General features: G+C 37.1%; 5 protein-coding genes across 28 annotated transcripts; all 5 read left to right on the top strand.

Moving 5' to 3' along the window:
* The first annotated feature begins 8,426 nt into the window (after window positions 1–8,426).
* On the top strand, window positions 8,427–17,334 carry LOC104908143 (transcription initiation factor TFIID subunit 4b). Of its 7 annotated transcripts, XM_048639307.2 has the most exons (17): window positions 8,434–8,583; window positions 9,359–9,448; window positions 9,607–9,753; window positions 10,435–10,503; window positions 10,606–10,711; window positions 11,960–12,507; window positions 12,619–12,714; window positions 12,800–13,681; window positions 14,841–14,971; window positions 15,069–15,156; window positions 15,285–15,420; window positions 15,520–15,575; window positions 15,643–15,699; window positions 15,783–15,923; window positions 16,031–16,096; window positions 16,178–16,442; window positions 16,857–17,334. In XM_048639307.2, exons 4-17 carry the CDS (start codon window positions 10,465–10,467, stop codon window positions 17,015–17,017), a joined length of 2,772 nt encoding a protein of 923 aa, XP_048495264.1. In that variant the 5' UTR covers window positions 8,434–8,583; window positions 9,359–9,448; window positions 9,607–9,753; window positions 10,435–10,464; the 3' UTR covers window positions 17,018–17,334. The 7 variants fall into 7 exon arrangements, with proteins under 7 accessions (XP_048495268.1, XP_010695532.1, XP_048495264.1 ...); XM_057392737.1 differs by having other exon boundaries at window positions 9,359–9,753; XM_048639310.2 differs by lacking the exon at window positions 9,359–9,448 and having other exon boundaries at window positions 8,446–8,583.
* A 1,640-nt stretch (window positions 17,335–18,974) lies between these two features.
* Window positions 18,975–23,591, top strand: LOC104908135 (alpha-soluble NSF attachment protein 2). 2 transcript variants are annotated; one of them, XM_048639312.2, is made up of 9 exons: window positions 18,975–19,302; window positions 19,874–19,915; window positions 20,008–20,080; window positions 20,465–20,544; window positions 20,857–21,008; window positions 21,426–21,585; window positions 21,670–21,717; window positions 22,453–22,533; window positions 23,272–23,591. In XM_048639312.2, the coding sequence occupies exons 1-9, from the start codon at window positions 19,249–19,251 to the stop codon at window positions 23,350–23,352; spliced, it is 771 nt and encodes a 256-aa protein (XP_048495269.1). In that variant the 5' UTR covers window positions 18,975–19,248; the 3' UTR covers window positions 23,353–23,591. The 2 variants fall into 2 exon arrangements, with proteins under 2 accessions (XP_048495269.1, XP_010695521.1); XM_010697219.4 differs by having other exon boundaries at window positions 18,980–19,302; window positions 19,866–19,915.
* Window positions 23,592–25,770: 2,179 nt separating this feature from the next.
* On the top strand, window positions 25,771–39,531 carry LOC104908123 (hypothetical protein). Of its 16 annotated transcripts, none has more exons than XM_048639314.2 (9): window positions 25,791–26,129; window positions 28,783–28,914; window positions 29,157–29,599; window positions 31,515–31,700; window positions 32,569–32,676; window positions 33,394–33,597; window positions 33,681–35,539; window positions 36,288–36,830; window positions 38,043–39,531. In XM_048639314.2, the coding sequence occupies exons 2-8, from the start codon at window positions 28,839–28,841 to the stop codon at window positions 36,817–36,819; spliced, it is 3,408 nt and encodes a 1,135-aa protein (XP_048495271.1). In that variant the 5' UTR covers window positions 25,791–26,129; window positions 28,783–28,838; the 3' UTR covers window positions 36,820–36,830; window positions 38,043–39,531. The 16 variants fall into 16 exon arrangements, with proteins under 16 accessions (XP_048495279.1, XP_048495282.1, XP_048495281.1 ...); XM_048639317.2 differs by having other exon boundaries at window positions 38,301–39,531; XM_048639318.2 differs by having other exon boundaries at window positions 38,425–39,531.
* On the top strand, window positions 37,756–39,531 carry LOC104884102 (uncharacterized). Its single transcript, XM_048638831.1, is given in 4 exon segments — window positions 37,756–37,827; window positions 37,929–38,017; window positions 38,019–38,413; window positions 38,416–39,531. Coding segments are annotated over 4 exon segments (618 nt in total). The 3' UTR covers window positions 38,478–39,531.
* Window positions 39,532–40,805: 1,274 nt separating this feature from the next.
* Window positions 40,806–50,738, top strand: LOC104908101 (cytoplasmic tRNA 2-thiolation protein 1). 2 transcript variants are annotated; one of them, XM_010697186.4, is made up of 10 exons: window positions 40,806–41,037; window positions 41,889–42,003; window positions 42,820–42,932; window positions 45,421–45,540; window positions 45,755–45,867; window positions 48,741–48,833; window positions 48,999–49,039; window positions 49,495–49,561; window positions 49,654–49,765; window positions 50,225–50,738. In XM_010697186.4, exons 1-10 carry the CDS (start codon window positions 40,939–40,941, stop codon window positions 50,390–50,392), a joined length of 1,041 nt encoding a protein of 346 aa, XP_010695488.1. In that variant the 5' UTR covers window positions 40,806–40,938; the 3' UTR covers window positions 50,393–50,738. The 2 variants fall into 2 exon arrangements, with proteins under 2 accessions (XP_010695488.1, XP_010695482.1); XM_010697180.4 differs by having other exon boundaries at window positions 40,810–41,037; window positions 42,790–42,932.
* The last annotated feature ends 20,261 nt before the right edge of the window (window positions 50,739–70,999 follow it).

Below are 70,999 nucleotides of genomic sequence, written 5' to 3' on the forward strand. Positions count from 1 at the left end.
AATACAAGAAGGAAAATCGACTAGCCAAACTATTCTACCTAAGACCCAAGGTAAACAGTGGGCTAGCTCATGAGCAACCCTATAGCCATTCTTACTTACACAACTCTAAGACACAATATCTAACACTCAACTAGCATGAACTATGTCATCAAGAATAAGATGAAAGCTACTCCGACCTCGCACTTGTGAAAAAAGTGCGTTAACCAGGTGAAGAAAATTACTTTCCACAAACACATTTGAAGCTCGAACTCCACACCAATTAAATACCAAACAACATAGTCTTTGCCTCAGCAAATAACGACTCCCAACACCTTCCATGCTGCAAGCACCAAAGCCTTGCCATCCATCCCTCTAATTACTGCACCACCCGACGTACTCAAAACCTCCACGCACCCCCCGTCCACATTAAGCTTAACGAAGCCCTTTCCAGGTAGTGACCAACATTGCCGAGCAACTAAACACGCTCGCCCCACGTCGGTCTTCTAGAAGCTCCTTCAAGAGTTTATGCACGTAGGCCATCGTATGACGGGGATCACAAACCTCCCTTCAAACAACCACCTATCCGTTGCATTCCATATAACTCGGCATATGGTCATCAAAAGCCCATGTTGCAGACAAGTGAGTTGCTCCAGACACGTTAGTGCCAAATCCCCAAAGCTGCTATAAACCAATGCCACTACTTCGCTTACACCACTTGAATTCCTAATAAGCCTTGCAATAACACAATCCCGCAAGTAATGCAGCTTTGTTTCTATTATTAAATTACTTCTTGATAACTTTTACAATAGAGCCCATAGAAATCAAGTCTTCTTAGGCTTTATTTGGTAGAAAGGATTTGGATGAAAAGAAAGGAAATAAAAGGTATAAACAAAATTTCTCATGTTTGGTAAAAGGAAATAAGAGGGGTTTGATTGGAAAAGAGAGGAAGTGGAAGAAAAAGAATACTCTTAAATCCTTACTTTCCTTTCCTCCCAAAATTGGAAGAATTTGACAGGAAAGAAAGCTAACAAGCTTTTACCTGTGTTTTCTTTAATTCCTTCCTTTCCTTTCATTCATTTACTAGTGACAACCAAACATGTGATTTCTCTCAAATCCACCAATTATACCAAACATTGGAAACTACAACTACCTTCTTTTCTATTCTTTTCCTTTCTTTTCCCATCCTTTTTACTAAAAAAAAAATACCAAACAAAGTGTTACTATCGTCGCTTCGGGATATGATCTTATGCCCCTATTGCCAATAGACATGGATATTTAATAATAATTTTTTTACTTAACTACATATAAATAATAATAGTAAGAATATATAATTAATTACAATCGATTTACCATATTTTTGGCCATCAAAAAGAGTTACCATATCTGTTTATCTCGGAATTTTTCTTCTTAAAAGTCTAGACACGGCGACAGGCCTCCATTACTCTTCCCCGAACAACCACCATCTCCACAATCACGTCCTCCATGAACGCCACTTCCAGCTTCTTTGCCGCGGACAATGGCGGAACTAGAAGGGGACATGGGGTACAACTAGGGGTGCTTATCGAGCGAGCCGAGCCCGAATAGCACCGGGCTCGGCTCGAGCTCGTTTAAAATTTTCCAGGCTCGGCTCGACTCGTGATGGAAATTTGGGGTTCGAGCTCATTTAGGCTCGGCTAATGAGCTCGGCTTGGCTCGAAGTAGGTGAGCTTGTTCACTCACCCATCATATGCTTTTATAACTTGATTTTCCTCTTAGCATTGCTAAGATTTCAATGTGGGACTCCATGGTTTGTTAAAGAAAAACAAACTCACTATCCCCATTTCAATGTGGAACTTGTTTTGTTTACATATGGTTTTATAACTTGGAATCCCTCCTAGCATTATTAAAATTTTAATGTGGGACTTCATGTTTTGCTAAAGAAAAAATTATCAAATATTTTAAGTATTAAATAATCAACTATATAGTTTTTGTTTTCCAACCAAGGAGATACAAAATTAAACTTTAAGTTGAAGTAGGGAGTAGTAGCTATTTATAAAGAAAATAAGGTTGATCCTTATTTTCTTAACCAATGTGAGACTTTAGTACCTAGTGGAGTAGAGGTGAAGTTGGATCACAAATTAAAATATATAATTTGTAATCTAAATTAAAATATAAATTAGTATTAAATTTTTTTAATATAAATATTAATATAAAATAATAAACGAGCTGCTCACGAGCTTTGCCTAGCTCGGCTCGTCTCGTTTAAGTCTCGAGCCGAGCTTTGACCGAGCCGAGCCCGAGCTACTCGCGAGCTTGTCAGGCTCATTATCACCCATAGGTACAACTGTACCAAAAAAAAAAAAACAGTTAAAAAGAATTCAGTTAAAAAAAAAAATAAAAAAAATTAGAAAAAATAAAAAAATTCGCGCAGCAGCACGCTTCGCGTTTCAATTCTCATTTTGCTCGGTGAAACTCCTCTCTCTTCTCTCTCTCCTCTCTCTATCCTCTCTCACACATAAACGAACGGCGTACGACGACTAGCCGACTAGTCGACTACCGAGATACTTCCGGCGAAACCAGTGAGGGTCGCCGACCGCCGTCACTGCGACGCTGCCTGAGCCAGACGCCGGTGGCCCAATTCGCCTTCTTCGGCTTCGCAAATCGCGACCCACACCCACGGATCCAGGCTGCTGCAGTGCTGCCGCGGTGCCGCCTGCCTGCCATAATTCGAACTCCTTCGGAGCTTCAAGCTTGTAAGTTGTTAGTTTATACATTTGTGTTTTAATTTTATATTTTTCAACTTTTCTAAGTTTATATATTGTTAGATTCTTAATTTAATTGAATATTTAGATGTAAATTGTTGAACTTGAACATTGTTGATTAATTAGTTAGGGTTTGCTTATTGAAATTCGAAATTGAATTTTTCACAATTAATTTTATGAATACAATTAGGAAATGACAAATGATACACCCAAGTCAAGTAAATCCAAGGGAAAACAAATTAAGCAACCCGGTTTTAAACAATTCATTTTCAAGAGACTTATGTATTGAACTTTTTTTCTACTATTTTTGCGTTTGTTATACGTCCGTAACTCTGTGCCCCCATATTCAAATTCCTGGGTCCCCTACTGGTCGCGGATGCGTGGTTTTGTCAGATCTCTAAACAATACAGAATAATTTTTCCACCCAAAAACTCCAAATTTTCCTTGCTTCATTCTGTCTCTCTATTTCTCTCGCTGTTGCAATTCTGGGCTTCTTCGTGTAACTCTACCTTCCCATCTCTTTCTCTCATCATATGCTGTCTTAAAGGTATAATCTTTCTCTATTTTTTTGCTTTGTTTTGTTTTTTGTTCATCTAGAGTTTCATAATACATGTATGTTTCATTTTTTTCTTGAATTTAATCTAGATATGATCTTAGCATTAGAGTAGGGTTTGATGATTGTGGAAGTGAGGAAAAAGATGGGTTCTTGAGTTTTTTTTTAAAGTGTGAATTACTCTCAGATTGTTCTTTTCTATTTTGGTTTTTGTTGAATTTGAATTTAATCGTACTTATTACTCTCAGAAAGGGTTAGCTGAATTGGATATCTCACGCTTGATTAGAGATTGCTGTTTGATGTTGGATAGATAATTGATTAGTGGGGTGTATATTAGCCTATTAGGTGAATTATGAGTATCCAGGTTGTGGTATTTTTTTTGGTGGGGGGTGGGGGTGGGGGTGGGGGAGAGGGAGGGGTTGTCGTTTCGGCAGATATCGGTTGTTGGTTCTACTTGGTATGGATGGTGGCCTGGTGGGTAGAAGGTGGGTGTGGAAATCTTAGTTTGGAGTTGGTATTGGGAACCATTCCTCATATTTGCTCGGTTCCATAGCCATCCTGGTATCTTTTACTTGCTTTGCGCAGCCCCGTTTCTGAGATTTTGGAGGCCCAAGGGCGAGCCTACATATTAGGGCCCTGATTAAGTTCAAGTTTTTTGAACGTTTTATTTTTCGGTCTAGACCAAAAAATAAAAAATTTTTTGGTCCGAAATTTTTGAAAGAGACGTTAAGATAAGGAGGTAAGTACTTGATCAGTTAATATGTCAATCAGAAAACCAAAAAAAAAATTGAAAAGATGCACAATTAAATGATTAATAAAGAAATTTCAAATAAAGTTACAACCATCGAAAGACCAAAGGCGGAAAAATTTAACCTGGACCGAAATAAAGTGATAAAAAATAATTGAAATTTATATTAGATAATATCAAAATTTTATAAAAAAAATTATGGATTAAAGATCTATTCTTTTTAATTAATTTGCTTTGCATTATTTTAATAAAATATTATGAACTACTCTAAACTTATTAAGAACAAAAAAAACGATAGGGGTAAAATTAAATTTATCATTTTGTTAATAGTTTAGATCACACTTATTGATTAGAGTAAAAAGACCCGTTTCTCTATGGATTCGACCCTACTTCCCTATCTACTTTAATTAGAGATTTAGGTTATTACTTTTGATTGTGTGATATGACTTTAGCCTGTCAGTTAGCAATACTATATTTGCTACATAAACATCTTATTCACGCCACTTAATGGATTAAAATTTTTATCAACTCATAAGTGAGACAAGTAGGTTGCAGTTGCTTTTTTCATCACTTAACAAAGACAATGGAGGAAGAATATCAGATTGGACAACGTTGAATATTTCTTGTCCAGCACAAGTGCATACTCACTCTTTAACTATCTCAATAAATCCACAATCTAGTGGCTGTTTTGGCCTCTATAGATTAAAAATTCTATGAGAACTACTCACCAAGTAATGGCTTAAGGAAAACCAATAGTCTAGTTATTGCAATTTCACAAATCAATCTGCTAACAGAAACCTTCTCCAAATCAAAATAAGATTCCAACCAAACTCTAAATAAAATACACAATCTGAAGATAAGCCCTCAAATTATCAACAACAACCCAGAATTACTTCGAATTATTTATATTATTAAATTAAATGCACAAAACAATACATAAAAACATAAACCAAACCACAGATTTTACAAGAAATTACTTCGAAATTGTGTTTATAACAACCAAATAAACTACTACCAACAATATCAAATCATCATAAACTGCATTTTTGAACAATTTCAACCAAAAATTTCAAGCAAATTAATGTACTTCAATTTAATTAATGTACTTCAAGTTCGAACAATTTCACACAAATTCACAACAATTTCGACCCATTTCAATCAAATACACTGCATTTTCGAACAATTTCAAGCAAATAAATATACTTCATTTTCGAACAAATTCAAGCATACATACAACAATTTCGTTCCAATAATTCAATTGGTAAACCCGCACTCACAATTTCGAACCACCAAAATTCACCTTCTTCAGATATAAAGGGCTGCCTGCTTTCCACGACCTACTTCTGAACGCCACCAGCAGCAACGTCCTTCGCCAGCTCATTCTTAAATTAAAGAGATTTTGTTTATAAAACCTTAGTTTTATTGCAAACCATGAGAAAAAACGACTTAGATGATGAAAACAAGAACCTACTCCCAAAGCTCTTATTGGTAAAGCTCTTGCCATGGATAATTTGTTGCATAATAGGCATAAAAGCGAAGTAGCTGAAAGGTGAAGATTAATAGCAAAAGCAAGTTAGAAACAGCTCCTTGCATGGTGAGGAATGATGAGAAGAATCCGAATCCAAGACCCATGATATACCCGAGCACCCAACCAACTCTTCCTGATCATCCATGCTTACCATCAAAGCATCGGAATCGTACTCAGAAATCAAGTTAGTTGATGCTTCTTCTTCATCATCACTTTCTTGAACCTTCTTCTTCCCTTTCCCATTCACTTTCTTAGGACAATCTCTCTCTAAATGTCCTTCATTACCACACCCCCAGCAAGTAACACTAGCTCTGCCTTTTGACTTACTCCGGTCCCCTTTTTACTCCGATTTTCCCTGAAAGTTCCTCCCTTTTCCCCTCCCTCTACCTTCTGCACTGTATGCTCCAGATGATTGTCCACTCTCCTTCCTTCGAATGCTCTCACTCAAAATCAGATCACGGACAACATCATAAACCAATTTCTCTTTACCAGAGGAATTACTAACAGCAGTTACAACAGTTTCCCAAGCAGTAGGTAAAGAGGACAACAAAATTAGGGCTTTCACTTCATCCTCAAAGGCAATATTAACCGAAGATAACTGACTTATTAATGAATTAAATTCATTAATATGTTCAGGAGCAGAACTATCATTATTCATCTCTAAACCAAACAAACGGCGCATCAGATATACCTTATTCATTGCAGAGGGCTTTTCATACATATGTGACAGTGCTTTGATCAATCCAGCCGTTGTTATATCCTTGACATTGAACGCCACAGTCCGAGCCAATGTCAAACGCACCACCGCTAGTGCCTGTCTGTCCAGTACTTTCCACTTAGCCTCCTCCATCTCAGCAGGCTTTTCAGACAAAGGTTGATACAGATTTTTCTGATATAAGATGTCCTCTATTTGCATCTTCCAATATCCAAAATCTATCCCATCAAACTTCTCAATTCTAATCTTTGAATCCTCCATTGTTAATTATTCTAGATCTAGACAATAATCAAACCTAGCTCCGATACCAATTGTAAGTTCTATTGACTATCAATCTAGAAATAATTGCAAACAATAATAGAATATCAAATAATAAAGCAGGAAAGAACACACCAGAAATTTTACGTGGAAACCCAAGAACTGGAGAAAAACCACGAATCTGCACTAGGAATCGATGAATATTCAAGAAAGATTACAAAAAAGCGCTCAAGAACTCTCTCTATAGCTTTTTCTCTCTCTAATCTGTGAATAATGATGAATAATCCATTAATCGTAATTAAGGCACCTATTTATACCCTCATTAATAAAAACCGGAAAAATAACGCGTCGTACTTTTCCCCGCAAAACCGCGAGTCGCGGAACTGGCCGCGAGTCGCGGTGCCTGCCGCGAGTCGCGGTTTTGCCAGTTCTGCGTAAATCAGTCATAACTTCCTCGTTTCTCACCGGAATTGGACATATGACCTATCATTGGAAAGCTCTCGGAACAGGCTATCACTTTCAATTTGAATCACCTCAAAATCATATATAGATTGAAAGATATATGCATTCAAAGTCAGCCATATGTCCCAAATGACATTTTTCTTCTACGCAACCTCATCTCCACACCCATACACCTCCATGAGCTTCATATCATGCCATATACCCAACACAATCTCCAAACCATCATATTATTGTTTTTTATTAGTAACTGATAACATCTGCAACATAAGAAAGACTTAAACAACACATTTGAGTATGGAGGTATTATCACTAGTCTAAACAAAAACTAATAAGAACAGTAGATGAAAATAGAATCAGATAAAATAAATTGACAAAAATTTAGAAGTTTGCAAATTAATAACTATCATCAATGTTAAAACGCATACGCACCTAAGGATTGCATCTACCAACTCCATATATCCGCCTAAGATTAGATAAGTAAGGTAAAAAATAAGATAAAAGTCATAAAACTATTTCTAGAACCAAAATTATCCTTTTATGCATCAATCTGATTTGTATTGCCTCTCTTTTTTACTCTAACCATTTGACCTTCACCTGGAGCAAATGGGAATCATTGGGATGTCCTTCTATAATACCCGATTCACCAAACTCAGTAACAAACCAACTCATGGAGCCTGTCACAATGGGTTTTCCTTCACAATTCTTCAAAAAAACCTCAAGGATTAGATAACCACCTACAGGAATTACACCCCTTAGCATAGCAAACAACGAAAAATGAGAGGAAAAGGAAAACTAATTTTCATGGAAAATATTTTATACACTACCAAACGGAGCATGAATCCAACTGATTGTAACTGAATTGAAAATAAGATGGAGAGAACATGCTAGGAATAATAATCCTATTTATATGATAATATTTAGAATTCTAACAGATCATCGATGTACAATACGCTATTACTAGTCTCATATGCATATTTATGTTAATGTATAAGTTCTTACTTTTTAATTGTTTGAAATTGCTTTAGTTAGATTAGTTTCATTTTCAATCAAAAATATCTCTTTTAAGCATATTATTTTGGAAAATATTTTATGTGTACATTATCTTATTATAAATTAAACAACCTTAAGTTTTCTTATTAGTTATTGCACATAAATATAGATCAAGAAAGAATTGAATATTTTATAGTTAGCATTTTTTAATAAGTAAAGGGTAGAACAATAATTTTACAAGACGACACCGTAGCTCATCAATTTGCTTATATAATAGAGATAAACTCGTCAATTTATGTTACATTTTCGGGTGTTGTGCATAAAAAAAAAAAATGAGTTTTGCTATTTGACGACCTAAATTTTTTTACTAACGCACTAAATATATTGTATTTTTATACGGTATTTAGTACTTTACCTTTTCTGTTCCTTACTCGCATATAGTCCTAAACTACATAGGTATATTATATAGCCTATATGCGAGTAACACTCCAAAAACGCTCACGGTGCCGGTGCCCAACTCATAAGCAAATTGAATTCCTTTAGAACCTCTGGAATCTGGAACCTCTCATACGTCATACGCAAAGCTCGAATTGCAGAAGCTCGTTCCAGGTTCTTGTTTTGTTCCTTAGATGAATCTACTTGTTTTTTTGCGGATTTTGGTGTGGAATTGCGATTTTTGAGATCTACTTCATGTGATTATTCATGCGATTGGTTTTATGCTATTTGTTTCATGAATTCAACTTATTTTTTCTTTCTCATACATGCTAAGGAACAAAACTATGTGCAGATGCAATGTTACTCGACAAACTATTCTACCATGTGCGTTCTACCATTTTGCAAATCTTTTGTATTCGACAAACAGATGCAAAAATATGAAAAAATGAAAATTCATATAATATTGGTGGTCGGAAAAGGGTGGTCGGCGAAGTGGTGGTCGGAAATGGGTGGTTGGCGGCTATTGGTTTCTCTTTTTAGGGTTTAACCTCTCTCTCTCCCTTTCCACAAAAATTAGGGTTTGAAACTTGAGTGGAATGGAGTTAGAAACTAAGGGGGAGGGGAGATTGGGATTCTAGGGGGATGGGGTGGAGATAGATACCCTTGGGTATGAGACTCTACCCTAAATATGTCCAACCAAACAATGGAATGGATGTCATTCCATTCCATTCCATTAAAAATACCCCAATCAAACACCCCCTTAGTGATAATTTACATGTTATAAACTTATGACTCGAGTTTCTGGTTTAACTTCTTATCTCATCTTTGTTTCATGGAAGTAAATGATAAGAAAATTTATGTTACAATTTGTAGATGCGCACATTTGTGTTCACTTGTTCTTGTTTAATTTCATGAGATTAATTTTTCAAGTGTTGTGGCTGGAAATCAGTAATGAATGACCTGTCATCCCCGGGCCCAGGGCGGCCGCCCCTCTTGCCCTGGCTCAGGGACGGGCCTGGCTTTGCGCTCTTTTGTCAAGGTTTGTTTCCGAGTATCATAGTTTGTGTGGATTGCCACGTCCTTATTTTCGTTTCCACGGTGATGCTACCTTGTTTCCAGCCATTGGAGGGAGTAGATTTTGATGTCAGTGTGTTTTGGAGTACTGACATCACCATGCCTGATGGAACATATGTGCAGCCATGAAAGCAATCAGCATGAGGACACGTTAGGGGAGAATAAAAGGAATGGCAAGCGCATCAAGATATGAAAAGATTAGGGGTTTAAAGTGTGAAGGGATAAAGAAAGGGGATAGAGAAAAACTTGGGATTTGAGCCTTCAATTCGGGTAAATGTGTCCTGTTTGGATTTGTGTCAATTTTGAGTTGTTTATAAAATGTATTTAAAACTATATGAATGCATAATATGACAAATTGATCAACTGAGATCAGGTTCGAGTTGATTCGTGTTCATGTTCTATCGAGTTTGTAGAGTTTTTTTGTTTTGAGTTCGGGCCTTCTGTTGTTTCATGTCACTGATTGCCAGCTCTACTTGGCATGCATGCACAAGAGGAGGGGGACTGTAGAAGGTAGCAGAGCGAATTTGCCGTGAGGAGAAAGAAGAGGTGGACTGGTAATCTGGTATTGAGGTTTTTGGGTAAACTGGATTAAGAATTTGAAAGTTAAAGGAGGACAATTTTATGAACCATACAACTTGTTTCCATTTATGTTTCCATTTATTCACTTTAACCAATACATCCTATCTGGATAAAACGACCTCTTAATGGTAATTCTTTCCTCAAGTTTTTATGTTTATATTATTATCTCTTAGGACTTGCTAAGATGGGAAATTTATGTATGCGCGTCCATGAGACGAATTCCAATGTGTCTTCTCTGTACTATGAAACGTTTTTTTTCCTTCAATACTCATCTATACTAAATAAATGAAACGCATACATTTGTAGGTTTGTTTGTTCATCATTCAACCTGACTGTGCATCTGAACTTCTTATTTTGATCAATCATTGACAGTAAGTCTTGGATCAATACTTCAATCGTGCAATGGATCCTTCTATCATGAAGCTTCTTGAAGAGGATGAGGTACTTCTATTTCTTACCAAATTTTGACATGTTTCAGTGTTTCACTATGAGGTATAAAGTAATAACAAGTCCTGACATCTTTATTGGGGAAATGAATTATAGGACGAGTCAATGCATTGTGGAGCAGATGTTGAGGCATTTACTGCTGCTCTAAACAGAGACATCGAAGGTGGCTCATCCAGTTCTCAGCCTGCTCATTCAGATATCTGTACGTCTTAGCCTCTTGAATTTTAACATTATGCATGTGAAGTATTTTAATTTTCACTTGTTTCATTGGTTTACTTCCAAAGCTATTCAAAAGCATCCTCAAAACCTTCTACTTTTAGGGTTGTAAGAGAGAGAAATGTTTGTGGACACTAGTAACTTAATTGCCTTTTTTAAGCTGTCCTAAGTTTTTCACATATTTTCTTTACTCCAGAGAACTAATTGGACATAATTTGGGTTTGTTCACAGTAAATCTAGCCGCTGTAGTAGTTGTTAGCTATATTTTAGCTATTAGCTTCTGGGTAGTTGTCAAAGACTCGGTAATAATTTATAGAAGACAAAATTAACAACAAATCTATCAAAATTTCATAGTTAATTTAAATGTTCATTTAAATATATGAATTCTAGTTGTTTACTCAACGCTGAGCTCAATTTAAATTATAGAGATAAATACTTCATCTATTTTAATTTAAATAATTCTGCCATTTCTACTTTGTTTGTGGGGTAATTTGCACGTTTGCCAACACACAATTTTGACTATTAATATCTTAACTTATGTATAGGTAATAACTATAAAAAAAATTGATATTTTGATAATATATATTGAGATGAAGATAACAAGATTTCACATGGCAAACCTTATTTATAGATGCAAAATAGTGAAAGTAGAGTGTGTGAAGAATGTCATGGGTCAAAATGGTAGAAGTAAAAAAAATAAAAAATCAGAGGAAGTATAATTTAAATAAAATGTTTACTTCATAGATAAATTATATTGGTATGACTAAGGATTAAGGGCTATGTTAATTAGGAGGTTATTACATTACTATTGCTTTGCTGTGACCTCTAATATTGTATTATTTGCTTTAGCTTATATACTATTTTTTTTTTTTTTAAAAAATAGTTAATTAGTTTAGGATAATGGCCAAGTCGACTTAATTATGAAAATTAAGATTATAAACTTTAACTAATGTTTAAATCTGAAAATTTTAATCAATAAATCTTAATTTTTTTAGGAGATTACACATTTAAGTTTGTTTTCTTCATTTATAGTGTGTTTCAAATGTACTGTAGTCTGCAGGTCTTTCTCCCCCTCCCTGTTTTGAATAGCGAGTCCTGCTATCTTAACTTTTTTTGTATTCCTTGTACAAAAATCTTGCTGGGTTTCCTTAAAACCATTCTTGATTGTTGGATGTTTCTTGTTTTCGTCTTCATCAATTATAACATTTATATACATTGCTGGAACCGGTTGCAGCATTTTCTCAAGAGAACAATCAAACTTCAAGTCAGATGTACTCACAAGGGCAGCCTTCTAGTCAAGATGAAAGCAGTGGCAACCAATCCCAGCAGCAAGGTCTGAGGACTCAGACACAGCAATCATCTGAAGTGGATATGAAAGAGCATGAATCTAGTATGGAGATAAAGCAAGAAGCTAATGGCTCTCAGGCGACGAGTGGCTCTCATTCGCAGATACATAGGCCTGTGCAAGCTGATGTTAAGGAGCACTCTGTGGAACCTAATCCTGGAGACTTCTCCCAGCCTTCAGTTCCAATGCAACCACAGTTATCTGGAACAACTCATGCTCAGGCTCATGATCCGAGCAGAATGCTTAATATAAGCAGTGAATCACAGTCCTTAAACATGCAGAGATTCAATAATCAACAAATGCCAGCATCAGAGCGGGGTGGCACCTCAGCTAATCGGGCGAAGCAAATACCATTTGGCACTTTGCTTCCTATCATCTTACCTGAATTAGATAAGGACAGGGCGATGCAACTCCAAACTCTGTACGCAAGACTACGGGTGTGCTTCTATCTTATGTTTGTTAAAATTAGTTGCTTTCCATTACTAGCATAATGATGTAGTGAAGATTTATTTCACTTTCTGATTCTAAACTTTTGTGGATATTGCTAGAGGAATGAGATACCCAAAGATGAATTTGTCAGGCGCATGAGAAGCACTATAGGGGATCAAATGCTGAGGTTGGCTGTGGTTAAGATGCAAGCAAAGGTATGTTGACTTTTGATTTAGTTTCCTGCTGCTGATTTGGTAGCTAAAGTTCTGGGTGCAGGGATCTTATTAATTTTATTTGCAGTCGCAGAACCCTAATCAGCAGCCACACCTAAGACCTCCTACTGGTACCGCAGCCCAATTCTCTGATCCTTATTCTTTTGGACAGCTACATCAGAAGAGCCATAACGCTGGTTCCATGACTCGAACTCCTGCTTCAGCCTTGCAACCAATTAAAGATTCGGGTCACCAAATGGTTGATCGCAATTCTCTCAAATCAAGAGAGATGGAACATCTGACAGATTCTCATGGTGTGCAAGCAAAGCAATTATCGGATCGCTCAGCAATGTCTATGCAGGGCCTTTCAGAGCAGCAACAGCAGCATTTGCACTTCCAACAGAGTTCTTTTCCCATGTATGGAGCCAGTATTTATCACCCCTTTTCTGGCACAAATGTCAGTACTCCTTCAACATTGAGTAAACCTCAACCTCATGACCCCCAAGCAAGGCAACTTCATCAAGGACTTGGTTCTGCTTATGGAGATGGAACAAGCCAGGCTATGAATGCCATGAATACACCTAAGGATGAGAGGCAGAATTCCTATAGTGAAACCAAAAGAATTCCTGGCATAACCATGGTCAACATGTCCACTCCTTCAATGCAACATACCTCTGTTCCTTGGCAGGTTAGCAATGAGCAGAAAATTGGCGCCTCACCGAACTTGAACTATGTGAAGCAGGAGCCTTCTGAGCAGGCTCTCGAGAAACAACCAAAGCCCCAAATCTCTTCATCCCAGGGGTCTGGCTTTCCGAGTGCTGTACTCAGTGATCAAGTAGAATCACGTCCAGTACCCTCAACTGATGAACTGTCAGAGAGACATAATTCTGGAACTGCCTTTCCATCTACTTTGCGGACTGCTATGCCAAACTCGGCGTCAATGTCACAACATATGGATACCGATTACCAGGTATGTTTGTTTGATTCTAGTGCTTTATAGTTGTATCAGTATTCAGGTCTCAATTGTCTTTTGTTTCGAGGACTGCATATGCTTCTGATAAATGCATAGAGGTCCAAATTTGAGAGTGGCGGACCATAAACGATGAGTATGGCCAGCTATCCTCATAAATACTTTTGTTATCTTGTGACTTATTCTTTTTGCCGCCTGGTTGTGAGTGATTCTTCCAACTCTGATGTCAAAGGTTATTGGCTGATTTTGGAATGAGTAATATATATATTAATAATACTTTATTTTGGGTAGATGGAGTTTTCTCTCTTCTCTAGTGATACTTCTGGGACGGTGCACGATATTAAATATCTTCTGGATCACAGCAGCATGACCGCATCGTAGAGATCTTTAGGTGTATCCCAACTATGATATCTGACTGCAACAAATTATCTGCAATGTCTGTGAAATGGTTCCAGGACTGTATTCGCGTTTACGGCTTTTCCGATATTCAAAATTATGGATGTGGCCATGTGGGTGGTTGGTGGTGCTAGTATTTTCTTCATATGGAAGGATACAAGGTGAATGGACTGTGGAGTGTGGGGTACCGCGCATGCTGTATTGGGGTGGAAATGACAAGGGACTGAGGAAGCACCGTCTGGGATCATCGGTTGTACTGCTCCTTATGCTTACAATGATGATCATGAGCAAGCTAAACAGCTCGTCTTCTCTTTGACACGTTTTGTGCTTAATTGATAGTGCGTAACTGCAGCTTTTCAGAAACCCCATTAAGACATTATAGTAACCATTTAAAGCTTTATCAGTAACCTCAGTGATGCATTAATTAACTAATCCTCATCACTAACTCGATTTATGCATTGCTGGTGACTCCATTTATGTATTTTGAGCAACGTGTGTCACACCATTGACTAATGATGTGGCGTGTCATCTATAAGAATTTGTAACTTTGAAAAATCTGTTAAACAGGTTAGCATGCTCACTTTTTTGTGTACCTGACTTCTTACTGATGTTTGATACATGTCATGCAGCTGCTCTTGTCCCATGCTTTAGTAATCAGCCCCTCCACTATTTGGGCTTATGCTTGGCTGTAATGTGTCATATGTCCCTTATTTGGTGATCTAACAAGTATAGCCCCTTATTTCTGTACTTCTGTTTATGTTAGGTAGGGTCTCAGAGTATATCTGCTAGCCCTATGGGTGGGATGGGAAGCAGCTCTAAGGCACCAGCTAAAAAGCCATCTAGTGGTCAGAAGAGGCCACTTGATGCACGTGCTTCTTCACCACCTTTGCCCAGGTGATCTTTAGACTTGAGAGTTATTTTGGTAGTTGGCTACATCTGAACTCTAACTTGAATTGTTTAAAAAACCACCTCTTTCCTTGTGACCTTGCAGTAAGAAACAGAGGGGCTCTGCAGGTTTATCTGATCAAAGCATCGAGCAACTCAATGATGTTACTGCTGTTAGTGGAGTTAATCTTAGGGTATGGTGTTTATCTCAAATTTCTATTTTCCCGGCACCAGTAGCTGAATTAGCTGTTGGATTTTCAAGTATATTTTCAGGTGTTTTTTTTTTTAGATATTCATATTTCTATCTGCTGTTATTTGATAGGAAGAGGAGGAGCAGTTATTTTCTGGCCCCAAGGATGATAGTAGAGTATCAGAGGCATATCGTAAGGCTGTTCAAGAAGAAGAAGACAGACTAATTCTGCAGAAGGCTCCTCTCCAGAAGAAGTTAGCAGAAATAAGTTAATATAACCAATCATCTTTTTAAGTCTTCTGTAACTTTTCACTTGAGGGTAAAGTTACATTGTGTTGCTCATGTATCTTTATTGTGTGTTCAACAGTGACAAAATGTGGTTTGAAGAACTTGAGCAATGATGTAGAGCGGTGCCTCTCACTAGTAAGATTTCAACTACTTTATCCATCGGTTTCTTCCATGCTTCAGTGTCCTTAAACCATTTTTTTAGTGTGTAGAGGAAAGACTGCGTGGCTTGATAAGCAGTCTGATCAGAGTGTCAAAACAGGTACTCTTATCTTTTCTTTCTGCTGATTGATACTATTATTTTTTATATATCTTTCCCAAGTTGAAAGCTCATGGTTTCAACAGCGAGTTGACTCCGACAGATCAAGGCACACCACTGTTGTCACGTCTGATGTTCGAGAACAAATATTGGCGATTAACCAAAGGGCCAGAGAAGAATGGGAGAAGAAACAAGCTGAAGCTGAGAAACTTCGTAAACAAAATGAGGTGCGCATCTTACTGTGCTTGCATAGATTTGTTTGTTTTTTTATCTTTTATTTTCCTATGAAGTACATATGTAATGTATGATTGAGAATGTTTTGTGGTCACCACAGCCTGACAGCAGTACTGTAGTTGATGCTGACAAAGACAAAGATGATGGACGTGCAAAGTCACTGAAGGTGGTAAATTTAAATGTGTAAATGCAACCATGGAAGAGTCATAGTGAGTCATGTATAATTTTTTTTTTCTCTTTTGCACAGATGCCGGTGAACAAAGAAGAGGATGACAAAATGCGTACAACAGCAGCAAATGTAGCTGCCCGAGCTGCTGTTGGAGGGGATGACATGCTATCAAAATGGACGCTTATGGCACAAGCTCGCCATAAGCGTGAAGGGGGACCTGAAACTAGTTCTCAGACAGTTAAAGAGGCAGCAAGCAATAAACAACCCACAGCCCCTGTTGGGAACGTTGGGCAGACTCGAGGAACTGGCAAAATAGATTCGTCAGCTGCTCTTTCTGCGTCTGGTAAGAGTTCTTACTTTAATATAGAAAATAGAATTTCAAATGTACTAGTACAAAATATAGGAAAATTTGACAAGATTTGAAAAATGGGTCATCCAGCAAAAACAGATTGAAATTTGAGCATGAACATGCTAACAAAAAGAGACTTAGTGATGTCGAAGTTGGAATTTCAGGCATTGTAAGTACTGGAAAAAAAATAAAAAGTAACATTCCTAAATCCCAAGTAAATGTCCCCCTAGGACATCATTGCAAAGTTCTTTTTTCATTCATATTAGTGATTTTGTTTGATGGTCCAAAGTTTAATCTATTTTTGTGAGTTTTCCCAAAATATAGTTTGTAATCCTGGACATTCGCTTGCCTTCCTTGCATACCTTTGTAGCATCTAGAGGAAATGTGGACCTGTGTTTCTTGATGCAGGATTGGTGAGACAAGTATCTGTAACACCTCCTCGTGTAGCTCCTTGTATCTCCGTCAAGGATGTGATCTCTGTGCTGGAAAGAGAACCCCAGATGGCAAAATCCACTATTATTTATCGACTCTATGACAAAATGCATGCTGATCATGCAGCAGCCGAGTGAACGGAGTGATGCATGGCTTCATCGTAATCTTCTGTTTGATATGCATGGTGCCACATGAAAGACCGAAGTTCATTATACATTTCTAAATATTAGCGATCACACTAATAATTACTGGTAGTTTGTAATTATTTACTTACCTCTGTACTTTTTCTTTTTTTTTCCTGAATTTTTGTAATAATTTTATAGTTTGTAAGGGTTTTGAGTAGCAGTTAACACTGATCTTACTGAATAATGTTGGTGATGGACTGACTTAAGGTTTTCTGAACCTTTTTCTATGTATTTACTCTGATCTTTATTAATATTTGCTTTGTACTGAATTCTTTTTGCACATGATATTAGAGATGGCTCTTGGGCGGGGTTGACCTAGCGCAACTCTGACTCACCTAGCTGACCGAGTTGATCTTATTACTTATTCGACACGAACCACGAATGGACAGCTGTAAATTCATGTGTCATGTGTGGCCTTAGCTCAAGTTTTTTAAACTCAGCCTAACCCATTTGTATGGCTTTAGCTAACAATTCTGCCCATGACTGATGTGCTCAGTTCATCTGCCCGCAAACCTACTTTGGACCAATTTGGCAATCTGTCTGGCCTACGCACCCCTTAAAGCCTTAACTTGTAAGATTACGCGAAATGGCTCAACCTATTTGATGAAGGTAGGTTGTCTATTATCAGGATGAATTAGACAAATGTGGTGGCAGTGTAAAATTATAACAAGTTGTGATACCTTTCTTGTCAAATGCTTGTAACACTTTGATTTCGACCACATTATATTTAACTGCGTTAGTCATTGCGGGTATATAATGTGCCTTTTATGACACATGGTGTGATTTAAAACCACAAGAGAATCTTATGCATTCTTTGAAACTGAGATATTGAGAAATTGTTTGTACGTGAAATCACAATTATTGATACTGACCTTTTTAATATAAAAAGGAAATATTTTGTTACAATAGTAACAAAAGTGATGTCGATTATTCAAGAATCCAAGTCAATTTGTTTTACAAAAAGAAGATATTAATGAACTTCTATGTACAACTTTAAAGGCACGTTATGAAAAATTCCTAGGTAGGCCATTAAGCATAATAGATGTAGAACTTTCAAAGTCAACTACTACTTATAATTTTATGGGTAATGTTATATGTAGCCCTTAGAGTTATATGTAAGCATTAAATATATTTCTTAAAATGAAAATAATTTAAGAATTCAAGACAAAATTCCACATCATTTGAGGTAATAAATGCTTAATTTAATTATTTATTTCTATTTTTAGCATCTTATATATAACCCTAAGGGCTATGTATATCATTTTCCTAATTTTATTACTTATTACTCATGTTCATTGACAATTAATTGTCCATTTTAGTGCTATTGTATTATATGTAAAAGTATGGCAAAAAAAGCATATGTTACAAGATATTGAGAATAAAAAAAATCTTAAGGTCCAGTTTCGAACCTAGGACCCGTTAGACCCAACAGGTCAAGGGTGCTCTAGGTCCACCTCGATAATATAATGTTTGGATTTTGGCGGATCCATTCCAGATCCAGCCCAATCCCCACTCCCTATGTTTATTGAAAATCTACATTGTACGCCCAACTTTTCTAGAAATTCATATATAATTGTCTTCAATGATATATTCATGTATTGATGTCCTACTGGTATCTTTTCGTTGGTAAATTCAAATGGAGAAATTTCTAATCTCATCTTAAGGTTTCATATCAACTTTAATTAGTCTAAATTTCTAGTTGTAGAGTACCAAACAATCGATTCCTTTCTTATACAAAGCAACTTAATTAGATTTACTTTGTGAATATCATTAACACGTTTAGAAAATCACTTGATTACCATTAAAACATTAGACTAGGTCAGCATAAATACACCATTACACCTCAACAAAAAAAAAAAAAAATAGGTAGATGATGTATAATATCGTTGATCTTTCTTTTCTCTCTCTCAGACTTTTTGTTTTTGTTTTTTATTCTGTGGTGTTTTCTTTTTGGTTAATTAGCTTTTAACAAATAACAGCACAAGTATCTGACGATGGTTAGTCTCCGAAGTCCCACGACCTGAAGAAAAAATCACCATTCACCAAACGAAGAGAGAGAAAAAGAGGAGAGAGAAAAAGTTGCAGAGCAAAAATGGGTGATCACTTGGCGCGAGGTGAGGACTGCGAGAAGAAGGCTGAGAAGAAACTCTCTGGTTGGGGTTTGTTCGGCAACAAACACGAAGATGCTGCCGAATTGTTCGAAAAAGCTGCCAATTCTTACAAACTCGCTAAATCATGTACTTTTTCTTCTTTCTCTCGTTTCATCATTTGCGTTTATTTTGTTATCTTTTGTTTTTGATTCATCGATCAATCTATAATCTCACTCTTTTGATCTGTTTCGCCGATTGTCGAGATAATTAGGGTTTATGATATTCGGAATCTGATGAATCTGAATTTTTTAGTGTGTTTATCATTGTTGCGCTGTGTTTTTTTTTTCCGAAATTGATAATATTGATTTGTTATGATTTTCGTTTGGAGAAATGTGATGTTTGTTAGTTGAAATCTAGTTGTGTAAAGCGATTTTTTTTGTTTTACGTATTGAATTAGATCTGATTGTATTGCAAGGATCGCGATGGTTCCATGGAGCAAGGTTTAAGCACTTCTTGATGTAGTTGATTGTAGTGGATTTTGGAGTCCTCGTTCGTCTAGTTTTTTCTTTTATGCAAACTAAAATATACGGAGTTGCAAATTGATCATCTTTCTGACCATTGATTTAAGCGTGAACTAGGAAAAAATTGAAATGGTGCTTTTGTAGCATGATTGTGAATGTATACTTATGTGATTTGCATGTTAATTTTAGGGGATCAGGCTGGTGCCGCGTATCTTAAGCTGGCCAACTGCTATCTGAAGGTGAATTTTGTTTACATAAGAGGAAAAGAGGTTTAATTGGAATGTGATGTTTATTTTTTGCATTTTGTAATGATGTTAGTTTATGTATGCAGGTAGAAAGCAGACACGAAGCTGCTAATGCTTATGCTGAGGCAGGTCATGCCTATAAGAAGACCTCGTCCAAGGGTAACAATGAACTGGGATGATTTTTTGAAAAAGTTCATGCTAATATTGCTGCATTAACATACTAATTTCCATTCCAAGAGTTTTGTGTTAATTTTATGCAACATGATTTCTTTGATTGGCCCAAAAGTAATTGAATATTAATTTTTGGGCTAGTACTGTGCTTGGATTGATTATCAGGGATGTAAATTCTCCAGACGAGTTGAACTTTTCTGTAGTTTTGGCGCATTGCCTTATGGCCTTTTTGATGAAATGATGCAAAATATTGTTTACTGTAGATATTTCTGAAATCTCGTGGTTATTTGGTGTTGACCTGTAAGCTAGGTACCAACTGACAACATTTTGGCTGGGGCGAGGGCTAATCATTTGCGTCTTGTTGCTTTGCAGAGGCAGTATCTTGCTTGGAGCAGGCAGTGAATAGCTTCCTTGAAATTGGAAGACTTAACATGGCTGCTAGATATTGTAAGGTATGTTTCGTTCTGTATATTTGATGGTTGTAGATTAGTTTTGCATTATTTGGTTATTGACGCTTTTTACTTGAGAAATGTCTTTCTTGTCTCTTGGTTAGTCTGCGTTTTATATGTTATATAAAAGCAATATCAAATTCTTTAATTAATAAGGTCACCCTGATACCATTTACTTTGCTTACTTGGAACTTGGTATCATTGACAAATAACAGTATCTGTAAGATTTAAGTGATCACTATACTCTGTTTTCTGGAAAGGAATATTGGAAACTACAGTGACCATTGTCACCCAGAGTATATTCTTTGTACGCAGGAAATTGGTGATATATTTGAGACCGAGGAAAATCTGGAGCAGGCTATTGTTTGGTATGATAAAGCTGCAGATCTATTCCAAAGTGAAGAGGTGACAACCTCTGCTAACCAGAACAGACAGAAAGTTGCACAGTATTCTGCACAGTTGGAACAGTATGCTCCCTTTTCCTCGATTTATTCTTTTTGAACAATAAGTGCTGCTTGCTTTCCTATGCCTCCTGACTGCAACTGATGCTGTATGCGTTGTGCAAAAACTGCATGACTGATGTTATGGTAGTTAAGCTTCATGCTTTATCTTTAATCGTTTTCTTGCCGGCAAGAATGAACATGTGCATGGAATCACTGGATTGTTGTTTTGAATTATTACTGGTTGCCTCTTCTTCTTCTTTTTTCCTGTCCAGGGTACTGTTTGTATACGTGCCAAAATTTACCGAGTAGTGAAGATCACAATTGAAACCCTGGAAATATAGGGTTTGGTCTTTCTGTGGGAACGTTGGGCTTATTGGAATCTGGAAACTTTGTGTATGCGATTTACAGGCAAAAATTTATATTTTGGTCTTTATAAATCAGGTATCCAAAGGCGATTGAGATATATGAAGACATAGCTCGACAATCTATTAATAATTCATTACTGAAGTATGGAGTCAAAGGTCACCTTCTTAATGCTGGGCTTTGCCACCTCTGTAAGGGTGATGTCGTTTCAATAAACAATGCCTTGGACAAGTATCAGGTATCTTTTCTAACTTCATTATAGAACCCCCGAAGCTTTGCATGCAATATTTGGAGTTCTGATATAATTGCTCTTGAATTGCAGGATCTTGACCCTACATTTGTGGGAACTCGTGAATACAAATTCCTTAATGTATGTCTCTTGCTTTATATATTCTGTTTTTCATTTCCCATCTCTATTAATTAGGATGTTGAGTATATGAAGGCCATGTTACTCGGACTTGGGTACCCATGTTGGACGCAAGTACATGTGTAAGTGTCTGATATTGCTATGTTATGGAAATTTTCCATGGTTTTAGCCCAAAATGAAGTGTTGAAGTTTCCACACCCATGTTGGAGTGTCAAGGATCACATGTACTATATAGTGGGAAATAATATAGTATGAAGGTAATTAGGGAAATAATGTTTGCCTTAAAGGAAAGGAATGAGGAAGAGAAGTGGGATATTATATAGTCTAATAACAAGTGCTTGCTTGAGTTTTAAGAACTGCTGCTGCCTATTTACTTTCCCATGTCCATCATCACTTCCTAGCATCCTTTTTAGGTAGGGAGATTGTTTTCTCTGTAGACATCTTCTAGTTTCTTATGCAATCTTAGGATCTTTTTTTGCTTCTTACATCTAAAAATGACAATCATATATACTGTGTTGGGGGGATGCCCTGGAAAGTGAAAAGTTGTCACTTTCAGTCAAAAGAATAGTGTAGTGTGCAGTGTGGAAATTGTAGAACTATCATGAAGGGTTTCTTTTTGAAACTGTGTCATTCTTAAATATGATGTGTTCAAAGGTGACAAATATTTATGGTCAGGACTCAGGAGTAGACCCGACTAACTATGATTATGGAATCTAATGCTGTCTTTCGTGGTTGCAGGGCTTGGCCAGTGCAATTGACGAGCAAGATGTTGCCAAATTTACGGATCTTGTGAAAGAGTTTGATAGCATGACCCCACTGGTATTATTTCTTTGATATTAAGGAACTTTGATGATCACGTAGCTCGATAGCTGTTAAATCTTGAATGCTATTCTGAATGAAATGAGTTTTTGCCTGGAGTGGGTGGACCTTTACAAAAAGCGAGGTTGCTTATGTTTGTCGTCTATCAAGTGTTACTTAATGCCAATCCTGTGCGTGTTAAACTACTTATACATGTAACATGCTTGAAGAAAATGTTTTATGGCATGATCTGAGGAAACAAAATATTACTGATTATGAGTTAGAATATATTCAAGGGCTCTGTGCTAGATCATTGATTTTCTTGTTACTGCTTAATAATCATAACCCAATATCCAAGTTAAAGAGTCGGAATAAATACAAGAGAACAGAATGGTCATTCAACTACAAGCTAATGATTAGATTGGTGGATTGCTGCAAGTGCCAGGTTGTTCATATTGATTCATTAGGTGACATTGACTAGTTTATAGTGTTAGAAGTATACCAGTTTTGGCAGTCCACCATGTCAAATACTAAGTAATGTAATTCTTTTGTGCTTGTAATACTGATTTTTATTATTGGCACTCCCCTTTCCACAGACAGTTGTTGCTTTGTTGGATAAGGCATTCTAGTCTCATGCCAATATTGGTTTGTTGTCTAGTGTCTGCTCTTATCACGGTTGGAGGTTTGTTTGCCAGAAATGTTGTACGGGAACCTTTTACCTTGTGTATCTTGTGATTTTTTTTGTGCTTTGTTGTGTAGGATGCGTGGAAAACAACTCTTCTCCTAAGAGTGAAAGAAAAACTGAAGGCTCAAGATGAAGACGATGATGATCTGACATGAGAATTTTGATATGCTATCAAATTTTGATTTGTTCCATTGTGATAAGAGTGCTACTTTGATGTACAAATGATCTCCAGTGACTTTTTAAGCATCGCCTACACCCTATTTACATGTTGGAGAAATGGGTTCTGGTATTTGTAGTCTTGAGTGATAGAAACGAGTTATCGTTATTTTTCGTTGATATTATCCTCCACATTATTGGTTACCTTTAATCTTATGCGAAGTTGATTTGTCACAAATAGGGGTGTCTGTCTAATATTTATTGGACGATGTGTACGGTGTTGTCAATGTTTCGCATTTAGCTTATGATTATATTCAGGGATTTTTGCTGGGTGTTGCATTATGTAGAGCTTGATGTACGCAATTAGAGTTACTTGGTGATATGATTACATTTGGTGGCGAGCTGAGTTGCTTAGTGATATTACATTTGGGGGCGAGTTTGGTGAATACAAACCCACATCTGCCCGGTTGGAAGGGGATAGATATTGTATTGGCATCATGCTTGTCGACTTCACTATATGTTTGGTGGGTAGGTAAGCGGGGGTGTGGTATGGGAGTACAACGAATCCATGCCCACTTGCCTCGCTTTATACATAGTATTGGTAGTTTGCTCTTCTTTTTTTTTTTTTTTGGGGGGGGGGGGGGGGGTCAGGAAACCTCTCATAAGAACTAAGGACCCTATTGGATCTGTCGTAGATCAGCTAGTTGAGCTATACAGGTCAACGTGTGACAGTAGGGGATATAAGAAATTCCCACCACCATCACCAAGCAAGCTTGATATCGGTAGTTGGCTCTTCAGACGGTTTACGATTGAGCAATTGTGAGACGAAAAATCCCCAAGTTTGTATACATGCACAAACAAATAATATTTTCCACTATCGACTTCCTCATCGCCCTTTCGATCTCTCTAGTCTCTACAACCTCAATTCTCTTCCCTTTGTCGTCAAAATGTGTAACTATTGCTCTAATGATATTTAAGTCATTTTTTTTTCTTATGCTGGTGTTAACGATGGGGAGCGACAAAACTGGCATGAGTGAATTCCTGGTCCCTTTTTACCACTTTCGCCCTACTACAATTGGGACTTTGGGAGCAAAAGTTGCATCATCATTTTATTATCACTAGTTGGAGCTAAAACTCCAATCTTGGTAACTAGTATTGCTGGCATGAGAATCACTTAAAGTGGCAGATGGCTCCACTAAAATATTGGCAACATTCAACAATCTGTCTCACAGAATTTGCGAAACAACCCACTACCATTAGAATTTTTGGGTTGGAATTTCATGAATTTGTGAAATTCAACCACAGTCCACATTTGTTGGAGGAAGAATTATAAAGAATGAGAGCACAATCTAACATGAAGAGTAAACTGATAGGGATGGTAAAACGGGCAAATAAGGAGATGGCATGGACGCAAATTGAGACTCAAGGTCCATGACCATAGATTGATATTGCAAATTTTATTATAGTCATTCAAAAAATCAAAACTCAATTAATAAGACTTATGGTCCACAAACTGAGATACTTTATCCAAAATTCAGACTCCTTTGTTCAAAATTAAGATGGTATATACAAAAATTGATAATGAAATTCAAAAAGTGAGACGGTATATATAAATTGAGATGAAATGTATAAATGTTGTAATGAAATCCTCATAAACATGTCCGATAACTAAGTTCAAATGGTCCATAAACAAAGATGAAATACCTATAAACTAAGATGGCATGTTTGTCAACTGACAGATGGTATATCAAAAAATTGAGATGAAATTACATGTTCATAAATCGAGATAGTTGCCGATAAATCGAGATAATATTGTAATAAAATAAGATATCAACAATATCGAGGCACAAAGGACTGAGGAACGAGGAGAAATGATAGAAATTACAAACTCATGCACCACAATGTATCTTTTAATTTGCGTAATCCATAAGATGAAGTATGAGAGTAAGGGAGTGAATTTTTTTTAAAAAAAAATTGGTAAGAAGAATTCCTCTAGGCTGTCCTCGCACAGGGCCCCCACCGATAGGCCCATTACAAGTCAGACACCCCCAACTCCCCTTAAATCCCAAGTAAATGTTTGGGGTAGGAATTGAACTCTAGACCTTGTTAAAGATGGGAAAGCTCACCATTTTAGCCAACCCCAATTCGTGATTAGGGAAATGAAATAGAGTAGGTATGACTTATGAGAGTTGGAGAGTGAGATAAGTCATAAGAGTAAGGGAATGGGTGCAAGAGTATAAATACATAGGGGTGGGGAGAAGTATGTATACATGGCATTAGTAGGTAAAAATATGGCGTCATCTAGTAACGCAATTAAACTATTAGGGGTGAGGTTTTCTTTACCATCTCCTCCCTCTAAAAAGTCTAACCTATAAATCTAACCGGTTATACCGATGCTATGCGAATTGTTAATTCAGTATAATCCTTTATCTTACCCTATTGAACGTCAAAAGAAATTGGACTAGTGATGGGTTATTCGGAAAGAGAGGCGAGACCGTGAGAGTTCGAGAATGAAGTGCTACTTCCACAACACTGCTAACTGCTAAGTGCTAACTAAGTGGATGCTCCTCTAGTCCTCTGTTACACCACAAATTGAAAAAGGAAACGAAGTTTAATACGAATATAAGAAACCCAGATATTGGAAAACGAAAAAATAAATACCTGATATATGAACTTTAGTTCAGAAAAAAAAAGGACCAGAAATAAGAGAAGAGAGTAAAATTGCAGAAAGATTATTACTTTGGAGAGAGGTTGTATGAATTCCTTCTTCTCAGAGGTAAGCAACTCAATCAAGTTTTTTTTTTAATCTTTTTTCGATTTAGAATTTCTGATTATGTCGTTTTCTGCTGTTAATTTTATGAATGTTTGTATGAGTTTCTGAATTATTACAGTCAGTCAAAAGAAGGGTTTTTGTGGGAATGGCATGGGTGGGAAATATAGAAGGGATTTGGGGGTAGTGTTGTCTGAACATATTCAAATTTAAAGATTATATTTTTTTGGGGTTGAAGTAACCTCAAAAGTATAAAAAAACTAGGAATTTCTACGTGTTTGATTGTGAGCTCTGAATTTTTTTTAAAGTAGTGGGATATTTGAAATTCCTTACATTGTACTAGTGAAATGTTTTGCCATTAACCAGCTTGTTGGGACTTGGGACCTTTTGAGTTTTCCTGGTGAAGGGTATGGCAGTAGTTTACAACTTGTCATTGCCTTGGCCACATCAACCACCAATTCGAGAACGAAGTCCGGCACTGCGGTTGCTGTACAATGCTCCCCGGTGCATTCCTATTGCAAGCTCGTCTGATTCTATATCGGACCGACCACGCCCTGCTGTTATACTCCCAGGGTTGGGGAACAATTCAGGGGATTACCAGGGACTGCAGTTGAGCTTAGAGGAATATGGGGTTAAAAGTGTGGTAGCTAGAGTTTCGAGGTTGGATTGGTTTAGGAATGCGGCTGGTTTAGTTGACCCCAATTATTGGAAGGGCACGCTTCGTCCTCGTCCTGTTTTGGACTGGTACCTACAGAGGGTGGATGAAGCTGTAAGTGAAGCTAAGGAGCTTGCTCAGGGTAGGAAACTTTCTTTGATTGGTCATTCGGCAGGAGGGTGGCTTGCACGTGTTTATATGGAGGAATTTGGGAAGTCTGATATCTCCTTGCTTTTGACTCTTGGAACTCCACATTTACCCCCTCCAAAAGGAGTATCTGGTGTTATTGATCAAACGAGGGGGCTATTGTATTATGTTCAAGAGCATTGTGCCGAAGCTGTGTATACTCCTGAACTTAAGTATGTATGTGTTGCTGGAAGTTATATCCAAGGAGCTCGTGTATTTGGAAATTCTTATGATATAGAGGAGGAACTTCAAGGAGCTGCAGTTGTGAATATTTCCGAGTCAACTTCAGGTAATGCTACATTTCAATCCCGCTTTGTTGGTCAAGGCTACAAACAAGTATGTGGGCGAGCAGATGTGTGGGGTGATGGAGTTGTTCCGGAGGTATCTGCTCATCTAGAGGGTGCTCTCAATATTAGCTTGGATGGAGTATATCACTCTCCTGTTGGTTCAGATAATCTGTCGAGACCCTGGTATGGCTCGCCTGCAGTTATTAGGAAATGGATAAACCACCTTCTAGATTGACCAGATGCTTGTGCTTCAAGTAAACTGATGAATTTAAAACGAGATTGGTTTCATTGGTGCTATCATAAGCATGTTGTTGTCTCATTGCAGCAAGAAATATTGTAGATTTATTCCTTTATTGACTTGCTTTTGCTCTTATTCACACTATGAGCCTTGTGGTTAATTTTTATGAAATGAATATATCATCATTTAGAATGTTTTGTCTCCACTGGAAAGTAGAAGAAAGCAATGGAAAGGACCCTCACCTTTATATTCTTTTTGTTGGATTTGGTCATAAGAACCAACTGGCAACAAATTTTACAATGTCTACCTAGGTCACAGAGGAGGGGTGTGGCAGGTTACTTGGTGGTTCAGCTTGCCACTCCAGCAGAAGCCGGAAGGATGCCTTTGGCATGGTGTAAGGTCCTAGATATGTCATATGACTTTAGTTTTAGAATATGATAAGAATTATCTAAGTCTTTTATTAGTGTTTGTGAAGGTTTTAAATATGTGATATGTTATTGATGTAAATCACGTCTTCCCCTCAAAAAAAAATAAAAAATCACGTCTTAATTATAAGAACAAACTCATTATACACCTTCTTTGAAATTCTCTTCTCCCCATGTCTCCCTCTCTTTCTCATTCCCTGACTTCTATTTTTCTCCTTCTCTTTGTTTGTTCGTTTTGGAGAGACTCAAAAAGTACTAATGTGGGAGAACAAGGGCAGTTGATAGTAGTTTAATACTTCCTCAGCAAGACGGAAGTCCAGATCTGAACCCAAGGACTGGCAAATACTCTGGTAAAGAAACACGATTGGTATTCTTCACATCAGGTGTCCCCCTCTCCCTTCTCTCTTCGCGGTTGTGGGCCTGTGGGGGTGATGCCAGAAACATTAGCGAGGTTACTTTGGTGGTGGATCTAAGTTGTGGTTGGTGAGATTATTGGTGGTGGTTGCTAGTGGATCAATCTGTCATAATATGGATTTGTAATTTGGCTCTTGTTCGCACCTTTAGTCCTATCACTGTGAGAGCCCCTTGTATTTTGAATGTGTTTTTTTATTTTATTTGGCTTATAGCATTTCAGTATTGTCTTTTGGCTTTCTAGAGAATTTTTGCGTTGGTTAGCCATTATTAGTTTTTATTTCTGTTTTTGATTTTGTAACTTTGGTTGCCTGGTTATTAATTTCGGCTACCATGAACGTAGAGCAAAAGTTGCGGCATCATATTGCTACAATGCCACCCAACACATATATATCCTAGTGATGGAAGTCTGAACCATACAGGAATGTCATATTTTGCCCACCTTATAATTTTGCAGAACATTTCTATTGGTCAGAGGTGGCTTTAATTCTGGAGTCGGTATTACGGACAAAAATGGAGAAGATTCCTGCTGCTTGTGCTATGGGCTGGAGTATTGAGCTTGAGAAAGGGCTGCGGTCTAGGAAGCCTGGTAAATTATTTTTGGTATATATGTTTATAAAGCATGCATGTTTGTGAATAAAATCTATTTTCGTTCGTGTATGCTTGTATTTTGTTCTGATTGACTCGTCTGAATGAATAATCAGAGGAAATTATTTATGGAAGTTAATGGGTGCATATGATATTATATGAAGCCTCAGTAGAAGGGAAGGATTCATGTGAAATTTCTTGTATGACTTGTATTAGCTGCTGCTTTGCTCTCTATGTTTTCAGGTCATTCTATTGAGGCAATAAACTTGATTGGTCCTAGACTAAAGCAGTGGAGTAGGGAGCCACAAACCACAATGGCTGTGTATAACATGTATGCCTTAGTTCCTGGGGAGGATAGGCTGTTTGCAGATACGATTCTCCTTAGGCTTGCAGACGCATTTGTATCAGGGAACAGAGAAACCAAGATTTCTGTCATGAGAGTGTTCTTGTCAATTCTTAGGCAGTGCAAGAGAAATGACAGACAAGCACATGGAATTTTTACAAACATGTCTCTGGAAAACAGACTGGAGCTTTTGAGAAGAGTTAAGGTGGTTCTTACTGCTGAGAGTGTTGAGTCCAGGGCATTGACTTTAGTTCTGCTTGGATGTTGGGCTGATATTGCTACAGATGTTGCTGAAATACGACATGCAATACTATCTACATTGCTCTCTTGTCATGTCTTGGAGGTGAGGGTTTTTTTCATTCTTTTATCTGTAGTTGATGGAAAAGCTAAAACATTATCACCATCACTGCCTTCTTATTCTCCCTCTTGCAGAGCCTAGGTAATTGTGGTATACTTCCTACATTTCTTAATAGATGCATTATATTGACTTTTTACACTATTTGAAAATCAACTTTTGACCATATATAATTACTAATTTGTAATGATAAATGTCATTATATTAATTGTTGTTGGTTAATCTCAATGTATATTTTCAAAAATTATTTTCTTTTACAATTTTTAATAGTATACGGTTTTTTCACTCGACAAATTTCGAAATTCACCACATACGTCTTGATGTTTCAGATATTCACCATATGCCCTTGACTTTTCAAAATTGTTCACCAAATGCCCTTTTTGGTAACGGACATTAAGTCGCCGTTAGAGTTATTTGCAATTTTGCCACCGTAACCCTTAACTCTAACCCCAAAACCCTAAACCCCTAACACTAATTCTAACCCCTAACCCCATAAACCCTAATTCTAACCCCTAACCCTAACCCAGCCCAACCCCCCCTCCCCCTCCCCTCCACTGCCACAGCCCCCTCCCTCTCCCCTTCACCACGACAGCTAGCCCCCTCCCTCTGGCCCAACCCCCCACCCCTACTCCTCAATTTTCCGCAGCATCGTGACTTGATAGAATTCTGAGTTGGATCTTGTGTGTTTTTTGTTGGCATTGTGACTTGAAAAGAAATTTTGATAATTTCAACACTTCAAGAAGAACTGAATAGAAATTAGAGAATTTGAAGAAGAAAATGTGAAGTTCGCGAAATTTTGTGAGATTTGATCTTCTCATGACTTAGAAATTCGACGGGGGCGTAGCGAGAGAAAGAAAGAGAGTGCGAGGGGTCTCCGAGTCGTCTGCTGTTGCGCCGGTATTCGAAGGGGTGGGGTGGGGTTAGGGGATCCCCGTCGTCTGGTGTTGCGCCGATGTTCGAAGGGGAGGGGTGGGGTTAGGGGAATTCGAAGGGGGGGTTGGCGCTTGGCAAATCGATGGGGAGGGGGGAAGGGGTGGGGGGCAGCGTCGGTGGAGTAGAGAGGGAGGGGGAGGGGGTGGGGGCTTGGCTGGCAGTGAGTTAGGGTTAGGGTTAGGGTTATTGTTTAGGATTAGGGTTGGGTTAGGGTTATTGTTTAGGATTAGGATTGGGTTAGGGTTATTGATTAGGATTTGGGTTGGGTTAGGGTTAGGTTTAATCGTGGCAAAATTGTAAATAATGCAAACGGTGAGTTAAAGACAGTTAGGAAAAGGGCATTTGGTGACTGTTATCGAAAACTCACGGGTATATGATGAATATCTGAAATATTGAGGGTATATGGTAAATTTTACAATTTGTCCGGGGGGATTTGGTGAAAAAACCGAATATTATATAAATGAAGATATCAATGGTCAATGTAAGATCGATGTGCCTTGAATCTGGTTGAAGCGCAAAGCATTAGGGGAGTTCGGGAGCTTGCCCGATCAACCGGGCAGGTTCACCCGGCCGGGCGGTGGGGCGCCCGCCCGGGCAAGATGTTCGTGTGATCGCTGCTGGATTTACTTGCACGCTTGACCGAGTGAGTGTCTATTTGACGCGGGGATGCAATTCTGAAACGGGTTATTATAAATAGCCTTAACCTAGTTCGTTAAATTGTCGATTTAGTCATTAATCACATCTGTAATCTGGAATTCCTCAAGAGCAATAAAACTTTTTTCTCTCCTGCCTGTGGATGTAGCCAACACTCCGTTGGTAAACTTAGTTAAATCTGTGTGTTTTTTCTTTGTTTTGCATTCAATATTTGTTTTGGTTCTCTCTTGCATGCGTTCAATGTGTTTTTATAGTGATGACTTTGTATAATTTACACGGTCGTATATGACTTTTGAAAATTTATTGTTACATACAGGTTAAAGCGTCATTGTTTGCTGCTGGGTGCTATTCAGAAAATTCTGATGACTTTGCATCTGTTTTCTTGGAGAGTCTGCTCAAACTAATGAATTCATCGAAAACCTTGCCAGCTTTAAGAATTTGCGGTGCACGGACTTTTTCTAAGATGGGATGCTCAACTGTACTTGCTATGAAAGCATACAAGGTCAATTCTTAGTCTCCTTTTGCATTTTTACTGATGTCCTATTTTCCTTGATGTCTTCAGCTCCTCTGTCTAATGTAGTAAAGAATAAAGTATGTTAGAGCAGATCTGCATGTTACTAGCAACAGTTGTTTGTTTATTTCTCCATTATCACTTGTTGTATTACTTGTATCTAATAGTCTGACTTACATGAAAGGATATGCTATCAGACATTTAAAAGCTGCTGATGCCAGTTTTAGTTGCAATAACTTTTCTATAGGGAAAGATGATGCACATTCTTGACTGATCTAGACTCTAAAGGATAAGGTTAACTGATCTTCTCGGACCATGCCTATGATGAAATCCATACTAGGTTGCTCTTGTGTGAAGTATGTCACTGCTGAACCATGTGCTGAAATGATCCCAACATGAAATAGTTTCTCATTAGGAGGGTTGCTAGAGCTGGATATGTTGACTGAGGAATGCATTCTTTGTATATAGCACACCATTGAACCAATGCCTCTCATGACAGTCTCATTTATGGTAGGGGTCCCAACTTTTCAGATGAAAGGTGTCAAGACTGTTTCAGCAGATTATTTGGCAAATTTTGCATCTGGGTGAGCATTGTTGATTCTGCACTATTTACATGCTCACCACACAATGTTAAGAGAAACTAGCAATATTTTCTATTTTTTTGATGAGATTATTTTCTTTTGGGATTCATAGACAATGCTTCTTGAATGAGTTGCAGCTTGTATTTGGTCTATCTAAACAGTTGATATAGTTGTTTATATCATCTGTTGCAGCTATGCGTGTGGGGCCTTCTGATTTTAAAGAAATTCTATAGCAATGTGGCTGTATGGTGAAGCTCTTTACCTGTTAATTGATGTAGGCTGGTGCAGAACTTGTAAGTAAAACGTCAGAAGAGGATATTTTGGCCACGATGTTGATCTCTCTCACAAAGCTTTCTTTGAAAGCATCCATTTTGATTACTGATCAGGTAAGCAGTCAAACTTTATGGCAGTCGTTTTGGATGTACTACCTCATTATTACCCAGTATTTTAACTCTTGCCAATTTATGATCCTTGGAATTCTGGGAGATAGCGGCTTTGCTTGAAAAAGGAAGCTAGTTCCTTTAGTTTTCGTCTATTGGTATCTCATGGAGCTTATTATTCCTGCGTGGATCTTTTATTCTTTTATTGATAAAATATATTTTGTTGATGTTTTATATACTTATACACTACTAGATGACAATACTCTTTTCTTAGATCCTTTCCCGATATATGGTCCTGAAAGAATCTGTCTAGGCTGTAGCAATTCAGGATCTTATTTTGTGCTTCATTTTGTACCATCATTTTCGTTATTGTTAATACTAACCCTTTTTTTCTGATAGAAATTTCATCATTCAGAAAACTTTGATTTATTTGAGCAGGTATTCTCTGTTAATATATTTGTGACGCTGTATTGATTATAGTAAATCACCAATTTGGTTATTGCATAACATGGTGGTGCGCCAGTTTGTGATTTGTCTTGTTATTGTGTGTAACTACTATTTCTTGAAGCTACTTTTTACTTCATTGTCTTATTTATCTGTTCTTTCTCTCGGATATGCTTGTGATATGTAATGTTTAGTTCGAAACCTAGAATCTTCTCCTACTTCCATCCCCTTCCTCCCTGATGAGAAGGTACGAACATTGATTTCGGGTTCTCCGTGCAGGTATACTTGCTTAGTTCAATTCTGGATCAGAAACCAAGCCCATCCTTACAGGCTACAGTACTTAGATGCATGTATAATATTGTAGAGGAAGCAGCATGCTTTCTTCCTGGTAGTGCTCTCCCATTTCAGAATCTGTTCAGAATGCTTGACGAACCAAATTTGCCTTCTGCTTTGTATTGTGAAGTACTACAGATTTTTCTCAAGGTTATTCATTGACTTGATTTGATTGGGTCGTTTCTGTTCTTGCTTATATCTTGACTAGTTTTCTTCTTTTGCATTGCTTGTAGATGCTTGCATATGCGTTACCTGATATGATAGTTGCAGACGACTTCATGAAGCTATTGAAATTTGTGGAGGATGCAACTCGTTCTCCAGTATTTTCTACGAGACTATTAGCTTTCCAAATTTTGGTGCATATATCTAATAAGCTGAAGGGAAAGGATGAGATAATGGTGGAGGTTAATTCTATTACTAATCCCACTGGAATTGTGTCAGCTATTAGCGATCAGATAACTCTGTTGGTGAAACTGGTGCCAGGTGGTACCTCTAGCGCTGAAGTAGAGCAAGAACTAGGAAGCATGCTCAAAGTGCTACTTTTATTGTTTGAGAATCATTCAGAATTGGGTTCTTTCATACTGAATAAACTAAACTCTATCATCAAGAATATGGCAAATTCACAAAACATGCCTTCCTCCGCAATACAGGTTTCTGAGATACACAAAGCTGTTAATGCTGGGATAAAACAAAATTTTCCTATGCGTGTGGTGATGTTTTACATCTATAGATTTATGGTGGCGTTCCTTGAAATTCTGGATGATTATGGTGCTATCACTAATGAGATAATTAGCAAATTGAGGCAACTGGGTTCCTTTGTTTGTAACAGCATTGTATTCGATTGTTCAACCCACACATTTTTTGCCCTTCTACAGCATTATCTTGTCAATTGGAGCTTACCATCTGAGGACCACTCGAGCTTTTCTTCTCAAGGACTGAGTGGATCTCCTAAGAGTTTGCTTGATAGTGAAACACTCATCCATGGATGTGCAAAGAACATACTTGCAGGAGGGGATAATTGGTGTGCCTACAAAGTTGGAAGATATGCTGCCTGTCAGGGAGAATGGTACGTTGCTAGTTTTATTTTCCAACATCTAGAAGAACGAGTTCAGTCTGATTTTTGCTGCCAGTGGTTAAAATTCTTAGTTAAATACACCAATGTTGAGAAGAATGTCAAGGTGCTGCTTGAGCAATCGTCCCACTGTTTGCCTCTGGACCGTGTTTTGGTGCCGTCTGCTGCGGATAATAGTCCGATGGGTATTATCTCAAATGAATATATTGAAAAACTAGTTGATGCTTTTGAGGATGTTTCTTTATCTGACAAGATTTTGGAAGCTATTTCCTTACAAACGCAAACCCTTTGTTTCCAAAGATGGTTCACAGCTTTAAGGCTGAAGGTTTTGCTTGTACTGGGTGATATACTTAAACTCTTAAAAGGTTGCCTAGATTCTAAGACTGGCCTCTTCAATAAGCACACTGGGGGAAATGATTTTACTGATGGTGAACCTTCTTCCCAAAAGATGAAAGAGGTGATGTCTTCTCTGGCTGTAGTATCTGCAAGACTAGCTAGTCTTGCAGAAGAATATGATTTGATCTCCTCATCTTTCATTGACCTGGATCCGGAAAGCTTAAAAGTAATTTCAGCTCTTGCATTCAGTTGTTCATTGTTGGCCTTCTGCACAGCATTTACTAATTTGATTGCAAATTCACCTGTTTTTGCCGATCTGACAAAAGAATCAGGCTATTGCCAGACTGTTATTATAAAAGATTTAGCTTTGCGTTTGTGTTATATAGACTCCGAGACCTGTATGAATCTCATGTCATTCTTCAAAGAATATCAATTGCATGAGAGATCTGTGCAATTTCTGCCTGGATTTCGGATGTCAAGAGTTGGTCATCTCTCAAAAGATATTCTTACATTGTGTAGATCTAGTATTAGGCAGTTTATCGGATTGCAGAACGAGTGTCTGAATGTCGAAGATGAAGACACAGTGTGGCAAGTTTACAAGGATCATATGCAACTTCTGTTGAATATAGTTGCAGCATGGATGCATATCCCTTTCAGGGTTCCCAAGTACTTCTTCAGAGTAAGGTATGATGATATTGCAGTTTGATTTGACATATAATAGTTCACATTCTGTGTCGAACTGATAACTCTGTTCTAGTGATAGTTTTTTCTATATGATCTATAATCACTATTCAGATGTGATTGAAGTTTCTATAATTATTATTTCAGATCCGTTTGAAGTTCATTTGTGTTTCCTTCACTTCGAGTATTTGAATAGCTTTTCTATTTACATTATGAATAGGACTACTAGAAATGGCATGAAGCATTTCTTAGGTTCACAGCATCATGAGATGCAGGACCAGACCTGTGCTGTACACTGTTATTAAAGTTGCTGTATTATGCTCCATCCAATAAAGCAGAACAAATATGTGCGGATATCTTTCAAAACACAGAGCATGAGGTTTCAGTTGGTTCATTTATTTGACTCTTCACAAAGAGGCGTAGAAGGATAGAACATTTATTGTGTGTTTGGATAGCAACGGTGGAGGGAGGGGAAGGAAGGAGTGGACAAGGAGAAGTGGGTTTGGGTTCCCCTCCAACGTTTTTTTCTCTCCTAATTTTGGGAGGATTTGGTTCATTAAAAGAATAAAACCAGATACCTAGATTTGCCTTCCCTTGTTCCACTCCTCTCTGATCATATTTAAATGCTATGCATATATTGTGGACATTTATGGATTGTTCTTTTGAAGTTAAATTAAGATTTGAATCTGTCATAGTTGTCTATTCACAAATGCATCTATCATTCAAATTATTATTTTGACTCAAATTTCAGGCCTACTGTCGGTTCTCTGCTTGTTTCTGTAAATGCTGGTAGCAGAAAACAGAACGAGTTATATGTCTCGAGGGGATCCCACTTAGCACTCAATCTGAGTATTCTGCTTAAGAATGTGACATCAGATGTTTCATCAAGATTCTCCAAGATTCATTGCGTCCTTCATTGCAAAACATCATTTTTGGGGACAAGACGTATTGGACAGCCCAGCAGAGAAGGATGGACAGGTTATCAAGCATCAGAAACAGATATTGCAATAGAGTTGAATAAGAAATTGCGGTGCCATATCATGAAGCGGAACCGAGAATTCATGAACTGTTCGGACCATCAAAGTGACAGTAAGACGGTGGAGACGTGTGTATGTTTTGAAACAAATGGCACATCCCAGGGGTTCTCGAATTGCCTGTTGGATGTTTCTGCTTTTCCTGTTGGTTCCTATAGAATTCACTGGCATAGTGGCGGTATTGACCATCAAGGAACTTATTGGAGCTTCCTACCACTGAGTCCTTGTCCTGAGTTCAGTGTGAGATGACCATCTTAAAGGTGATAATGATTTCAATTTTTTTAGGCATGTAGAACTTAGTTTTTTTTTAATGATGCAATTAGAGCTTTAGATTAGATGATTTTTATGTCATCTGATCATCTCTGATAATGCTGCATAGTTTTCGACATAGGCTAAAATTTGTATCAGGTGGTCTCACTATAAGTAGTTAAGTTCTTCGATAGAAGTTTACAGGAAATTCTAAAGGGGAATGACACATCTATAAGATTTTGTCCCAAGATTATTAGTGCCGCATAAAATCTTATCAATTAAAATTGGAGGAAGGGTAAATGCATGCCTGGTATGGACAATGGAGTTGAATAACACAATATTTGGTACTGAACATCTCAAAATTGATATGAAAAAAACATAGAAAGATTAATTGGTATTTAGACCTCTTCCAAATTAAACCAATTGATTTGGTAGATGTTAAATCGGTAGATAGATGCCAATAACGACTCCCCTCCCATGAGCTTCAAAGTTGTGACCACAAATTTGGGAGATATAATGCTCAGTCATTAAGCTATGACTTATGCTCTTCAGAAAATGTAATTAACTATATGTAATCTTCCTCAGTTCCTTGTGTAGGTATTCAAATTAGTAACAATGTCCCTAAATAATAAAAAAAAGTCTTAATATTAGGTCATGCATTAATCCCAGATGGGTATTTAATATTTTAAGTGATTAATTGTTAAGGGTTTTGTTTGTAAGGTCGGGAATAGCGTTATGTGGAAGTTATAATGATTGTTTAATTGAACAAAATCTCAGTTTGAGAAATTTGAGCTAAAGAAAGCTTCAACATTGAGCTAAGAATGGCTCAACATGAGGTTTTCATTGTCAAAGAGGACAATGAAGAAGCTAAAAGTCCTGAATTAAATATTGCACGCCCTCCTCGTTGCTCAACACCTCCAAAGGAGAGGCAAACTGATGCCAATTTCAAGAAATAAGAGATATGCCCTCTTAGTAGACCATCAAGAAAATTCTGGGAGATTGCTGCAGGTGGAGATGAGATGTCTCGTGCTGTACCTTCTCCTCGTAGCCATAGGTTACAACAACGAATAAGTGGGTTGGCACATAAGATTAATTGAGAGTCTCTAAAGAAAACTTGCAAAGAATGGTTTGTAAATCCCGTGAACTTGGCTTTGTTCGTTTGGATCATTCTTCTCTCTGTTTCTGGGTGATTTTATTTTTGTCATGACTGGAATGCTAAACAGTGCCCTTCCGGAGAAGTCCCAGTGAAACGTGTGGTTCAAAGTGAACGATCAAATCCTCAATGCCTTTTTTACACTCGTGTGCTTGTTTCAACACCCTCAAAGATTTTACCATTTGGCATTACTCTTGAGGTGGAATCCGCGAGACATTTCTAAGCTAAGAAAGACTTACTGCAAGAATGGTACTCACAAGTCCCATGCATGGGTACATATGCTAGTTGTTATTCTGCTTCTTCATTTGAATTGTTTTGCTTAATGTAGCCTATGTGGTCTTAACGTGGGATACAAACGATCTGAGAGGCCTCTACTTGGAGTTGCAATTTGTATCTCAGTTGCCATAGCTGCAACAACTATAGCAGAAATTTACACAATGTTATCCCCTTAGGAAAGGAGTATGAAGATGATCTCCCTGTTGATGAGGAACCCATGTTCCTATGACTGCGGCATGTGAAAGTATGAACATTTTGAGGTCAAATTTTCTAGAGAAGAGGTTGTCCTTTGCGGTGAGAGAAGATGGAAAGATTTCAACCAACATGAGAGGTGGAATTTTCTGATATGCGGGATGATATTTCTGTATTTTTGCAACTTCTGTGGTTATGGATGGAACATGGAGAGTTTAGGATTTAGGAATAAGTATGCTCCCATTGCAACTTTCATCTTGTTTTGTTCTGCCCCATTTTGGATTTTCAATTTGGTTGGCCTCAATGCCTATAATGGCAGTGTTAGGCAGGCTTTAGGACTTACTGGGTTCTTACTTTGTGGGTTTGGTTTACTCTACAGTGGTTACGTATGAGGAAGAGGTTTAACTTGTCTGGGCATACATCTTGTTGCAGCAATCCTGCTATTTCTGATTGTGCTTTTGTGATTTTGCTGTGGTTGGTGCTCACTTGCACAGGAGGTGTGATTGCAAACAGCAAATTTCTATGATATTGCTCAAGACAAGTTGTATAGGAAACAACACAATGAAAATGGCGAGCTAGGGTGCTCAGAATTGTCTTTTGAAGATGGAGAAATGACTGACAGCAACAATCTGTCCCTAAGCTCTCAGGTGTTCCCGTCTGACGGCTCCATGATCGTAAGAGCAAATTCCAGTTCTGAAAGAACAGAAGAAGACTCGATAAGGGAAAGTACGTCCAAACTCGCCCTTAATGATTGACGGAGAAGGCAAATAGCATGGTCATTGCATAATTGTAAAGAGATGCATCGTAGATGGTTGAGGTTTTTAACTAATATGCATTTTCAATATAGGCTTGGAATGGGATCACAATTTTGTGTGTAAGACAAAATGCTACTTCATGTGTGCTCCATATTTATCACATTTCTTGAGTCTACTAGTACCATATATTTCAAATCATACTGCATTATAAAGCAAGTTTTGAGCATTAGAGTGAGATTTACATAACACGACATACTCATATATCCATGTTATTTGGAATTATTGGAATTATTGGAAAGTTGGAATGTTAAATGTAGGTGTATCTTTTCGTGTGCAGTATTTCTTTATTCTAAGCTGTATTTGAGTTTTAACAGTATTCACTCTGGTTACTGTGAAGCATACTAGTATTCTAACAGCAATTTCTGAGAGGATCCTTGCAGAAACGCAAATGTAGTTTCTTACAGCCTATGCATTTCTGCACTACTGCTGATGCTTCATTAGATTCTTGTCTTCAAATCAGCTCTTGTAAACCGGCACTAAAAGATTATAGCACTTTTCTGGGGTCTGAAATCTTATTGTACTTCTTCTGGTGAAAGTTCCAGAGTGAGAGTAACCAAAGTAGTGGGGAAATCACTTCCGTAAACTGAACGCCTAGTTGCTTTTAGTGACTTTGCTCCTAAGATATCTGCTGATGCATTCTTGCTCTCATACCTCATCTTGTAGGAATCATGCTACTGTCTATACCCTCTCTGTCTCTTAGTAATACATCCACAATATTTACCACTCGTATTTATCGTATTATCTCCCGTACTTATAAGGTATCTTCTCCGTCGTCTACTTCTTCCTCCATACTCACCACCACCCTGCCACCACTTGTGAGATGTTCTGGAAGGGTATCAATGTGGAAACTAAACCACGATTAAAGGGTATCAATTTTTTTTTGAAATTAACATTAATTCATTGATTCAAAGTCATACGACATCTACAATAGAAGTAGAAACTAAACAAATACATATCAAAATGGAATAAATACAATCCTAATATGACAAAACCACGATCGTTGATCAGATCTAACGCTTCTAAAAACCCTCGTCTTTCACATCGCTGTCTGATGCAGCCTTCTGCAAGGGGATCTGTCGATCATTTGTAGTTTTCAAATAGAACTGGATTTAATTCAAGTGATTGTAAATGAAGTCTTGACATCTGTTGCAATTCCGTACAAATTTCAATCAACAAATTGACATCTTGAATTACACAAAAACCTAAAAACAAAGTCTCCACACTCTCACATGGAGAGAGATAAAACCCAATATATGGATAGATATAACCCAATATGGGTAGAAAAACTCTTCATTAGATAGAGACTGAAATTGATTAAAATTATAAACATATAAAACTAGTAACAAAACGGGGAAAAAAAGGGGATTAGCACCGCCCAAAAGGTAGTAGTAGCCCCTAGGGTTAAATGAAGTTAAATTCAATTCAATTCAAACAAATTTTATCAGTTCAGTTCAGACAAATTAAATTCACTTCAATCCAAAAAGAATAGAGTTTAAAAGCAGTTGATTTTAACCGGTTCTTATATTCTCCATCACAGTATTTTTGTAGAATCCCTCCATATTGGTAAAAAAAAAAAAAAAAGTTACCGTTGCGGCGCCATCGTGGGAGAATCGCACGGCCGTCAATCGTCATTAGAGGTTATACAAAGAAAAGGGTATCGCTAATCAGTGTTAAACGGTAAAAATGTCGGAGGATCTGAAATCGAAAAGCAGAGGAGCTCGTCAATGCTCTCTTTGTCATCTTCGAAGACCTGCTCTTAAACGCCCTAAAACTCTTCAACAGGTTTTTCATCATCTTCTTCTTTTTTATTTCTCAATTCTTCATATATGCAGTTTTTGAAGCTTTGTCTTATTGTCTTATCGTTGATTTTCCAGTTAAGATTGTATATAGAAGTACTTAATTCTAAAACCCTAACAATTCTAAGATTATTTATGCTTTTAGTAATCTGAATTTTTAAGTATTAAATTACTTACTTTTAAGATGATGTGTAATGAGGAGGATAGAAGTTCTTCATATTTGCAATTTAAGAAGCATATCGTTGATTTTTCAGCTTAAGATTGTGCACTTGATGCTAAAACCCTGGAAATTCTGAAACTTTTTTCTGTTTTTATCATGTAAAATTTGAAGAAAGGTTCATGCTTGTGTGTAACTGATAATCTTAATGTTAGTTGATGCTTTATACGATTTCTGCATATTCAGAAGCATACGTTTGAATTTCTAGCTTAAATTTTTCTGATTCATCATGTGTTTGAAGAACAGGTTCATGATTGTATTTATGACTCATCTGATACTTCAATTCATCCATAAGATGATCAGATGATAACTTTGCAATTTTAGAAGCATAATGTTATTTTCCAGCTTAAGATTGTTCACTTAATCATAATACTCGAATAATTCTGAAATCATTTATGTTTTTATGATGTGTTGAAGATGAGGTTCACATTTGTATATTACATAATCTGGAGTTTCAATTTATCCATTTTTTCTGATGAATCATTGACTCTTAAGATGATGCATGATGTAAAATTATTCATATTTGCAATTTTAGAAGCATAGTGTTGATTTTCAAGCTTAAGATTGTGCTATATAATGATAAAATGCTCGATTTTCTCTATTTTTTTTGGTGGTTGAAGATTTGCAGGGAATGTTTTTATGAAGTGTTTGAAGAAGAGATTCATGATTGTATAGTAGATAATCATCTGTTTAAGCCTGGGGAACGCGTTGCTATTGGTGCTTCTGGTGGAAAAGGTAATCTGTTAGACATTATCTTCCAAATGAATTGTTGTTGACAAACATGCTTTTAGGTTATAGGATATTTGATTTATTGTATTGGGATTTGAAGTTCAACAACTATTCGTCTATTGGAGAGGGTCTAACGAGCAATTTATGATTAATAGTGTATTGATCTTTTTGGTCGTAGATGATTTGCAGTAAGAGTTGTTGGTCATGTGATTAGAGGGATTGATAAATATCAAGATGACTAAAGTTGAGGGAGCATCTTTTTGGTCGTATAGCTTAAGCTTGGAATTTAGTGAGGGAGCATCATGTGTATTCTTAAATCTTAACCCGTGTTAATAACAAGGCATCTAATTAACAAGGTCTTTATGCTCTGAAATCTAGTTGTGTTTGGGAACTTTTGTTTTCTTTGCGAAATTCTATTTTTATCACCCTATTTCTACTGGAATGATTTAGAATGAAGATGTTTTTTTTCTTAGATCTGTAGTGAAAAATTTTCAAATTCAAAATATTAATACTTCTTTCATCCTATTGGTGGCAATGTGTATGTGTATTCTTGTTTCCTGATTATTTGTGTCTGTAATGTTTTATCCTATAGTAGTGGTTGGTTTTAGAAAATATACATTCTAAATTTCCTAATGATAGCTGCCTGAATTATCATAGGAATATGTTAGTTGAATAAGAGGTCATGTTACAATACAGGCCAAGTTATGTTATAAAAGTTATGTCTTCTTACGCATAAGAGTTGCTTTTTGTTTTTTAAATTGTATTTTATTTTGATGATTAACTACTTTTCAGATTCCACTGTCCTTGCATATGTGTTGTCAGAGTTGAATCGGCGACACAACTATGGTCTGGATCTCTTCTTATTATCAGTTGATGAGGGCATCACAGGTTACAGGGATGACTCACTTGAAACTGTAAAAAGGAATGAAATCCAAGTGAGTTGGTCATGTTTTTAACTTTAATGAGCTTTTTTTATTGATTTTTATTTAATGAATAGTGTGTCTATTTAGCTGTAATATATGTTTGCAATAGCCTTTCCAGACTTAAATTTTACATGTAGTTAAGTGAATAACATAGCACGCCTATAATCTATCTATATCCATCAGCGGTATGCACTTATCCATCTAAAAGTTGTTAGCAGTATACTGATTATTGAGAGTTTATGATGAAAGTTGGCTCTTAGCTATTTGTGTTTTATGTAACCAATTGAATGTAAAGTGTTCAGAAAAAGATAACTTTTGTATGTGGCATGACATTAGGACATAAAACTTTATCAAAAATAAGGAAGTCGAACAAAAGATAGTGCCATTTGGGGAAAAGTACTTGTGATATGATTCTTTATCTCTACGTAAAACTCTGCCTTATCAAACTATCAAACATTGACAAGGTCCAAATTTCGTTACCTTGGACTCAATAGAATCTTACACAGTTACATACTGGCTACTGCCATGTTATGAAAATTTTGTATGCTTTTGGTCTAAATCAAAGTGTCATACCCCTATGGCGTGTAACGGTTACAAATAATTAAGGTTAACTTCCTACCTGTAATATAGGTATCAATTCAGGGGGTCAAAAGTAGAAAGGGAAATAATATTGGGGGAGTAACAGTTACAAATAATTAAGTTTAAGTTCCTACCTGTAATATAGGTATCAATTCAGGGGGTCAGAAGTAGAAAGGGAAATAATACTGGGGGAGTAGTTTTCGATAGTTTCTCAAGGCCCAAGGGGGTATTCTGTATCTGAGTTTCGCAACATTATCTGTAATCAACAGAACTAAAAAACAAGGGAGAGGAAGAATAAACATTTAGAAAAAACAGAAGCAAGGAACTCAAAAAAGAAAAACACACAAACTTAATTTTCTGGAGCTACGTGACTAACCTATGCAAGAAAACAAAACATAAACATAAAATTAAAAACTGAAAAAAAAAGAAACTAACATATTGGGATGGCGTAGAAGAGAAGATTTTCAATTGCAGTTCTAAAGTATAGTATAGAAAAAAATTTCACAAAAAAGAAAAAGAAAAAAATTTAGCGGAGAAGAGACAACGGTAGGAGACAGTTGATGAGGACAAAACAGGGGAGAGAGAAGCAATTGTGATTTGTGAGTCTGGATGGAAAAGTTACCCTAGGAGACCCCGGGGTAATTTTTACCCCCATTTTTAGGGTGGAAGTATATTACCCCCTTTAATTTTATCCCCTATCCGAACTAACACAATGCTCAGACTTTATTCCCCCTTATTTTCCCCCCTTATTCCCCTCGATCCAGGCACCCCCTAAATGAAGAGTTTGAATAACATGAAACTCCAACTATCTTCATTAAAAACTAGTGCCAAGCAAACCCTGACTCACATAGGCTACTAAATGCTGAGTTATATTATGTATGATACTGGGGTGGGTGATGTGGGTTTGGTCTGGCAGAGAGTGGAGAATGTTGAATTTTGACATTGACTAAATTTTGGATTGGAGGAATGTTTGTCAACATTCAGGAGTCCATATATGGCAAGGCAATTTGTTTGTTTCTTGAACTCTCTTTTGTCAGTTAGCACTATTACGATAGGTGGATAGGAATGAATTTTTGCTGGCATATGCTACTATGTGACTACGTCAGTTGATCAGCTGTGTTATATCTTCGACTTTAAGCAGTTCTGTATTCATATGTTTGCCGTATACATCGAGGTTGTCTTTTACGAATATATAGTTTGTAATTGCATACCAAGCTAAGCACGGCCTAGTGGTTGGGATTGTGCCTTCCAATGTTGGGGGTTAAATTCCCACTAGGGGCACTTTGAGGGTAGCGATTTTCCCTACCCACCCCCCTACTCTCACAGTCTCTAGCCCGCTAAGCCGGGCTGGATTGACCTGTGCGAGGTCCCGGTCCGGTAGGGCACTTTGAGGGTAGCGATTTTCCCTACCATCCCCCCTACTCTCACAGTGTCTAGCCTGCTAACCCGGGCCGGGTTGACTAGTGCGAGGTCCCCCTACTCTCAGAGTCTCTAGCCCGCTAACCCGGGCTGGATTGACCTGTGCGAGGTCCCGGTCCGGTAGGGCACTTTGAGGGTAGCGATTTTCCCTACCATCCCCCCCTACTCTCACAGTGTCTAGCCCGCTAACCCGGGCCGGGTTGACTAGTGCGAGGTCCCGGTCCGGTGGGCTATTCATCTTACCAATCCAAAAAAAAAAAAAGTTTGTAATTGCATGCTTTTCTGACTTCACAGCTTGATGTTTTCTGGCTGATTCTTTTTTCTGTGACAAGTTGATTTTCTTAAATTACTCATTTTAATGTACGTCCAAATTGTTTCGAGAACTCATGCTATTGATTAATTTCATGCTTACTGCATCTAGTATATGTTTATTGTTTATTCACTTGTTGTAATTTGTTTGCCAATGTTCTGATTAGATGCATTGTCCCCTTCTTGTACTTAGTATGGGTTGCCCCTGAAAGTTGTTTCTTACAAAGATTTGTACGGATGGACAATGGATGAGATAGTGAAGATGATAGGGTTAAAGAACAATTGTACGTTCTGTGGAGTATTCAGGCGTCAGGTATGCAAGTCAGTATTATTACTCACATTTACAAGTCAATGTACTTCTCTCCTGTTGTCAAGGAGTGAAGCAACTGAATTTTTCTTCGTGAATGAGATTTTACGGGCTCATATATTTCCATTTGAGAAGTAAAGTTGATCTATTTTTTTTTTTTTTTGAATAGATAACAGTTGATCTATTCTATGGTTGCCTAATCTTTTTATTTGTATTCAAGGCCCTTGATCGAGGTGCTGCAATGTTGAAAGTAGACAAGCTTGTTACCGGACACAATGCAGATGATATTGCTGAGACAGTGCTATTGAACATATTACGTGGAGATATTGCCAGGTATTACCTTCATTTGCTGACATCTCATCCCACTAAATGATATCATCTTGACCGCAACAACCCCCCCCCCCCAACCAACACACACATACCAGAATCCCCAAAGAAAAAAAAACACACGAACAAAAGGGATCTGATTGGTTCAGATGTGCTGCGAAGGGAACTAAGATCCCATTATAATCGCCGAGCCTCAATTTCGGTGTCTTCCATGTGTGTGTATATGATATTGTGTTCCATCTTATTGTAACACTCCCAAAATTCATACACGTCTAAACTACGTTGTATTGACTTAGGAAGTGTTACCGTCGCGGTGAAACGCAGGGCTTATTGAAATTAAAACATTACCTTACTCCTTATTATGAAATTTAAATTGCAGTGGATATAAAATGTTAACTACAACTTGGGAATCACTATTAACCCCTTTTTTATTTAAAACAATTAACTAAATAATTCATAAACAAACTCTAAAAGGTCCATCTTATTGTAACACGCCCAAAATTCATACACGTCTAAACTACGTTGCATCGACTTTGGAAGTGTTACCACATCGGTGAAACGCAAGGCTTATTGAAATTAAAACATTACCTTACTCCTTATTAATTGCAGCGGCAATAAAATGTTAACTACAACTCGAGAATCACTATTAACCCCAAACAAACTCTAGAAGGTTCAATCAAAACACTTAAAAAGTTTATAAAACAAAGAGTATCCCATGTATGCCCGAACTCATGCATCATCATCAACGTACCTAATCTGCTCCCCATTGAATATCGATGGTTTATTATAGATCAACAAACAAACACAAATAACAAACAATCAGCTATGCTGAGTACATACTTAAACAGTTAAATAATATACCAAGTATAATCAATATAATAAGAATCATTCCTAGACATGATACTACGAGAGTTTTACATTTCATTACTTTTCTAACTAAATTGGCAACGAACGGGTACCGTCATCTTTCTAGAATCATACGGGCTACTTAATCCTTAATATACAACTCGGTCTATTAGATGGAATACAAATACGGCTTCGTTCCGCTTCACACACATCACTTTAGTATGCATACCCTCAAGATCGTACGAAACCTTCCGCCTACTTGAGTTATCAAAATTTATAAGGACACTAGTGTCAAACTATGATTGCGTAGGAGTGTAGAACAAGTCCTACACACCCTCATTGTTCACTACTTGTAGGGATTCCAAGTACAAGTCTATCGCCAACTATCTTTCTTAGTAATTTTTATTCATATAACACATTTACATTACTTAATTCTTTAGTTTAGGCAACCTCTTGTAACATCCTTGCTACAACAATAAATCATAGGACTCCAATCCAATTCTCATTTTATGCTTGCGATACGATAGAATTACGCATACCAATAATAAATCATTCCAACTCAAAAGTCATACAATAAGGAAATACATACAGATTTTCAATTGATTTTATGTTACCGAACAATCTCATCAATCATAACCAACAATAGTTCCCTATCATGATTCTAAGTTCCAATAAAACAATTCATAACCTAACATGATACTAACGTATCTAATTGAATTAGTACGCTTACATACCTTGTAACGGAGAATCTTCGCTCACTACTTAAAACGTTCCGCTTATGAAAATTGGGACATGATCGAATAATAAAAGTATTTCAGTGCTAAGTCCTTGATATTATTAAAATAAAAACCAGCTTATCTAACTATGTAAAATATGATGTTTTAAATATTAAAAATAATCAAACTTGAAATAGTTTCTTTTCATAAATTTTAGTGAAACTAACATATTTAGGACTTAATAGTATGTTTGCAAATCTGATTTCTTCTAACTTATATTATACTTGTTTATAACAATAGAACTTACACAAATATACATAAGTGTAATAAAATCAGAATTGAAAATCAAAATCATCATAAGAACTAATAGTATAATTATAAATCTGATTTCTTTTAATTCAAAATACTTTATTATAATCACAAAACTTAATCAAAGATACATAAGAATTATGAAGTAAGATTTTACAATTAAATTAAGTAGGAAAGAAGAGAATTTTTTATTTATTTATAGGAATTACCGGACCGATTCACCGGGGACAACCACCGGCGACGGGAACCCGGCAGCAACACTAGCTAGTAGCCACACACCACACACTCGAAGGTTCGAGCCCACGCATGCACCACTTGTCGCACCCCACACTCGAGGCACTCGACCTCGTCCGCACAACACACCACACTCGACCTTGTTTGCGCAGCACACCACGCTTCGCACCACAACACGTTCGACTTGCACCCTCGAGTCTCTCACAGCATGCTCGACTCGCACAGCACACCCACGCTCGAGCCTCGCACACCGCACACACCCTCAACTCTTAGCACTCGACCCTCGCTCAAGGCCTCGCACCACAGAATGTCGATGATGGTCGACGCACACCGGGAAGAAGGCGTAGGAGAAGAAAGAAGAAGTGCTGGAGCAGAAAGAAAAGTGACAAGGGAGAAGAAAGAGGAGGAGAGAGAAAGCGTTTGGGGAAAACAGCTAATTAAAGTTAGGGTTTTATTTTTTATTTTATTTTTCTTTCTTCTCTTATTTATAGCATGAAAAACTTAGGTTTAATAGGATTTATTTCCAAATAAAATTTCTATTTCCTATTTTATTCATTTGAAAAATAAAATAAAACCGAATTAAAATATGATTAGCTACAAAAAGTAGGTTGTATAGTTAAATTATAACTGTAGGCTTATCCAAACTGTATTTTTCTGTAAATAATATTAAAAATACTTTCAACTCTATTTTCTTATTCATAAAAGAATAACTCCCAAAAATTCGGAGTATTACACTTATTATAGTCCCTGAGTCTGATAATTTTTCATGCGTAGATTGAGTAGATGCACCTCAATAACAACCGGAGAAGATGGACCAATTCCAAGATGCAAGCCGTTTAAATATACATACGAGAAGGAGATTGTTATATATCCTTGCATTAAATACCATGTTTATCTAGAAGCTTTGCCTAAATTCAATGATGTGGCATGTCTTAAAGTAACTGCCATTTGCATTTAAGTGTTGGTGTTTTATTGTTTGTTTGTTTTATTTTAGTAATTGATATCAATGTGAACCTTGACCACACAATTTACGTATGCGTATTTCAAGAGGCTGGATTACTTCTCTACTGAATGTAAGTTTGTACTTGCATTTATTTGGTTGTGTCCTTGCCTTCTGTTTACAGAACATGTTCCAAAAAAATTTATCAAGTGACTCTATGTGATGAGAGACCAGATTATGAATATTTTACTATATAGGGGAGGGGGGTAATATTTGAAAGAGTAGCTTAATGGTTTTGTTTTCACTTCTTCAATAATTGTTTGGCCTAGACTAGAATAGCTGTCAATGATTGGAAGAACTCTAGATTTCTCAAAAATGCTGAAGATCTCTAAAACCCCATCCTCCAAGGCTGTACTAAATTTGATGTATAGTGGATGCTTGTATGTAGGGCATGCTTCTACTTTTTTTATGATTTTATCTATAGTCTTCGTTAGTGTTTTTGCTCTTTCAAATATATTATGAAATCCCACTTCTAGCCTCTAGGAGTCTTTTTATCATTCTAAACTTGGCAACTTGTGCTGTCTGCAGGCATTTACTCTCCAAATGCATATCGTGGTTTTGCACGGGAATTCATTAAAGATTTGGAGAGGATTAGGTCTTTGTTCACGTGACTTTTTCTCTTTCCCTTTTTAGTGGAAGCTTCTCATATATTCTGATTAATAAAAATGTTGTAAAATATTTCATTAGACCCAGGGCCATACTCGATATCATTAAATCAGGAGAAAGCTTTAGGATTGCCACTTCAACAAAAATGCCAGAGCAGGGAACTTGTGAGCGTTGTGGTTATATATCAAGTCAGGTATCTTGTACTTCCTCTTGTCAATCATTAACTTCCAATTTCTGTATGTTACTTCGAAAACTTTGTTCTCACCATGAGCTGATCTGTGAGTCTCTAGTTTCCTTTTTGGTGTTTTTAGTGATCAGCCCCAACTTTCTGAGTTTTCCTCTGAAGTACCCTTCACTCTTTCAGCCCTTTGGTCTGGGACTGATCTTTGTCTCAGACTCGCAGGCAGTTACATTTATTTCTGCCATCAGTTTGTTACGATCGATTTGCTTATTTGCAACTTGTTTGCACGAGGGAAAGGGAAGTTAATGATGATCAGTAGAGAGAAGAGCTTATTTCTGTTATAGCGCATCAAATTGTATTCAGAAATAATTTTTACAGAAACTGGGTTTCTTAAAGCTTTTTTTTTAGTTATGTCCAGTCTTGCTACTTATTCCTTGAATGCTAAATTTTATATTTCTGTCCTGTGTGCAGAAATGGTGCAAGGCTTGCGTCTTGCTTCATGGCTTGAACCGTGGTCTTCCGAAGTTGGGAATTGGGAGGAGTCGTGGTCATGAAAATGATGAGTGTAAAGAGGAAGCTAAACAAATAAATGGAAGCAAGGAGGTCCAAGGGAAACCATGTGGAAATATAGACTTCTGATGCTAATATCTTTGTATTATGTTTCCTTAATGCGTAATCAGGTTCATGTTGTTGAGGACCTGCTTCATTATAACACAGAGAAGTATGCTGAAGGATTTATTGTTCTGTTATGTTATGAAGATAGCCAAAGGAAGAGGTCAATAGCCAACATTTGATTGTCATTTTCTCAATTTTTATCAGTTTTTTTATCATCAATACATTCGAGCAAACCTTGGGAATAAGGCTTAGTTGTTGTTGTTGTTGTAATACATTCGAGCAAAATATTGCTAATTAATTATGTACTTCGTATTCAACAATGAGAATTTTTGTTAGAAATGATAAACAGATCCAAGAGAACTAATCAATACTGTAACTTGTACAAGTAAGATTTAAATTGTCTATCATTGCCTAGGTACTTAGGGATGACAAATGAACATTGAGATCAGATTGAATCACATTTGTATTAGATTTGATTCGGGAAATAGAGTTATGTTCAACCATATTTAGTTCTTTCTTTCATAAGTCGTGTGGTTTTGGTTTCATTAATCAACTAGGGTAATTAATTAATGCATTACCAATTAAATCTATTGCTAAATCTCAACTTTTCACATTTGAAAGATAATAGTTGTGTTTGACATTAAAATTAGGTAAGTGTCGTTTGTGCGAAGGAAGTAGGCGGGTCGAGGAAAGCAGGTCGGGTTTTTTTGAACACGCTACTTAAGACGAGAATAAGTAGGGCTTTTAGAACCTATTGTTTTTCTTTTTGCTCTAACATGGCCTTTAAATATGCTTCATATGCCCAGTGCAAGGTTCATGCTCATGAGTTATGAGATACACAAATTTCATTTGTCTTATGTTTTGGCCAATTTAAGAGGAGCATACAATGTGTTAAATTGTTAATATTGTTTTGGCATTTGCCTAGAAAGAAATGATGACTGTTTCCGAGGTTAGTTCTCTGCTTGATTAGCTAAATGATATCTCATACTCTTTTCCAGTTCCCCATTCAAACTCTATTCTTCTAAATATGTTAGTGTTGATATTGTAACGCTAGATATACAAATGAATGTGACATGGTTGCTAGACTTGCTACCTCACTCAATTCTCTTAAGATGTTACGAAGGAAGTATAGCAATGGAGTAGAGAATGTAAGGGGATTGGAAGAAAGGGGATGTATTGTATTATACGGCATTGATGCTACTCAAATGAGCCAGCTTTACTTCCTGTCGACTCAGGCTATGTTTAGTTCAACTGAAATCTTCTGATCTGATCTGATTTGATCTGAACTTATCTGATTTACAGGATCTTATTTTTATAAAATATATTATTACTATTATATTATTACTTTGTACTTCATTATTATGCAGTTCATTATAAGATCTTATTTATAGTATTACTATTATTATCATTTTAATTCTATCACAACTTTTACACAACTTTTATTAATAATAATAATTATTATTATTATTATCATTATTATAATAACGACAACAATAATTATAATCATGATAATAATAATTATTACTAAAAATAATTATATAACCCAAGTCATTAATTTATAAGAGCACTTATAAAATATTTCACACTTTCACTTAAAAAAAAGTCTCACACTTAAGAAGTCGGCAGACTCAACTCTTTTCTTTTCAAATAAAATAAAATAAGATATATACAAACAATTATGACTTGCGCAAGAAAGAAATGGATAGCGTGCAACTTCAAATAGCTAGTGAGATTTGGAATTCAGTAGGAAAAGGTATACCGAATCTAAATTTAAAATTTGTATCTCGCACTTAGCTTATTTTGAAATGTAATCTGGACTTAAGTACTTTCTTTGCATTGTCATGAATTTGAGCTATCATATTTTATATATTTCTTATTTTTTTCGCCAATCTTATGTTCTTAATACGTGGGTTTTAATTTTCTATTGTTTAATAACAACAAAATAACTTAAAATAATAATAACAATGACATTTATAATGATAACACACAAGATTAATAAGAATTATCAATATTAATAATTAATAAGTACAACATTAACAATAATAATCCTTTTGAACAAATGTACTAGTAAATAATAGTATTAATAGTAATAATGAGTTTTTAAATATAAGCATGATATGATCTGATCTGATTAGATCTGATATAAGCAAAAACAACTTGAATTGAACATAGCCTCAGAGGTCTGATAGCGTTATGTATAACTTTCTTCATGTCAGGTCTATGTTCTCCGAAGACACTGATTACGTACCACATCAAGCTGAACAAGCAGTTTTTTTTTTTTTTTTTTTTTGACAACAAGTACAAACATGTATACTAGATAACTCTACCTAACCTGGCTGCAGTAGCTAATACATGGGCAGGAGCAACTACTTCCCTACTAACCTTATGGATCTTACAGATATGAAATTTATTACAAAGTGCTTGTATATCATGTGCTAAAGTTGCAACTTCAAAAGGATATTGACGTTTGTGAAGTGCTTGAACAAGTTCTCTGTTATCCGAATAGATGTGAACGCGACTGATACCATTACTGAGTGCTTCGCGCAGCCCGCGAAGAATTGCATGAGCTTCAGTTTGAAGAGGAGATAAAGAAATTACCGCAGCATTTCCTTCAAAAGCTTTGTTATTGTTAAGAAGAGCTGACCAACCGATTCTCGCTCTTGGATGTTTCTGCTTATGACGCTTCCAAGCACCGTCAACTAGGACTATGCAATCTTCTTGAGATCGATTATCTTGAGAATCCAGGCACCTATCCAAGATTGTAGTGCCAGTGGGAGAGAGAGAAGAGTTTCTTCCTCTGATTTTGGTACTCTCGTTAACTTCTTTGAGGAGGGTTATTTTAGTGTCAATAATAGCTACAGGGTTCACCGCTTCACTCCTGAAGACGATGTTGTTTCTGTGAATCCATATAGCCCAAAGGGTTGTTATGAACTCTGTTGTACGTGTTGACTTGACACCATCTTCTTTCCAAAATAGCTTGAGGAAATTCATAATCCATTCCTCAATGGGTATGACGGGGGTGGGACATATTCTGATGCCCAAAAACGAACATGCCCAAACTCGAGATGATATACCACAATCCCTGAACAAATGACTTTCATTCTCTTTATGCTGCTTGCATAGTGGGCAAGTCTCTTGTATTGGAACGTTCCTTTTTAAAAGATTGGAATTAGTAGCTAGAGCCTTGTTTAGCAACCGCCATGTGAAAAATTTCCATTTGGGTTTGAGGTCGGAGGCCCAGAGTTTGTTCCAGAATTGCCTGTTTTCCTGTGAGATATTCAATGCTCCTTTGCTGGTCAGGTAGAACGCATATATATCCTTGACCTTGGGAACACCGGATTTGGACTCACTCCAAACAAAGCTATCCTGCAGGTCTTCCATAGGTATATGAGTGGATAATATCCTGATAGCGGTTTCAGAGGTGAAACATCTCCAAATGAGTGGAGTGTTCCATGTTTTCTGAGGTGAGATCAATAGATCCTTGACTTTTCGTATTCCCATGTCTGGTAGGTTAACCCCAGATTTCACTGTAACTGAGCCTTCCCTGAGCCATTTATCAGCTTCGATATTTGTGTCTGATCCATCTCCTATTTGTCTTGTAAATCCTTCCCGACAATCCTGGACTGCTCTGCAGAGGCCCCTGAAGCCCCAAGAAGCCCTGCCTAATTTCTTATTCTGTAATGCAATATTAACTGGGGACGCTTTATGTTTGGCTAAGAGAACTTGAGATATCAGCGACTGGTTTGAATTGTGGATTTTGATTGCTTGTTTTGCAAGAAGGGCTTTATTGAAGAGATGGACATTCCTTATCCCCAGCCCTCCTCCTCCTTTTGGTAGTTCAGTGACCCTCATGCTTTTCCAAAATATGGGCTTTGAGTTGCTAGAGTTGGCCCATAGGAATCTAGCAAAAATCGAATTTATATTATCTGTCGTGGTCTTAGGAATGAGGAACACACTGAGAATGTTAAGGCTTAGCATGGAGAGGATGTTGTTGATGAATATGACTCTTCCTGCATGCGACAGAGATAGGTGATGCCAGCTGGAAACTTTTTTCTCAACTTTTTCCACTAATGGGTGAAATTTTCGAGAGCTTCTACCATCCACTTCGATGTTACACCCTAAGTATTTGCCTAAAGTCTCTTCCGAGGGGGTGCCGACAATACATCTCATAAATCTCTTGAATCTAGTGGGTGTGTTTGGACTGAACATGATATGTGACTTGCTGTAGTTGATTACCTCGCCTGACAATCTGCTAAAGCGAGCGAGAATATTCTTCACACCTGCGCAAGCTTCCGGGGTAACTTTGAAGAAAGTCAGCGAATCATCTACGAAAAACAGGTGAGACAAAGCCGGACTAGATCTACATAGTTTGATTCCTTGAAATGATTCATTGCTAACACCGTTAATTAACAATCTAGACAACATATCCATTACCAAGATGAACAGGTAAGAGGAAAGAGGGTCACCCTGTCTTAGTCCGCACGTCGGTTTGAATCTTTGTGTGGGCTCACGGTTGACAATGATAGAGTATGAGACAGTGGTGACACATTGCATAATCCATTGACAACATATTGTCGGGAATCCCATTTGTGTCAGAAGCCAGTATAGGAAGTCCCAATCTACTTTGTCATATGCCTTAAACATGTCAATCTTAAGAGCGGCTAAGTATTGCGCACCTTTCTTACGATGTTTGATTAGATTGACAATCTCGTGTGCAATGAGGCAGTTATCTGAAAGCAATCTTCCTGGAACAAACGCATTTTGATAAGGGGTCACAATGCACTTTAAGATTGGTTTCAGCCGGTTGGTGATGATTTTCGAGATGATTTTGTAGATTACATTGCACAAGCTGATTGGTCTAAACTGACTTGCTTCTTCAGGGCGCTCTTTTTTATGGATTAGGCAAATATTGGTCAGGTTCCATTCTTGAAGTATAAAACCTGTGGCGAAAAAATGAGAAACCGCCCGCCATATATCTTCCCCGACAATTGACCAGTGCTTCTGATAGAAAATGGCAGGAATGCTGTCTGGTCCCGGAGCTTTAAGCCTCCCCATTTGGAATACTGCATGTCTGACTTCTTCTCTCGAAACTGGCTTGACAAGTTCTTCTTTATGCGTAGTGTCGATTTGCGGCACTAAGTGCTGGATCTCATCCAGCTCATCCCAGAATTCTTGGTTATGTTGCGATCCTTGGAAGATATTTGTGAAGTAACCGAGAAATTCGTTCTGGATATCTTGATTTGTCGAAACCCATCTCCCTGCTGAATTTTTGAGCACCAGGATCTCATTCTTGTGCTTACGACTTTTTGCTTTACGGAAGAACCATTTGGTGTTTGAGTCCTCCCATGTCTTCCATCTGCTCTTTGCCCGTTGTTGCCAGAACTTTAGTTGAATTTCCAGATTGTGGATGCTCTCCTTTTTAGCTTCTTCGTCCAAAACACCACCATCACTCTGAGGTAGGGTAGCTTGAATCTCCCCACACTTGGTAAGAAATTTTTCCCAATTGATATTGTTCTCGTCCTTGTAGTTTTTGCACCATTGGAAGAGCTTGAATCTCACATTCCGACACTTTTGAGCTACTTCGTACATCGGAGAGCCGCTATAAGAGAATTGCCAGTGGGTAGAAATGATAGACTCCACTTCCTTGAAATCGAAGCACCAAGCTTCCATTTTGATGGGTGACTTCTTTTTTGGATTGATCGGCGATGTAATGAGAAGAATTGGACTGTGATCTGAGATAAGGATCGGCATATTCAAGATCATTACTTCCGAATATCTATGTAGCCAATTTTTTGTAGCATAAGCCCTGTCCAATCTTTCATAGACACCTTCTGATTCTGATCGATTATTACACCAGGTGAAGTTTTGTCCTTGGAATTTGATTTCTGAGAGTCCGAGTTGATTTCTCCATAAAGAGAATTGCTCTTTACCCGGGATGTACTCCGATCCTCCCATTTTTTGATTGAGAAATTCGAGTTGATTGAAATCTCCCATGATGACTGTGTCTGGTGAGTTTCGATTTACATATTCGGATATCATCTCCCAAATTGGTAAAGGGCTTCCTAATGAATGCAAAGTTGCTGCTCGTGAGGTCCGAGAAGGAAGGGAACCATATAATAAGTGGGATTTGGCCAAGAAGGCTTCGAAAATTGGGCTCTCCTTCAGCATAAGGGGCCCTTTTATAAGACTGACTACCCAGTAAGCGTGCTCATGGCTTCTTTGCAAATGACAAATGTATAGCTTCAAAATCACAACGCAATGTGTGATGCAATGAAACAAAAAAGACCTTAGTCATGAGAATTACTTGCTACCTATGCAAGTGTCTAAGTCAAGGCTATTGTTTATGCTGGTTTTCACTTTAACATCACATGCTCATATTGGGACATCAACAACTAGATTAAGATGACTTAAAGGAACTAAATGCAAGGGGAATCAACAAGGAATGACACAATGAGATGGTGAGGCGGAAAAACCCCGATGAAGGTGGGTAAAAAACCGCGGTGGATATGAAACCCACCAATCCACTATATGCAATTGATGTTCAAAGTAAGCGACAATCAATACACCATAGAATGATCAATCTAACTACAACTTGTAGAAGAATAAATAATAATGAAAAATAACAAGTAATGTTTAACAATGCGATCTGTATGCTTGAATATTCAGAGAGAAAAATAATTGCTTGTTAACTTGTGTTCTTCCGTTGCTTTCTACACCTCCTATAACTCCTTCCTTCACGCGATTCCTAGAATCTCGGACATAAGTTACCAATGACTACCACGTTCTTCCCACTATCATGTCGTGCTCAATGAGACAATGACTCCGTGGGACAGACATGGAAAATAGACATTGTTAGGAAACAGGGTGTTGTAGTTTGATTAATGCGGAACAGAAAATCAATGAAATAATAAAGGCGAGAAAACAATAAAGATGAACAAACAATGAACACAAGGATTTACGTGGTTCGGTCAAATTTGACCTACGTCCACAGGTGGGGGATTAGAGCTTCTTCACTATAATGGAGAAAAACCAGAGGGAATAATACAAGGAGTCCTAAATTATAGAGGCTAAAAGTGTTTCGTAAGTTGTGTCAATAATAATGAACACCATGAAGCCCTTTTATAATCATAAGGAGCCCCGTACAAACCCTAAAAGATAACTCAAAAACAAAAAAATACCGAAAAGCGCGTGTATCACAAAAATCGGCGCTCCGCCCGACCGGGTCGGGCGAAATCCGTCAGGTCGGGCTCGAGACGAAACAGTTTCGTCAATTCTTCGTAAAACAATCATAACTTTCTCGTTTCTCAGCAGAATTGCATATGACCTATCGTTGGAAAGCTCTTTGAACAAGCTATCACCTCCAATTTGAATCACATCAAAACCATCTATAGTTCGAGAAATATGTGCATTCAAAGTCAGCCTTAGGCCATTCACAAGATTTCAAGTCATAAATAACATACATTACTTTTCTCTCCATTATTATGGCGACGGTAAAGCTGATAGTTGTATGAGTATGAAGAAATTCGGAGTCAAGAAACTTGTATGAATTGTGGAGGCGCGCAAAAATGAATGGTATTTTAGTTTTTCTTTTCTTTAAAAGGTCGGATGAGTTATAATTAAACCCTTGTCATAAGAGACCTCTAATACTCAATGTACTAGTGTGTAGGATCTAATTTCTTAACTAAAGTAAATATACTACACACTAGTAGATTGAGTATTAGATATAGGAAAATTTGATTCAACTGGCTAACATGATTCGAATCTGATTCGAAAATAGCAGGTTATGATTAGGATTTTCACAATTTACATTTTTTAATTAAATAAGTCAGGTTAAGTTTGATACTTCTAACCCAAAATTAACTTGTTTTGACCAATCTAACTCATTTACATATAGATTTCCGAAAATATTGTACCTAAATTAGTGAAAATTTAAGAAATACTAATCACATAACACATACTTTCACTAGTAGAATAAATGCTATTTGTTGCGGTTAAAAAGTGCCATATTGCTGCGGTTTTGGGCGCGCAGCAATTAAGGGGGAAGCAATAGGTATTAATTATATTGCTGCGGTTTTAAACCGCAGCAATATCTCAACATATTGCTGCCGTTTCTAGCAGAAAACCGCAGCAATATTATTATTTCATATTAGAAAAAAATCCAGTATATTGTTGCGGTTTCTGGTCAAAACCGCAGCAATATGACCTGGTACAAAAAAAAAAAAATTTGCCAATTAAAGTTGAAATATTAAAACCAAACAGCTAACACATTCACTATCCATTAAATTTACAGACAAACTGAAGATAAAATGTTTATTAATATATAAAGATGAAAAATCTAATTACATCAATATTACAAAAGAATAAAATGTAAAATAGAAATGCAAAATTAAAAAAACAATTATCAGTAAATGACTAATAAGAACAAATAATACTAAAAAAAATAAAAAAGAGATCTAACTACAAACCAAATTTAAGAAACGAAAAAACAATGAAAATAAAAACGAAAAAAAACAGAAAATTCTAAACAAAAAAACGATTGACAGAGACTAAAATGAACAGATCTTGAAACTAATATGAACTATGACAGAAGACGCAAAGAAGACGACCGCGAACAAGGACCAACGACCGATGGCTTGGTGAATGACGACGAAGACGACGTTGGTGAGAGGGTTTGAAGGAGACGTTGATTTCGAACGACCCACGAGAGATGGCGACTGGAGATGGCGTGATTGAGCCGTTGATTTCGAACGACCCACGAGAGATGGCGATTGGAGATGGCGTGATTGAGCCTTGAACGACCAGCGTGATTGAGCCGCTGATTTCGAACGACCCACGAGAGAAGGTTAAACGACCGGCGGGATTGAGTCGTGATTGAGGCGTTGGTCACATACAGTTTGTAAGCTACGAATCTGGCGTGATTGAGCCATGGTGGAGACGGTTAATTTCGAACGGTTACATACAGTTTGTAAGCTACGAATAGGCGTTAACCGGCTTGATTGGGAGGAGAGAGATAAGATGAGGAGAGGAGAAAGAGAAGATGATAGGGAGGCGTGAAATGATGAGAGGAGAGAGAGAAGATAAGGGGGCGGGGAGGCGTGAAATGATGAGAGGAAAAGAGGAGAGAGGTGGGAGGAAACCCTAACTTCTATATCAGTAAAATAAACGCATTCATGGGCTTTTTTATTAGAATTTTAAAAGCCTATTGTTGCGGTTTTGTATAGGAACCGCAGCAATAGGTTTGAATAATATTTTTTTTATATTTTTTAATATATTGCTGCGGTCCTACGTGGAAACCGCAACAATATTAGCTGGCCAGGGCCTACATTTTTTAAAAAAAATGTATCCGTTGAACAATATTGCTGCGATTTTGGGCGGCAATCGCAGCAATATTGTTATTTTCTGTTTATTCTTTTTTTTGCGTGTTATATTGCTGCGTATAGGTAAAACCGCAACAATATCACCGCAGCAAATAGCATTTATTCTACTAGTGTTTTAGGTCTATTTCTTATTGAAAAATAATTAGTTTTAATTAAAATTTGATAGTAAGAAATATAAAAAAATGGGTTAAATAGGTAACCCGTTTAATAACTGGTCGAGTTAAGGTTGAATTTTTCAACCATTTTAATAAATGGATTAGGTTTTGGACTGAAACACGTTCAACAAGAACACGAACCCGACCCAACCAGATCTGTTAACGAATATTGCTAAAAAAAAAAACCAGGTTCACAATAACTTATATGATATAGTCAATTTTTGTACGATATAATCACCTTTTATATAGTCTCTTATTATATAATATAATCGATTTTTAATAATATAGTTAATTTTTGTAAAAAAATTGCATAAAAAGATACGTATAATAATTTTTCAAAGTGGTGTAGCTTATAATAACTTATTTAAATGCTTTAAGTTATAATATTTTTTTTATATAAAATAATAACAGAGTTTGTTCACGAGCTTTTCGAGTCGAGTTTGGCCGAGTTCGGCTCGGCTCGTTAAGGTCTCGAGCCGAGCTACCATTAGCCGAGCTTTAGCCAAGTTGAGCCCGAACGGTTCGTGAACATGCTTAGCTAATTATCACCGTTATGCACACCTAAAAATTGCATATATCATTTCTCTAATATCGATTTTAAAAAATAAATTTTTAAATTTATTTAGTTATCTGTTATTTACTTATCATACTTAGAGGTAGGCATGGGCTGGGCCGGCCCGACACGATTTGGGCCCGGCCCAGCCCGAGCCCGCTCGAGGCTCGATCTGGCCCGTTGTCCGCTACGTGGGCCGTGGGCCGCGGGCCTGTCACAGTCAAGAAATTTTATTTCAGGTCCGCACCGACACGAGCCCGCGTGGGTCGGCCCGCGGGCCGAACGCTTCTTTCCTTTGTTTTTTAGCCTAAAACTGTCAAAAATATTAAAAAAAAAACAACATAAAACACGAGCCTCGCCCGCGGGCTTGGGCCAGGCCGTGGTCAAAATCTGGAAATTTCAAGCCCAGCCCGGCCGACACGGGCCCGCTACGCACAGACTCATTCTCGGCCCGACCCGCCATTTCCCCAAGCCCGCGGGCCGAGCCCGTGAACAAGCCCGGCCCATGCCTAGGTCTATTAACTCCTGCAATCGTCCTATCTTCTAGTGGATAGTTCATCTTGACACTTTTATAGCTCATAATAAACCATGAAGGTTGAGAAAAAAAAAACAAAAAGAAACATAACAATACGTCAGGTCCTAGACGTCCAAATAAAAGGTGGCACTGCAGCACTGGCAACAATGCAACAATTTTGAGTGGAACCATATCTAAGTGAAAATGGAGTTTAAGTGTAACGTTAACATTTGAAATCTCTCTCTAAAGAAAAAAGACCCACAGATTAAAACAGAAAGCATATAATTTTTTTTGTTGGGATTCTATCCTTTTTGCTTTCACTCTTCTACGTAGCAAAGAAGAAAATGGAGTTTTAAATTTAACTTTCATTTTTGAAATCTCTCTCTAAAAAAAAGCCACAAAATAAAACATTGACTTCTTTGCTTTCATTCTTCTACGCAAAGAAGAAAATGGAGATGTAAGTTTAACGTTCATTTTTGAAATCTCTCATTCACTTAGCAAAGAAGAAAATGGAGTTTTAAGTTTAACGTTCATTTTTGAAATATCTCTAAAAAAAGACCCACAAAATAAAACACTGTCTTCCATGCTTTCATTCTTCTACCATGCGCGTTTATGAGATTTTGGAGGCCAAAGGGCAAAACTACATATTAGAGCCCTAATTATGTCCAAGTTTTTTGAATGTTTGATTTTTGGTCCAGACCGAAAAAAAATATTTTATCCATATTTTTTGAAATTTTTTGAAATATTTATCTTGTCGGGCTGCTTCAATGGCCAAAATCATCCACAAAAGAATCAAGTTCATAACCAACATCTCCTGTTTTCTTCCTAACTGTTGGAGAATCTGACAATTTTCTGAATTTTTCCGAGTACATCCTAGAAAAATTGCAAAATTAAACCTAATCACAATAATATTCAACAATAAGTTACCTTTCAAAATTAAAACCGAAAAATTGTTCCCATAAATTTCAATCAAATAAAAAAAAGTACGATTAGAAACAGACCTAAGATAAATAGGTAATGGCCGCAAAATTATGAAAGCGATATTCAAAGGCAAATTGACAATTTTCACTTTTAGGAACCCTAAGGGAGAGAAAGTAAGGTGAAGAGATCAAGAGAGGAAAAGTAGTGAACGGAAATCAAAGAAATGTTAAAATGGCGAACTAAAACTTTTCTTAAGTGCTATATATTTCAAAAAAAGAAAAACAGACTAGATACAGTATCTAAAATTATCCCTAACTTAATCATGATTAATTTTAATTTTTTTTAATAAAAAAAAATCTAGTACGTAGGGGTGCAGTAAAGCAGCAAAATACGTTACCATAAGTACTTGTACACACAAGCCAACGTGTCACATTTATTTATAATCTATGAGTCTATTATAGCAATCACCTCGCCTTCTTAAGCGACACAAATTATTGTCGTGCTGCTTCACTAGCCAAAAATCATCCACAAAAGAATCAAGTTCATAACCAACATCTCCTGTTTTCTTCCTAACTGTTGGAGAATCTGACAATTTTTTGAAATTTTCCGAGTACATCCTAGAAAACTTGCGAAATTAAACCTAATCACAATAATATTCAACAATAAGGTATCTTTCAAAATTAAAACCGAAAAATTGATCCCTAAATTTCAATCAAATAAAAACATACGATTAGAAATAGACCTAGGATGATGGCCGCACAATTTTACCTTTTAGGAACCCTAAGGCTGAGAAAGGAAAGGGAAGAGATCAAGATTCAATGGAAAGTAGTGAACGGGAAATGACATAAATGTTTAAATGACGAACTAAAACTTTTGTCACACGTCTCTTTCCAAAAAAAAAAAAAATACATGGTTGCTAAATGCAACCTCACTTTACTAACACGTCCCAGAAAAATACCTAAAATATTCCTCATAACTCCATTCATAATCTACCAATTTTGCCTACTTTCTCCGTCTACCATTTCTCTGGCTTTTTTATAGGGTTGTACCAATTTAATTTCTAAGAATTCCTCCATTTTCGAGTGATTTCTCCATAACACAACAAATTCAGTGATTTCTCTTCCTCCTTTCTCCATTTTCGTGGTTTCAAAATAGCAAACAACAAATTGCGAGTTACAATTTGGAAGAAAATTGCAAAAATTATTGAAGGTTCAAATTTACTGTTTCATGCAATCTGCACGAAACATAATAGACTGTTTCGTGCAATCTACATAAAACAGAATAGACTGTTTCGTGCAGATTGAACAAAATAGTCTATTTTGTTTCATGCAGATTGCACGAAATAAGGCAAATCGATGCTAATATCGCCCGACAATGCATAATGACGAAAAAAATGAACAACATACATCTGATTGGAATTCGCTTGTATCAAAATTATTCTCCATTGAGTATCAGATTAAAATTTTTGAATTAGGTCTTCTATGAAGTTTTTTTCCTCTAACAGTTAGAAAGGAGGAGGAGAGAATATTTTAGAGAAAGAGAATTTTTTAGAAAGAATATAATTATAAGGGGTTTTTGGGATGTGTTATTGAAGTGAGGTTGCGTTTAGTAACCCCAAAAAATATTGTCACACGTCCAAAAAAAACAAATGTTTAAGGCTCTGTTCGCCAAAAGTAGTTGTTGAGGTGTTATTAACGGTTCAAGTAATCGTTAGTTAGTGGGCAGTGACAGAGGCAGCAGGAGGACATGGATTAGATTATACTCCAATAGAATAAAAAGTTGAAACTAAGTCTAGATCTTCTTCATCATCACTGGTGTGGGGTGTTAAAATTTCATCATCACTTACCTCATACTCACTGACATACCTACTGGCAGGATTAGATGTTCCCTCCCCTCCTTCCTTGCTAGGTTGAAGGACCCCTTGTTCTATCCTTTGAAGCCCTTCTGTTGCCTCTCTTTACAGTTGATCAGCAATCTCTTTCAACTTATTGCATTCTTTCACCTTCACCCTAACATCCAAATACTCCTCATCACTATTATCTGAATCCAACCACTCATATTCAAATTCTTCTTCCCTCAATTCAGGCTCATACTCCTCACTTTCATGTTTACTTAAATCTAACTCAGTTTCCTCACAATCAGCTTGCTCACTGTTTTTAGGTGGTTTGTATATGAAGGGTCACTCACATCAGTGTCATCACCAGACATATCTGAAATATTGATCTCATCTTCAATATTCAGCTCATTTTCATAACCTTCTGAGCCCAGATTTGTGTCTCCAGCAGAAGTGGAAGGAAGAGAGGCATTGGTATGCTTTAAATGTGAGATAGGATTAGTGATTAGGGTTGGTGGGAAAAGGGGGGTTCATTTGTTTGTTTTTTTGGCTTCTTGTTGAGGTGGAGGGTTCTATGTGCATAGCTAGGATGGGGTCTGAGGATTTAGGAGGAAAAAGAAGTCATTTAATGAGGAGTAACCTGTTCAACGGGTTAATGGTAAATTATATCCACTGTAGGAACCCCGAATACAAAGGTTGTTTTATTAGGGAATAAGCCGTAGGTTAGCTTATTATTTGCGAACGTGAAAAAGGTTGCATTATTAAAATCAAAAAATCCTAATAATTACATATAGTTATAATACTTTATTATGTTTTACTTTGAAGTATTAAGCATTAAAATTATTGTGGATTAGTGATTTAACACTCAAATTACCATTTAAAAATATTGTGTTCAAATGCTACTAACTACACATTCTTAATATTTTTTTAATGAGATTATAAACATGTGAGAATAGTGCCACGTGACACCGTTTCTTTAATTGGAACGTCTTTTAATATATTTGTATAGATGTTGACAGGTACATTATAATTTTGGAACCAAAGAAATGGAATTACTCCTAAGTAAATTAATGGGTTGAACTTGAACTCATGTTAATAAACTTTAGCCAAAGGAATAATTTTCGTGATGCTAAATGTGCAAGTAGTGAAAAAAAAGGGCCAAGACCAATGCTGCCATCAAAAGAATAAGTAGTTGACGCATCATCAAATGAAATGAAACAAATGAAGAAAAGGAAATATGGATTTCCTTGGTTTAAACCAAGTAACCAACGCAGCACATGCATACAGCATATATTAGCTGAGGAATAAATGGGCCAAGCCCAATGGTGTCACAAAAAGACGCGCATCAAATGAATGAATGACGCATAAAATAGAAAGAAATAATATAAGATAGAACCAAAAAAAATACAAAGCCGGCTTGTTTTTTTATCCATATGAACCACGAATGCAGTACAAAGTACAAAAAAAGGGGAGGGAAATTCAAACATGTGACCTATCGTTCACAGCACCTCAATCTTAACCACTAGGCCAAGATATCCTTGGTACAAAGTTGGCTTGTAGTTAGATGAGTTATGTCAGTTAATTAATCACAATACAATTTTTGTTAGTATTCCGGCTTGTAGTTTAGGATACTTGATAAACTATTAATTCTCATTTCGATATATTTAGTCATATTATTAGTTTTGGATTCGAACGTCCTAAATTCCGTATAATTGCCCGGCTCAAGCCTATTGTTTTTCCGAGATGCTAGATAGTTCCCTACTTAGTACTTAGACGTACACACAATCAGTCCCAACCCAAATCTTTCATAGAACGGTCATCGTTCCTACACCCCACCAGACGACTGACAAGGTTCCCCAATCCATCGGCCGAGCTGCTTCTCCGGCCGGCCACTTGATCTAGAGCCACATTCTCATGAATTTCACATTATGTTGTTGAGGCCTAACAAGGAATATGAGAAAGTGGCTCTCAATTTGAGAAGCAAGGATAATCCTCTATGATTGTCCGTCAGAAAGAATAAAAACAATAAGTTTTTTAGTATCACTACCACCCCAACGTGGTAAGGGTGAATAGCCAGCAGCTCACCATATAGTGGGTGGCTAATGTGAGGCTACGCACGTATTATATTAGTCATCTCAGCTAGGAACCAAACAGCTCACACTGTCACACACCAAAACATGATACTACTATACTGCTAGTTAATCTGAGGAAAAAGTACTGACATTATTAAAATTCCCCCACTAAATACCAAAAAACAAACACATTCTGGTCTATATAAAGTAGAAGTATATGGCAAGGTGCTTCACATATCTTGTTCTTCCGCGTACCAAGGACTAAGGAGAGGAGCCTGGAACTTGCCAGTTGCCACTCCATAATTCTTCATTCATATTATTAGTTGCAATTTTCCTATGACTCTGTCAGAATTAATTAATAGTCTTATACATACGTAATGCGTGTGAAAACAAATAAGAAGAACTGCCTTTGCATTTGTTTTAGTTTTTTTAAAAAATGTTGTTCAATTTAAATGTGGTATATTTTTCCTCCTTTTTTTCGTTTAAATTAGTTCTTGTTCTGGGCCATACGCCTTGAATTATTTACCTACATGTATTTGAAATATTCGAAAATAGAAATATTTGTCTTTAAATTATTCCCCCCTCCCATAAAGATTTACATGAGCACTGTAGTATAGTTGTTTAGTGCATCAGCATATCAAATGAGAGGTTATGAGTTCGAGTCATAAAATACGGGATTATGTACCGACATGCATTTGAAATCTTCCAAAATAGAAATATTTGTCTTTAAATGATTTTTCCCCCGTAAAGATTAACATAAGCATGGTAGTGTAGTTAGTTAGTGCATTAACATATCAAATGAGAGGTCATGAGTTTGAGCCTCGAAACACACATTTTTATTGTTTAATGTCTCATTTAATTTGCCTTATACAATAGAGATATAAGTTAGTTTTTTCTTCCATCCATAATAATTACAATACTTTTAAAAATATTGATAACTCATTATGTAATTGGACATTGGGGAGAGGTGGTAGCTCAGTGGAGTACCACCCCGATTGTCCAGAGTTCGAATCCTCATAACAACATATGTTGGGCCATTTACTTCTGGATTGTTTAGCCTTGTACCAAGCCTCTGAACTGGTGTATTCTGCAGGCTAGTAGTCTAGTAGGTGTTGGTCTTAGGACAAGTTTAGCTTTCTTCATTTTCATTGTGTATTTTCTAATACATCATTGTTTTTTTTTTGACATCACTCGACTTTGCAGTAAAACGTAAAAATGAAACCTATTAACTATATAAGGATATCGGCGACAAGCTGCTGCGAGCTCATGTGCTTGCTTAACTTGGTTACGTGAGACTTTGGTGATACGGTACCACTGTGTTGTCTAACCTAGTTGTCAAAAGTCGTGTATGATCCACCTTACGTCCTTACCGAAATGTTCACGTTGTTTGGGATCTATAGGTATCATACTAGACTACTAGTGGTTCCTAGTAGGGGTGTGCACCAATTAGGATCGGATCGGAACCGGCTGGACTAGTGGACCGAAATTCGGCATTTTCTTAGACCCGGATCGGACCGGAAAAATTCCGGTCTGGTTGGGTCCTGGATCGGAATTTTTTTTCCAAAAAAAATCTTTTTTTATTTTATTTAAATATATTTATAAATTATATACATTAAAAATTAATAATTTTAATATTAATAATCCTAAAAGAATAAATGGTAGGTTTTTAAGTTTTTAATTTTCTACCTTTTAATTTTATATTAACATATAAACTTTTTTTAACTAAAATAATAGAAATTCCGATCCAACCAATCCGAACCTGAATTTTCCGAGTTTGGATCGGACCGGACCAGTGGACGGAATCATGATATTTGGAGGACCGCGGACCGGAGCGAAATCTCCGGTCCTGTCCAGTCCATATTCTAGTCCAGGCCGGTTTGTGCAGACATCTAGTTTTGAGTTTGTGTGGAAGAAAATATATCAATAATCATTTTTCGTGGGTCGTCGTAAGCAGCATGCACTTAATTCCATCCAGAGTGCATAATTAAAGATATATTTAGAAAATTGTACATTAGAGCTATGGAAAAATGAACGATTATAACATTGATGTAAATCAGGAAATATTTTTGTAAGGAAAAAAACTCATGCTGATTCACATTTTTTTTTTTTTTTTGTCAATGAGACAAAAACAGCCTAAATCTGCCATTTAATTTTCTTCCCTACATAAGACATGCACTACATATTTGCTTCCCTAGTCATTCCCTGTGCCGTTTCTCTCCCTCTTTCTCTCTTACATTTTTTTTCTCCTGTTTTTTGCCATTTTCTGCCTCAATATTTAGCTTTTATGGTCCTCCTTTTCATCTTTATATTTTTCTCCCTCAGCAGTCTCAACTTGATTGATTTTCTTGATGTTATGTGCTGTCTGCATCATCAAAGAGACAAATCGCAAATGTCCCACCACCCAAAGGTTGGATGTTTGCTTCGGCAACTTTAAGCCATCAGTTTCTTTGATTTAATGTCATCTTTACAAGTGAAAACAAATGAGGAAAATATATAGTATGAGTACATTATGTGACAATTGACAAGCATTATGCATTCAACAATAATTCACAAAATAATAGGACGTGAGATTATTGTGTTACAATTTAATAGCGACGGCGATAAGAGTTATCATTGGCTTTATTTTTTTAGATGAACTGTTTTTTTTTTGGGCAATGTTTGATGAACTGGTTGATGTCGCATTAGGAGTTCATTTGCTAGTCGGCTACAATCTACATTATATAGAAAGAAAAACTATAGATGTATATAGGCAAAATTGGCTTTAATATCCTGAACTATAGAGCAGGTGCACCAAACAACTCTAATTACGGCTTACAAGCAGATCACTCCAAATAAAGTACGAACGTAGGTGTAGTCTGTATCATAAATGAGTTCAGTACCTAGAATTCTCAACGCAATCTCTCCCCTTTCTTATTTTCTTCTTTTTTAACCCTATTTTTTTATTTAAACAAAAAAAAGACATGTGCGTTCATTTTCTCCTTCCTCAACTGAACAAAAAGGCTTTCTTCCCCAAATTTCCTCTTACTTCCCAAAGGAAACCTAAATTTTGAAAGGGTGAAATACATATAGCAACAATGAGCTCAGCTTCATCTTCAAGTTTTAAGAAGAATTCAGATACTAGATTAGGTAATGATAGAATATATTGTCGACATTGATTGCCTGCAGTAGTCCAAACTACTTGGAAGTTCAACCACAATCAAGGAAAACGCTTCTATTGCTATCCAATATTTAGTACTCAACTTATAGTCGGTGAGAATTCTGATCACCGACCTCATTTATGGTACGGACTACACCAGGATGCATACTTTGCGGTGTTCTGGCTATAAGTTATAGTTGGGGTTGTTTGGTGCACCTGTGCTATAGTCCATGGTATTGAGGCCAATTTTGCCATATATATATGAAATACTAGAGTAGTTGATCCTATATCAATTGAGTTATTGAAATTAATTACAAACAAAGTGTCTGTCATTTAAAAAAATGTTACAAAATGTTGGGTTTTAAAGTTCCCTCATTAGATCTTTAGATATCCCGTTTTAAAAAAAAAATAGCTAAAATTAAGAGATATTATGGCTCTGTTTGGCAAATAGAGTTTATAGTTTAGATGTTAGAGTTTAGAGCTTTACCTTTTTGTTTAGCATATTTCATTGCAGATTTGACTAACTTTTCACATAAATATGTTTGGTAAAACTTAATTGATTGCTACAAGCCGATTACCGTTACTTTGTATAAAATGACATTTATGCACCGATGCACGTATTAACCGATACATTAGTATTATAATTATGAGCAAAAAAAAGTCATTCATACATTCTCTCACCTAATCCTCTAAAGAACAACTTCCAAAAGTTGAGCTTTTCAATTTGAGAGTTTTCACCCTAAAACTCTCTCTTGAAATTACCAAACATCCTCATAAAGTTTTTTTACTAGTCAAAAACTCTAAAAGTGGTCCAAAACTCTCTTTTTGACCCAAAACTGTAACTGCCAAACACCCCATTATTCCTTTGGTTGTCCATAACTTTACAGAGTGATTAGTATTTTCCGACTCTATAAATATACATCTTTAACTGTTAAACAAGAACTTTCTTATAAATTTGGAGGTTGGATCAAGTCAACTTGTGCTAAATGTGAAAGTTGTGTTTGATGAAGTAGAATTTTCTTGAAGGGTCGTACATTGGCATTATAAGATATGTCTTGGTAATTGAAGTAGTATTAGCTTTTGAAGGTAGAATGTAATGCATTCATGTCAATCTTTTACACATCTAACTACTTGTTTTTCTAAACAATGCTTATGTCGAATATACGTTATTTATAAGTAAAAATTACGATTTTTTCACCAAATGCCCCCGAGTTTTCACGAAATTCACCGGGTACCCCTGCACTTTTGAAACTACACGGGGTACCCCTCAGTTTTAACATAATACATCCAAATACCCTTAATGACTAACGGCGTTAACTGCCGTTAGTCATTAAGCCTAATTTTCTGTTTTGAAATCCTAATTAACCCCTAATCCTAACTCTTACCTCTAATCCTAACTCTAACCCTAACCTTAACCACCAACCACCAACCCTCCCCCAACCTGCCACCATCCCAGCAACCCTCTTCCCCCACCCTTAGCAGCCCCTCCCCTCCCCCACCCCCGTCGATTTCCCCACTCCCCACCATGGCAGCCCCCCTACCCTCCCCACCCCCTCGCCAACGCAGCCTCGAAGCCCCCACCATCACAGCCAGAAACCCCCATCCTCACAGCTGGAAACCCCTATTCCGGTCGAAGCTCCCCCAACCCAAGCGCAACTCTCTCTCCTCATCAAATTGCGCAAAAATCGACAGGGGTGGGCAGAATGAGTTCGAAAACCGGCAGGGGTGGAGGGAAGGGGTGCGAAAACCGACGGGGGTGAGGGGGAATGGGTGCGAAAAACGACGGGGGTGAGGGGAATGGGTGCGAAAAACGACGGGGGTGGGGGGAAGGGGTGTGAAAACCGACAGTGCTGGGGAGAAGGGGTGCGAAAACCGACAGGGCTGGGGAGAAGGGGTGCGAAAGCTGCGGTGGTTGTGGGGAGGGAATGGGTGGTTGCGGGGATGGGGTGGGTGGGCAGCTGTAGGGTTACGGTGGTGTTGGGTGGGGTGGGGGTGGGTGGCAGCTGGGGTGGGTGGGGAGGGGTGGCGGTTGTAGGGGTGGGGTGGGGGAGGAGTGGTGGTTGGGTGAT

This window comes from Beta vulgaris, chromosome 2 (assembly GCF_026745355.1).
Source record: "Beta vulgaris subsp. vulgaris cultivar EL10 chromosome 2, EL10.2, whole genome shotgun sequence".
Lineage (NCBI taxonomy): Eukaryota > Viridiplantae > Streptophyta > Magnoliopsida > Caryophyllales > Amaranthaceae > Beta > Beta vulgaris.

Excerpts from the sequence above, each read along its gene's own strand:
- LOC104908143 (XM_010697230.4), top strand. The coding sequence starts at position 10,465 with ATGGATCCTTCTATCATGAAGCTTCTTGAAGAGGATGAG. Across the intron at positions 10,712-11,959 it reads GCCTGCTCATTCAGATATCT|CATTTTCTCAAGAGAACAAT; the intron begins GTACGTCTTAGC and ends AACCGGTTGCAG. Across the intron at positions 16,443-16,856 it reads AGCTGCTCTTTCTGCGTCTG|GATTGGTGAGACAAGTATCT; the intron begins GTAAGAGTTCTT and ends TTCTTGATGCAG.
- LOC104908135 (XM_010697219.4), top strand. The coding sequence starts at position 19,158 with ATGGGTGATCACTTGGCGCGAGGTGAGGACTGCGAGAAGAAGGCTGAG. Across the intron at positions 21,009-21,425 it reads TATTCTGCACAGTTGGAACA|GTATCCAAAGGCGATTGAGA; the intron begins GTATGCTCCCTT and ends TTTATAAATCAG. Across the intron at positions 21,586-21,669 it reads ATGCCTTGGACAAGTATCAG|GATCTTGACCCTACATTTGT; the intron begins GTATCTTTTCTA and ends CTTGAATTGCAG.
- LOC104908123 (XM_048639314.2), top strand. The coding sequence starts at position 28,839 with ATGGAGAAGATTCCTGCTGCTTGTGCTATGGGCTGGAGTATTGAGCTT. Across the intron at positions 33,598-33,680 it reads TACTACAGATTTTTCTCAAG|ATGCTTGCATATGCGTTACC; the intron begins GTTATTCATTGA and ends CATTGCTTGTAG. Across the intron at positions 35,540-36,287 it reads AAGTACTTCTTCAGAGTAAG|GCCTACTGTCGGTTCTCTGC; the intron begins GTATGATGATAT and ends CTCAAATTTCAG.
- LOC104908101 (XM_010697180.4), top strand. The coding sequence starts at position 40,939 with ATGTCGGAGGATCTGAAATCGAAAAGCAGAGGAGCTCGTCAATGCTCT. Across the intron at positions 41,038-41,888 it reads GCCCTAAAACTCTTCAACAG|ATTTGCAGGGAATGTTTTTA; the intron begins GTTTTTCATCAT and ends TGGTGGTTGAAG. Across the intron at positions 48,834-48,998 it reads TACGAGAAGGAGATTGTTAT|GTATGCGTATTTCAAGAGGC; the intron begins ATATCCTTGCAT and ends CACACAATTTAC.